Here is a 69,472-nt window from a genome sequence, read left to right as displayed (position 1 = left end):
TCGGATGAAGCTATTCAACTCCGACACCGAAGGAGATGGTTTCAGTGCACAGGAGGAGGAAGATGGTGACCAATGACTTTCTTGGTAGGCTACTGTTTACTGCTTTAAAAAAAAAAAAAATGTTACAAGCAGTGTTTCGTTAAAGCCTATTTATTTTTGTTACAAGCCGTGTTTCGTTTAAAGGCTGTGTAAAGTTAATTTGTTTCAATGTACCGGTAGGCACCTGCGGCTTATAGACATGTGCGGCTTATTTATGTACAAAATACATATTTTTTTAAATAATTCAGTGGGTGCGGCTTATATTCAGGTGCGCTTAATAGTCCAGAAATTACGGTACATTTGTGGCTGCTTTGAGGGATGTATGTTGTCAAGTGGTGTTGCTACTATACTGTGTTGCTACCATGCTATGTGGTTGTCTTCGTTCTCTCTTTATGTAGTGTTGTGGTGTCTGTTGTGATGTGTGTGTGTTCTATATTTTTAATGCCAGTCCCTGTCCACGCAGGAGGCCTTTTGGTAGGCTGTCATTGTAAATAAGAATTTTGTTCTTAACTGACTTGCCTAGTTGTTTAAAAAATGTATATATGAATCAATAACTGCGGATTAAATAATGCTGTAATTGAAAATTGTACACCCAATGTAGGCTGCCGCCCCTTTAAGAGCTAGAATAGATTTGGACCTTATGTTGTCTTCTCACACTTCAAACCCCACAATCAAATAGTGTATGAAACTCTCTTAGATCACATATTGCAAACAAATAATCTGAACTAAAAACTCCACATTTTGGAATGTCTGTGCGTTCTTGACAATTGCTAATCAATATCCAAAAACAGCACATTTATCCGTGAACATGCACATAATCTTCTCACTTGTGGCACCAATGTGAGGGGTTACGGCAGTGTTGCAGTAGTGTTTGTAATCACAAGCAAACCTGGGGAGCATTGCTCTAAAAAATGGAACCGGAGCACGGAATTCAAGTGATCCGACCTCCTCTGGAGACGGTCTCAGTTCGCTTCGGGTGCTCTTTTAAGGGGTCTGAGTTCCCTTTGCAGTGTTAACACGGCACAAAAAAATTATGCAAACCGCACTGAGTTCTCAAATTTGCTAAAAGGGACCATTTGGGAAAACACCCTAAGTTATTGGGGAAATTGTATGACTCTGGCCAATAGTGCTTCTACACCTGAATTACTTGCTGTTTGTGGTTTTAGGCTGGGTTTCTGTACAGCACTTTGTGACATCAGCTGATGTAAGAAGGGCTTTATAAATACATTTGATTGATACAGTGACTGCTGAGCTTTCAGACATGCCCACTTTATCTTTCCTCATGCCCCACACACAACCCTTTTATTTCTAATCTCTTCTTATTACCTGGCCCCGTCTTATATCTCCATGTCTTCTGCAGCACATCCACAGTCGCAGTACCCTGGAATGTGCCTACAGGACTCACCTGATAGCCGGCGTGGGCTTCTTCCAGCACCTGCTGCTCTACATCCAGTCACACTACCAGCTGGAAATGCAGGACTGCATCGACTGGACCCATGTCACCGACCCCCTCATCGGTGAGACACACACACACACACACACACACACACACACACACACTCAGGTCAGCAGTATCTGTGATTGACAGTGTATAAATGATTGTATTTGTTATTGTAGGTCGGAAGAAGCCGGTATCAGCCACCCTTAAGGAGATGGAGTGGGCCACAATGGCCTGCCATCGCTGCCTGGTGTACCTGGGAGATCTAGGTAATACAAACTTAATCTTTCTCACCAAAGATATTTGAGACAACCTTATTTGTATGACCATGGAATTGCATTCCCCAAATCCAAATCACATTGATTTGAATGTACAGGAGAGGTTTACAGGAGGTTGTTTGAATGTTTTCTGCAGCCCGTTACCAGAACGAATTGGCTGGGGTGGAGGCTGAGCAGCTGGCAGAGCGGTTCTACCACCAGGCCCTGTCTGTCACTCCGCACGTAGGTGAGTTGACAAGGTGTTACCGCCCTCCCTTTCACAGCACATTAACCTCAGTTTTTTACACTAACCGGTTTACTCACACCACACCACCATCTACAAATGAATCACTCTTGTTATATTGCCCACATAGTGATGAACTCACACAGCACTTATTGATTTGAGCTTTATTATATGACTGGTCAAAGCTTTACGCAGCTCATAGTGATCTAGCTGAACTGTTAGCGGGCCAGGAAGGGGGCATTCAGTAACTGTTAGCGGGCCAGGAGAGGGCATTCAGTCTCAAGAAATCACCGATCCACATTTGAAACGTTCTGTCTTTTTGAGAGGGCTTCATCAGTCGAACTGAAAGTAAACACTAAATGGCCACTGCTAAAGGGAAGCAATGTCTTTAGTGTGCCATGATACTGACAAGTGTTTGATGTTTTGTTTTCAGGAATGCCTTTCAATCAGTTAGGTACACTGGTGGGGAGTAAATTCTACAACGTGGAGGCCACCTATTACTACCTACGCTGGTGAGAGGAGACTTCAACACGTCTAGATTTACTGCAGCACATCCACAGTCTATCTATGACTGGTCTGTAGACTATGCTCTAGCTGTGCTATTGTTCTCTACCTCAGTGGGGAAATGTAGTCACACTGCTGGGGAGAAATATTTTCATTGCAACATTTCATATTTGGATCACATTCAGTAGGCTTTAAATAGGAGACATGTTTTGAAATGGAAGAGGTTCTGAAACCAGTCTGTTAGGAGAAGGCTGCCAACTTCAGAGCCAGAAAACGTTTTTAAAAAAAGACTCACAACCAAGTGGTACCGGGACGATACCAGTATTGCAACCTCGTTAGTAGTGGAAAGGATACAAAACACAAAGCGGATTTGAACTTCTTTAGGAAAACAGCCCTGATGTTGGAAAGAAACATTGTCATCCAGTCACAATTATTTTCCAAGCTATAGCACACTATTTTACATACAGCAGGTATGTAAATGACCACAGAGTTGGGTCTGCTTTGTGTTTTCATTGCCATGGGAAAAAGTATATTGCGATACTGGTATCGTCACACCCCTACCACAAAGTACTGACCATGGTTTTCTCCTATATGTTCCTGTGTTTGAACAGTATACAGTCGGAGACTCCCTTCGAAGGGGCCTATGGGAATTTGAAGCGTCTGTTTGATAAAGCAGCTAAGATGTACCACCAGGTGAAGAAACAGGAGATGAAGAAGCTGTCTCCCTCACGGCAAAGGTCAGTCTGGTTTCCTCAGACCACAGCCCTGAAATGACAAATCACTAAGTCAGCATTGAACATGAATTGAGATGGTCCTCTTTGAGATCCTTACTGTTTCCTCAGATCCAAGGACATCAAGCAACTTCTAGTGAGCTTCATGTACCTGCAGAGTCTACTGCAGCCCAAGAACAGGTTAGGACATTCACTATTCACCATTTAGGCCCTAGTCATTTATCTCAATAGGAACCTCAACATTTGGTCCATATATGACACCGCTATCTGATGATGATAATAACAATTGATTGAATTTTTAGAACACCCTTTGCTCAGTTTCAAAGGGCTTTCTATTGTCTGTTGGGTACCGTGTTTGTAATGTCTTACCATTTCTCTCTTCCTCCCTGTGAGTAGTCTGCTGGAGACAGAGTTGACCTCTCTGTGTCAGTCGGTGCTGGAGGATTTTAACTTGGTGCTGTTTTACCTGCCTTCGCCGCCACACGGCCACGAGGCCACTTCCCCCAGCGAGGAGGAGCATGAGGAGCACGAATCGCCCTGCGCCCTGCTCCCCGACGCCCTCGTCTTCAAGATGGTGGTCACCTGCCTCATGGTGGTGCACAGCCTGAAGCGGGGAGGTCAGTAAGAATATAGATGTCATATATTTTTTTGCAAATCGCTTTTCAAACATTACGCTCAAAGGATGTCAGTAGGCATGCGAGGATAATGACATACTGCAAGGGAGAAATAAGGGGATATGGTGTTTTGTTGTATTGCAAAGTTGACATGTTGACTTGTTTGTGTAGGGTCAAAGCAGTACAGTGCGTCAATAGCCTTCACGCTGGCCCTCTTCTCCCACCTGGTGAACCATGTCAACATCCGCCTGCAGGCTGAGCTGGAGGAGGGGGAGAGCCAGGTGCCCCCGCTGCAGAACGACAACACAGGTGAGAACAACTCAAATCAAATCAAATTTATTTATATAGCCCTTCGTACATCAGCTGATATCTCAAAGTGCTGTACAGAAACCCAGCCTTAAACCCCAAACAGCAAGCAATGCAGGTGTAGAAACTACTCCCAGCTTTACCTCATGATGCCTAGACACTACTCATGTTCTCAGTTAATTCTCTGAAAAACGAATGGAACAATAATGACATTTGTTTGTTCCTAGACGACTCTGAGTTGAGAGACCCGTCTGACCCGTTGACCTCGGAAGAGAGGCCCCTGCAGAATGGCTCCCTAGACCATGAGGAGGACGAGGTGGGCCACCGGAGCACCGTGGCCCAGAAAGCAGGCGTCGGTGAGCGGAAGGCAGAGGAGGAGAAACAGAAGCAAAAGAAGTACGCCCGCCTATCCATGATGCGCCGCCGCCGCTGCGCCACCCGCAAAGAAGACGAGAGCGACCTGAGCGAGGGTTTCGAGAGCGACGAAGAGGAGGAAGAAGAACAGAGGGGCTGCGCCGACTCCGGGGACGGCGCCTCGAGACCCTCACTCACCCCCTCCATGCTGAGAAAGGAGAGCAAGAGCAGGAGGGAGCACCCGACAGAGGGGACCTGGGAGAGCGCCTCGGAGGAAGACGAGGAGGGGAGCACGGCCTTCGACGTGGAGACTGACTCGGACATGAACAGTCAGGAGTCCCGCTCTGACTTGGAGGATATAGAGGACTCAGAAACCCCAGAGAACTTGGACGCACCTCCTCGGGGGGAGGTGCAGCCTGAAGACGACGATGATGAGGAGGAGGAGGAGGAGCAAGCCGATCCCAGGGAGGACGGAGACGGGGACACCCCTCCGGCCACCAACGGCCCACTCCTGCCCAGCGACCCCAGTATCAGCAGTAACCTCCAGGCCATGTCATCCCAGCTGTTCCAGGCCAAGCGCTGCTTCCGCCTGGCGCCCACCTTCAGCAACGTGCTGCTGAGGCCCCACAGCTCCGCCACCAACTCCACACCCAACCCCACTGATCCAGACGCCGCCTCTACCACCCCCTCCCAGGAGACCCCTCCTTCCCCGGGGGACTCACCCTGCGACGCTGGCCCCGGCACTGCCAACGGAACCAAAGACAATGGTCAGTAACCTGCCCACACACATTGACGCTGTGTTGATTACTATGTGGTTTTTGTATAGTGCAAGATATGATGAGTTTAAAGATTTAACTTTAATATACCAATATAATTATGTACTTCTAGTCTGTTTTTAGTCTTTCCCAATGACTCCATTGAGTAACAGCACATCGCTAAAATATGCCCTTTTCTAACAGTACATCTGAGGTACCCCCTAAGAAAACGAGGGTGTAGATTAAACACATGTTTATTTCTTTTTGTCCATTCCCTGTAGAGGTGGATTCCGATTCAGAGTGTAGTGTGCACAGCAACCAATCAGTACACAGCGAGAAGACCCTGTCGGAGAGACTGGAGATTCTGACCAATCAGGGGCTCATCCAGGTGGTCAAGGTGTTTGTGGATTGGCTGAGAACCAACACTGACATTGTCCTCATGTGTGCACAGGTAAAGGGGATGGATTTTTCACTGACCTAGAAGCACTTACAAACAGTATGCATTGACAAATCTAATTTGCATCAAATTGGTCAAATACAAGTCAGTCTTTGTATCAGCTGACTTGGGGCAGGGGTTTATAGTCTTCATCATTGTTGGTGTTTGTTTCACTGTCCGTCTTCCGCTCAATGTAATTCCGTTACGCTGTCTGTAGAGTTCTCAGAGCCTATGGAACAGACTGTCTGTGCTACTCAACCTGCTGCCTGACGGGAGCAAGATGCTGGAAGCAGGCGAGTTACTAAAATCACCTGTCCTTTTTATGGGTTGTTAATCTTCGTTTACATTTTTAATTTTTAATTGAACCTTTATTTAACTAGGCAAGTTGGTTAAGAACAAATTCTTATTTACAATGACTGCCAAACCCTAACGACGCTTGGCCAAATGTGCGCCGCCCTATGGGACTCCCAATCACGGCTGGGTGTGATACAGCCTGCAATTGAACCAGGGTCTGTAGTGACGCCTCTAGCACTGAGATGCAGTGTCTTACCGCTGTGCCACTCGGGAGCCCGTTGTGGAGGCTTGAGTTGGCCAAATTCTTCTCTCCACCTCTCACATTATATTTCTTGTTCCATCTGTTCTCTTTTCCTCTCCTTTGGTTATTTTAACCCATGTTCTCATAGATGAAATTCCAAATGTGTGTCTCATTCTGTAGAGCACGTGACTAGAAGTCACGTCTTAATCTCGCTCTCTGTCTTGCTTTCTCTTTGTGTATTTTAGAGCTGGGTCTGAACACTGAGGTGACGGAGCTGCTGAGTGAGTGTGAGCAGCCTGGCCTGGTCCAGTCCCTGCTGCTGCCTGAGGACCTGGCCCTGCGACACCTACCTGCCCTCAACCTGGCCCACCGCCACCTCGACTACACCCGCCCCAGACCTTCCCTCAGCCCCGTACAGGAGGTACACACACCTAGCTTCCCTTAGACACCCTCACTGTTTTTCTGCCCTCTCTCTACTTTACTATCTCACTCGCTCTCTCTCGCTCTCTTTCTCTCCCTGTCTCAGTGTGTGGTGCGCGTGTGCTGCATCCGCAGCTTTGGCCACTTCCTCACCAATCTCCAATGCAACGTACTGCACTTCAACCCGGAGGCGGGCATCTTCACCAGCATCAGCCAATCAGAGCAGGACAACCTTGTGCAGCAGGCCAAGGCCCAGTTCCGCATGGTGAGCGGCAGTTGAATGAACCGATGAGACCAAAGCAGCAGCGGTCACTCTAGTTTGAGTTTTTGTGTCACTTGTGCAGCTCAAATAACTGCAAAGTATTATTTATTTCAACGCTGTTTGTGAGTCCAGGCAGAGGAGGAGGCTCGACGAAACCGCCTGATGAGAGACATGGCTCAGCTCCGCCTACAGGTCTGTCTTCTGGAACATTCCATTCTATCATAAATCAAACACTGTCAATCTAGCTATCCGACACTATACTGAGTGTACAACACATTAGGAACATTCCATTTCCATGACGTACTGTAGACTGACCAGATGAATCCTGGTGAAAGCTATGATCCTTTATTGATGTCACTTGTTAAATCCACTTCAATCAGTGTAGATGAAGGGGAGGAGACCGGTTAAAGAAGGATTAAAGAAGCCGGTTAAAGAAGCCTTCAGAGGGTGAATGGGCATGACAAAATATTTAAGTGCCTTTAAACGGGGTATGGTAAGTGGCAGGCGCACCGGTTTATGTCAAGAACTGCAACACTGCTTGGTTTTTCACTCAGCAGTTTCCTGTGTGTATCAACAATGGTCCACCAGCCAACTTGACACAACTGTGGGAAGCATTGGAGTCAACATGGGCTAGCATCCCTGTAGAACACTTTTGACACCTTATAGAGTCCACGCCCTGACGAATTGAGGCTGGGTTCGCATCCAGGCTCTGTCGTAACCGGCCGCGACCGGGAGGTCCGTGGGGCGACGCACAATTGGCATAGCGTCGTCCGGGTGAGGGAGGGATTGGCCGGTAGGGATATCCTTGTCTCATCGCGCACCAGCGACTCCTGTGGCGGGCCGGGCGCAGTGCACGCTAACCAAGGTTGCCAGGTGCACGGTGTTTCCTCGGACACATTGGTGTGACTGGGTTCCGGGTTGGATGCGCGCTGTGTTAAGAAGCAGTTCGGCTTGGTTGGGTTGTGTATCGGAGGACGCATGACTTTCAACCTTCGTCTCTCCGGAGCCCGTACGGGAGTTGTAGCGATGAGACAAAATAGGAGCTACTAACAATTGGATACCACGAAATTGGGGAGAAAAAAGGCGGTCAAATTAAAAGGGGAAAAAAAGAATGTACATGTTCAGTGCCCTCTGTAATTATTAAAGAAGGTGAAGCATTTTTTCTTTTGGCTCTATACTCCAAGAGTTTGGATTTGAAATCAAACAATGACTGAGGTTAAAGTGCAGACTGTCAGCTTTAATTTGAGGGTATTTTCATCCATATCGGATGAACCATTTTAGGAAGGACAGCACTTTTTGCACAAAGTCCCCCATTTTAGGGGGCAAAAGTTTGGGACAAATTCACTTGTGTATTATAGTATTAAAAAGTTCATAGATTTGATTTAAAGTCCAAATGTTTGGGTTAGAGAGGCAAAAGAAGATTAAATACTTCACTGTCCCAATAATTACGGAGGGCACTGTATTATCCCATCAAAATAAGCAGTTTGTAATGTGTCTGCCCTGCAGTTGGAGGTGTCTCAGCTAGAGGGCAGCCTGCAGCAGCCCAAGACCCAGTCCTCCATGTCTCCGTACCTGGTACCCGACTCTGCCGCCCTGTGCCAGCACCTCAACCTCCTCAGACATCTGGCTGGCAGTGGCTGCTTCATCATCATCATCCCCCGCACAGGTGAGCACAGGCCCATGCCCTGCCTGGGTGAATAAACCCAGTGTTGGACTGCATGGCTGTGGATAAGTCTGTTTGAGTGCAGTCATTATTTAGAGGTTTCTCTCCAGAATTACATGGAGATAAAATGGTGATAAATATGATTTCTATATTGCCGGGTTATTGAACTATATGGGGTCCAGATTTGAAAATGGTTATTTACAGGGGGGCCAGATATTTTATACATGGGATTATTCTTATAAAGCACATTTAGTCAAATTAAATGTTGCTAATAGTTCATTTGAAGTGCTTTAGGATGAGCCTAATTCAGTGGATGAAATTGTTTAAATAATGGAACACATTTGTACTTATAACACAGTTGACCTGCATCACATTCATTTCTACTTTCCTGTCCGTTTTAGAGACGACTTCATCTTTTGTTTACTCATAGGAAACCTTTTATGCATGGCATATTTCAGTTGACCAGCATTATATTCTGTTCTATTTTCTATTTATTTTTCATTTCGTTCTTTTCTGTTTAACTTGGAAACCTTTTTATTCATGTCATATCTGTCGACTAACTTTTATTGCAGGGAGGTCTCTTTCCCCCTGCGTCAGTAGAGAATGGGTCCCTATAACAAACTGCACCACATCTGTGGGGACTTAAACTCCTCAAATCTTGTTGCAAAGTTAGCTTTCAGTTTATCTAAAAACTTGGCCATCACGGGAGTGATCTGTACTGATGACTGAATATAGTTGCGTAGTGTAGGGAAATCAAAGAGAGAGAAAAAAAACATGTATTGACTTTTTTTCAATCATGTCAACTGTTTTATCCCTCCCCTGCACTCCCAAATTAAATCCATTCAATTGATTTAAGATGAAAAACAAACATCTGATACGGACTGTTTATCAAGCATTTTCACTAGATATGTGTTGGCTTTCTTGTGGCGTCAATCACGGAGAAAAGCAACTATCTCCTCCCTAAGCTAACACAGGCTGCTCTCTTGAGAGCATTATTATCCTTGCTTAGCCACCGAGCATCATTATGTAAAAGTAGATCATGATGCTCAGCAGACCACGAAAACAAGCGATGTTGATTGGATAAATTTGATGTCTGTGGTGTTAACTCACTGCTGTGTTAAGAGAAAAGCATGCTCTAGTGTATCAGGCATTGTAGTGATCTCATCTGCTGGGAAGAGCCGATAGGCGAGCTCTGATTGGCTAACTGGTATGTTGGGTGATTATTCTTTGACAGCACTTAATGGGTGGGACTACAGGGAAACAGATTCTCCCATTGGAGAATATTGAACAAGGGCTCATTTTGGCTCTAAACATCAGATTTTTTTTGCAGGATCAAAGAAATCTGAATTGATCAGAAGGCCATTCTAAATTGATAAACGGGCCAGATCTGTCTGGCTGGCAGCCAGTTGAATAGCCCTGCTATATTGTTTCGACATTGGCTATTTGCTGGCTATGTTTTGTAAGTTACCGAGGGGATGACTGAAGCTGAGTTTGTCTTTCTAGTTAGAGTATGAAATTAATAGATAACAGTCAACCATCATGTTTTAACTTTGGTATCTGCCTCAGTGATTGATGGCCTGGACCACCTGAAGAAGGAGAATGCCGGAGCGAGGGACGGTATCCGCTTCCTGGAGTCTGAGTTCCGTAAAGGCAACAGGTATATGTCTGTCTCAACCCTCAAGTGTGACGTATGGTAATATAGTGGGCCACATTTAATATATGACAACCACAATCTGCCAACCCATCACATTAAAAGGGATATGTAGAGTCGACAGTTCTCTGAATGAAAAGATAGAGGGCAATTTTCAATGTACTTAGCCTTTATCTGGTGTGAAACGCTAGAGCCAATGATACACAGGTCCTTTTATATCAAAGTATCTCTCACGTAACCAATTTTCAAATGAGCTGGCTGTTGTCCTTACTACTTCAGATCTTAACAAAACAATGTTTCTAACCATAACCCACTCTTAATCTGTGATCCAGTAAACTAAGAATAGGCTGCGACCCATATGGACAAAGACACTTGATGTTGTAAACCCCTCTTCTGTCCCCCCCTACCTCAGGTACATACGTTGCCAGAAGGAGTCGGGGAGGAGTTTTGAGAGGGACAAGCTGAAACGCCAGGACATTGAAGCCTGGTGAGCCTCCATTAGTCTTTCTACAGTCTCTTCATATGGCCACCTCTCAATACTTAGCATTCTTATACAAATGCTTCAAAAGTGGTAAAAGATTTATGAAAGCTATCTACCAGCGGTAAAACACCTTCCCAGTGTTAACCGTTTCCTTATGTGTCCTGATTTCTAGGCATCTATACAAGACTGTGGACAGCTGTCGTCAGCTGACCGTCTCCCAGAGCAACGGAGACGAAGACACGGCTGGTATGGTCACTATTCTCACCGGTCACTCAGTGGAGGAGCTGTGTACCCGCTCTGCACCCATGAAGGTATACACATCACAAATACAATCAATCACTCACTCAGTTCTTTAGGCTCTCCAGCAACCACTGTTGGTATGGACAGCTGGTCTGACTACCGTGTATCCCTTGGGTTGTACAGTATTGCTATTAATATTTCCCTGTTATAGAATACTGCCATTTTACCATGGTGTAGATCTTTGTGGAGAACCAGAGTTCTTTCTAAGAGAAGTTTGGCATGTTTGACCTCCCCCATTCATCCTTCCGTGATATTTTACCATACGTTGTATGTTTATTGGTGTTAGAAGAGTTGACGTCTTACCCTCCATTGTCTGTGTCTCCTTGGAAACAGTGTGCCATCCAGGCAGTGGCGACAGCAGGCATGGAGCTGAAGAACATTGTGGAGTTCTACCGTCAGTGGAAGGAGGTTGGCTGAGAGCGTTGAGCGGGCGAGGTCGGCATGGCGGACAGCTGATCACACACTCACTCTCTCTCCCACTCTGTTGCTCTGTCTGTCTCTGCGTCTCCAAGGAAAATCAACTCTAGGAAAGGAAGTGGGGGAGGGGAGGAGAGGGAGAGAGAGAGAGGGTGGAAAAGTAAAGCAGTTGAAGGAAAGAAGAAGCGAGACACATGGGCAAAGGGGGCAATAAGAAACAGCAGAAGACCCCCAAACATAAAGAAGCGATCCCAGAGGTTGGTGAGAATTAAGTGGGGATGCTACACACATAAAGTGCCCCTGGTTCACATCATAACCAGGCATATACTGTTTATGATAGAAACGAGTACATTACATGTCGAGAGAGAACCACTCATACACATTCATGCTCAGTTAAATCCATTGGTTTAGACGTATAGAGCAGTGTTTCCCGTTTCCTCCTTTCCCTCAGTGTTGTGAAGGTGGGACTATGTCAGCCCTATGGCTAGCTGGGTCTGGTAAGGCAGGGGGGTGTGGGGTAAATCCCAGAAAGAGAACACATCTCTAGCGTGCCAAGCGTTGAGGCTATCGACACATCGGAGTCTCGTAGCTCATAGGGTTCAGGTCAATGGACGTACACTTCTCCAGGATTGTTTTCTTTCCTATCAGTTTTTTTGCGGTGTACTTTTTGTGTCCCGTGACTAATGTATTGTGTTATCTGTGTAAGATGAGGAGGAATAATGACAGGTTGTGCCCTGCTATTGTTTTAATTTGGATTTTATTTTTGTACCCAAATATACTTTATTTTGTGTTTTTGTAAGCTGTGCTGAATACACACAGGAATGAAGTGCAGGGGGAGGGATGGGGTTGTCTTGTATAGTTTTCCTAAACCAGTCTGCTAATCCTTCTGTTCTCAAAGAAATAGTCCTGACTTTTGTGTCATGGTGCCGTTTTAGGAAGAGGTAGACTCGGGTGGGTCAGCTTTGTGCTGTTAGATATTATGGAGTCCGGGGCCTGCGGCTGTCCCAATATGGCGGTACAAGGTGTTTGTGTTTTGACCCTTGTGAACTCCATATATATCCCATCTACCATCATCACTAACTGTCCCATCATGCACAGTGCAAAGGAACTCTGTATAAGTGTGTGGCCACGCATTGAACAATAAAATGAACTCATTTTAAAATGTATTTTCTTATTTTCACTCTCTTGCAGAAACCATTTACAGTGGCAACTTTTTCAGAGCTTTACACAATTCATGACAAGGCACAGGACTCTCTGAATTGGGAAAGCAAACTATTTGAACTGAACATACTCATGACTGCACACTAATGACAATAATAGCCATTGTTTCCGTAAGTTGAAGAACTAATCCAGAGACGACGACTGACCAACATTAAAATGAAATGGTGTGTATCAAATAGTCCGGGTAGCCATTTGATTAGCTGTTCAGAAGACTTATAGTTTGGGGGTAGAAGCTATTGAGAAGCCTTTTGGACCTAGCCTTACCGCTCTGGTACCGCTTGCTGTTTGGAACACATTTAATGTTTTTCAATTTATAGGTTTGTTTCAAAACACCCTTACCTATTGAAATGTGGTAGTTCTGTTCCACTTTGCTGTCAAACTTCTGAAACTGTTCAGTGCAGCCTGGCTCATCCATCAGTCTCTGTCCTGTGAGTAGGACTCTGTGTGCCATCTATCCTGCTCTCTTCTGTTGTGAGGTCTTGTGCCCCTCACTACCCTGGCTGCCTGGGCCCAATGACCACCATTCTGCATGGAATGGCAGAGCAAGACCAATCCCCTGGCAGCGGGGTCAGCGCCACCCCAACAGAAGATGGTTGGCACAGCACAGGGCTGGCCCACTTTCTGGTGATGGGGAAATGAACAGTCCAGGGCCTGGTTTCCCTAAAGCATCTTAAGGCGAAGTAATGATAGCAAAAATGTGTAGAATTTTAGGAATTGGCTTTAAAACTGCAAAATGTTCTCAGTCTCATGGCAGCACATTTTTTTTCTCTGCCCTGTGGCAAAAAGTGTAGAATTGCAGGGAATTCACTTAATTATTACTTTTTTTTATGACTGTGTAGAATAGCATTAAGAAACAGCATTTTGTTTTTCTCTGCACCATGGCAAAATGTGTTGAAATGCACATTTTGGCAGTGCCCCGTGGCCCCCTTGACCCCAAATGCGGTAGTCTGGCCCTGGGGGTGCTGAGGGAGGATAAAGTCCTAACAAAGCATTTTGTCAATGTGCCTCTCAGTCCATGAAAAATAGGCCCTGCTTTTCATGTAGATTTGGTTCAGTTTGAATATTAGGAAGTGACCTGCCAGCCTTGACTTACTGAGTGAGAATTTCTGAAGAATTTAAACTTTGCCCAAATGATCATGGTATTGAAAAGGCTACAGATAAAAATCATCACCGTTGATATCACCCAATAGTCTTTGGAGCTGTTTCAAATATTATGTAATGGGAAAAACTTTGAAATGTGGCATTTTGATTAAGAAGATGTTATATAACTGTCTGCATATAAAATAGAATTATGCGACGATATGGGATGCCTTAAGGCTTGCTCTCTGCCTTGTCTCCTGATTCTCCATAACAATGTTTCTTTCTTGTCCCCATCCAATCAAAACGTCGCTGTGTGCGGAGGGTGGGATTTCGACATTGGGGCTACGGGTTTGCGGTGTTTTTATTCGCCTGTGAAGGAATGCAGGACATAGACCGTTTATACAGATTTACACCAGCCTCCAATGGTCAGGATAACCGGATTTACGATGGGACTATAGTTTATTACAAGCAACAATTGTTCATTTTGGTCAGTGACTACATTGCTCCAGTGAAGATTTGCGCTAATGAGCTCACCGCCAATATAAAGCTGAAAGGTTTGACTTTGTTTCTTTCTCTTTCCTTTGCCGTAGTGTGCTTGTTACAATGTAACAACCTATCGCGTGTGTAGGCTACTGGATGTGTTTATTTTGTACCTGTGCGCGCGTGCGTTTGTGTGTGCGCCTCGAGTTTGTAGGAAACTGGAAATCCTGAAAATGTTCTCTCAGAAAATGTCTCCACAGAACCAGACTTTTCAGCTATTATGCAAATTATATTATTAAGTAGCCTATGTATCTTGTCACTTAAAATATCATTTCACTTTTTGTATTCATATTCAATTTGTATTGATGAAATTGACAGTGTAGCCTGTCATGAGTGTGTAGGTGTTTTATTGTCAGAAGTGTGACAGATAGGCCTCCATTGCGCCCGAACAAAAGGCAATTTGCCTATAACGATTTTCTTACAATGTAATAAGCTATCCGATATGAAAATTAAGACCAAATAGTTCATGAAAACAGATTGGAGATCCAGTACTCCTCTTTCTTGGAAAGACAACATACGGTAAAAACGCGCACGGGGGAACATTCTTGGTCTTGTAATTTCTGGATGGCAGGACAGATAACGTTTTCTGTCCACGTGAGCGCGCGGAGGAACGTTTCTTCAGGGCAGGTGCTGTGTAGAAACCTACTAGGATAGACCAGACACCGCCTATAGTTCAGCGAGGCAGTCCTTCCCTGATTTCACATTATATATATATATATTTTTAATTACGCAAGTCAGTTGAGTACAAATTCTTATTTACGGCCTTCCTGGGAACAGTGGGTTAACTGCCTTGTTCAGGGAGCAGAACGACAGCTCGGGAATTCGATCCAGCAACCTTTCGGTTACTAGCCCAACGCTCGAACCACTAGGCTACCTGCCACATCGCGGCTCTTTTTAGGGAATATTCGCACTCCACATGCCCGACTTCCACGGTAAGTGTTATTCTCTTGGGAAAAATAGATCCCAATATCTCACCAGAAAGTTTCTCTCTGAGATTGTCTTTTCAGCCTGTGCCATAACTGAACATAACTGCTCATTTATCTGTTTGTCTGTGATTGTTGTGTGTCTGCCTTTACCATTTATCCAGTATTAATGTCATATGAATGTGACTCCAGGCATTGTACATTCCTATAAAACGGCACATTAATTTGAATAGGATATAGGATTGAGTGCTCTTTGAGAAACGGCGTCCAATTGTTGCATCTTGTTTCTCTCATGAAACTATGCACTCAGCATTTATTCTTTCTTTTGCCATGTTCATGTTGTAGACAACTTCAGAGCAATGAATTGAGTTTCACCCTCTGCCCTACCTCTGGCGCAGGGTGTTAGTTTGTTCCTCTACAATGGTACGGCGAGAGACCTGTAGGACAGCTACCTTGCCCTACCTAGGCAATATGAGTTAAACATTTCATCGACCATATGTAGTTCTCTTCCCTACATATCTGGTTGGTCTGTTCTGCTGTTAATGCCACTCTTTTGCAATGAGAAGTTGTAACTTGTTCCATGTGACACTATGTTCTTATGGTTAATCACAGATGATCATAAGTGATATTACTGGTTGACACCACACCTGCAGCAAGGAACTGTGTGACCCTGTTTAAATCATGTCAAATGCACTGTGAGAGAGTCATTCATCAGTTTGTAGATTGGTGCAAGCAAAGGCTCTGTTATGCTTTCAACAATTTATTCATGTTGGGTCAGTGATTACAGGAAAGAGGCGACACGAGAGGAAGGATGCATTTAAGAAAACACAGGTCTTACTCTTACTGAACATAACAGATGATATTCAAATCCATTTATCACTAGCCTATAATAGTGTCATGTGGCATAGTGTGCATTTAAAGTCCTCAACAGGCCGAGTACTCCATCTGGGTCAATGGGAGGGTCTGATAGTTGGTTCAGCTATACATGGAGTTATTTGATGGATTCATACCTTCTGCAGTACAGTACGGACATGAACCGATGAATCCTGTTGTTCAGGGTACACTTGACCGTCAGTCATATTGTGTGTGTGTTGAGGTGATGTCTTCCATGTTCCATTTCCAGTACACACTGTACAGAATCATGCAGCTAGATGACAATGCAATGCTCTATGGGGCAAACGATGTGCCCTGTTCTTGTTTGCATAAAACGGACATGTGCCCATGTCACCATGCTCCCCGCGTAGACTTCTTATCTTCAGCTCCCGAGTTATAAAGTCATCTATTGAGGAAGGTCATGTGACGAGATCACGAGCCAGGGAAAGAATTTCAGAATTCAGGAGTTGGGCGAGAGAGTGGAACAGAAAGAGGGAAACGGGGGAGAGAAGCTGCGTTTTCAGAAGAGGTGGGGTAAAGGGGAGGTGGAGAGGGAGGACGGAGGGGAAGACATTTGAATATTTGTACATTTTGAAACACAATGGTAGGGGAACTGAGGATGGCCACTGGCAGTCACTCTATTTAGAGTGCTTGTTTTCCCCTTGTTTGCTGTATGTGGCAACCATTACCATGCTCTTGCACACAAACAAACAAAGTCGGACACTCACTGACACTTAAACAAACACCTCTGACTGAGGGTTTAACTTCTCACATTCTTGTTACTATTTTGCACAATTGTATAGTATTTTAGATAGAAAGTCACGAATGATCAAGTCCTTGCCAATACATGATTCAGAAGAGAAATATGTTGCTACTGTGCAGAACAGCCTTGTGAGTGGGTGGTGTAGTTGAGATTGGGTGGAAGTGAGCACATGAGAAGTGGTTGGCATCACAGAGGCCCATGAGCAACACCTCCAAAACCTCCCGTTATTCGACTACAACAGAAATAGACCAACAGAATTCCCATTCTATTAGTTGAAGGAGACAGTGGAGGATGATGAGGGGGAAACGGGTCATAATAATGTCTGTAATGGCACAAATGGAATGGCATCAAATGCATAGAAACCATGTGTTTGATACCATTCCGCTGATTCCGCTCCAGCCATTACCACGAGCCCGTCCTCCTGTGGATGGAGAACGAAATTTGAATCTGAAAGGACCGCACACTGTTAGACACACCCAGGACTCCAAACTGACATGCTCAGTTTCACCATTGTTTTAGATTCCAGGCTATACGTCTGTGTTATTCATAAGTTGTTTTACTGGTTGTGACAGAACGTGCAGTTTAAAAATAAAAGTAAGCTGAGAACTATCATCTATGCACTCATTGCAGGGCGCTCATTGTCATGAGATCTAATCAGATAGACCGGTCCTCATCAGGACCAAATTTACAACATGAACTTGGTTATTGGGATAACTCAATTAGCAGAATAAGTATGTGTGCATACAGGTAGTGCCATCCCAAGGAACACACGAATCCCCCCCAAAAAAAAAATGGAGGCCACTGTGTAATCTCTGAGTGTCCAAAACATTAGGAGCACATTACTAATATTGAGTTGCACCCCTTTTGCCCTCGAACAGGCTCAGTTCGTGGGGGCTTGGACTTTACAAGGTGTTGAAAGCGTTCCACAGGGATGCTGGCTCATGTCGACTCCAATGCTTCCCACAGTTGTGTCAAGTTGTCTGGATGTACTTTGGGTGGTGGAACATTCTTGATACACACAGGAAACTGTTGAGTGTGGAAAAAAACAGCAGTGTTGCTCCTGGCAATTACTACCATACCCTCTGAATGGCACACATACACAATCCATGTCTCAATTGTCTTAAGGCTTAAAAATCCTCCTTTAACCTGTCTTCTCCCCTTCATCTACACTGATTGAAGTGGATTTAACCAGTGACATCATTAAGGGAGCATAGCTTTCACCTTGATTCACCTGGTCAGTCTATGTTATGGAAAGAGCAGGTGTTCCTAATGATTTGTACACTCAGTGTATATCATATCAATATGTGCAACCCACTATCGAAGCTTATTGTGAAATAGACACTAATTACTTGGATTGCAACGTCATACAGAATTCATTATAATATAATTCAAATTGAAGAGGCAGTAATTGGGAGCACGCTAGACTTTGAAGTGACTTGAGTAAATCTGTGAGGAACAGGGAATTAGTGATGTGCAGGTCACAAATTATTATTTTTTTAACAACCTTTTTTACTGCCTCGAGAGATGTGTTCCTAATGTTTTGTACACTCAGTGTATGTTTTAAATGAAGACTTTGCTTATTGAAACCAGCAGCACGCTTTGCAAACCACACACTGATACGCACAGCCTTGTATTTATCCAAATCATTGGCACCTCATCACCCCTCTTTCATTGATATGATTATCATGCATGCAAATTATTCACCCTCTGTTCTCAGCCCTGAACCCAGTGACCCCACTAGCATGGTTCAATGTCACAGACACAAGCTATTGTCTTGTCTCGCTTTCTCTGTGTGTGTGTGTGTGTGCGTTTGCATGTGTGTGTGTGCACATTTCCATGAATAAGAACTTCCAGTTCAGCATGTGTGTGTATTGAGCAGAATTGCTACTCATTTTCATAGAGCCCAGGCCAGTCTGTAACAGTCGGCCCTTGGCCCTGCTCTTTCCAGACAGGGCCTCAGTCACAAAGCACACTTTGTCCCAGCAAATGTGATAAGGCCTGCAGCTGGGCCACCATGCAGTGTCATGTCCCCTCTCACACTGTCACATCACAGAGCCTGAGGTATGCACCCTAATGTCAGGGCAACCTCCAGGTAATATTTCACCCAGCCAACACTGAGATAAGTGCCCTGACTCTGACAAATCATCAGACCAAAGCAACTTCCATTCTGAGCCTTAGCATAGGACTTATAGGCTGTTGTAGTAACTGTACTCTCACAAAGAAAGCCGTATGGATGGTGGTAACAGGAGGTTTGTGGCACCTTAATTCCGGAGGACAGGCTCGTGATAATGGCTGGAGCGGATTTTAGTTTGATGGTGCTCTTTAACATACACTCTTAGAGGAAAAGGTGCTATCAAGAGCCTTAAAAGGGTTCTTTGGCTGTCCCCATAGGATAACCCCTTGAAGAACCCAAGAAGTCGATTTCTTCAGCAAAGTGCCACAAACAGAAAAGAAGCTGTGAAAGTCAGTTGATTGTCATCATGTCATATTATTGCATACAATCCATACGGTTTGCTTGTTCAGCACATACATGTTCCGCTGTTTGTGTGTGCCTCAGTGGCTATCACTTAATATTTCCTGTAGTGATGGGAAGTTCAACGCTTTTTACTGACTCAGATCGTTTCAACTCGTTCAGTCAAAAGTAGGACTCTTTCGACTCATTTTGTTATTTTTATTTAGTCATGCCCAGAGCGCGCAGGGCCCCCTACCGGCCAACCATTAACTAAAAACTTGACCGGCTCATGATTCTACAAGCCTCTCATTCACCATAAGGGGCTTATTGGAGCTGTCATTTGTGACTTACTAAAGTGTGCTTCAAACAATGTACATTTGTGATAGCTAGGCATACAACCAGACTAGATTGTGAACAACTCTTTGCGGAATGACTTGCCTGCCGAGAGAGGGAGATAAGCACTGCTGCAGGCCCCCAAATGATTCTTCCTCAATTTTGTTGAACAGAGGCAGGCTGTTTAGGCTTCTACAAAGCTGTATAGATTTCAATAATCAATTAATCACATTCATTATTACACCATGAGATCAAATACCAGTTCTTAACATGTATTCTTCTCTATGCTGCATGATCTATTTTCGTGCTCGCACATATGATAGACAGTTGGTGGTTGTAGCACGTCTCTGGGACCGCTGAGCTGGAGAAACGGGTATTAATCCTGCCTTAGGACTCATCGTGGCCAGCAGAGCAGATCAAACTAACGACTAAAAGGAACGAGTCACTCTGAAAAATGTATCATGACTCAAGTCAGTAAAAAAGGTTGCTCAAAAAAACAGCAGTCAAAAAAATCTGTTCCTCACAGATTCACTCAAGTCACTTCGAAGTCTAGAGTGCTCCCAATTACTGCCTCTTCAATTTGAATGATATTTGTCACGGCCGTTGAATGAAGAGGACCAAGGTGCAGCGTGGTGGGCGTACATATTCCTTTATTTATATGACGCCAACAATAAACAATCCAAACACAACCGTGAAGCTATACTGCCAACAAACAAAGACAACTACCCACCATCACAGGTGGGAAAGGGGCTGCCTAAGTATGGTTCCCAATCAGAGACAACGATAGACAGCTCTCCCTGATTGAGAACCATATCCGGCCAAAACAAAGAAATACAAAACATAGAAAAATGAACATAGAATGCCCACCCAAATCACACCCTGACCAAACCAAAATAGAGACATAAAAAACTCTCTAAGGTCAGGGCGTGACAATATTGAATTCTGTATGATATTGCAACCCAAGTAATTAGTGTCTATTTCACAATAAGCTTTGTTAGTAGGTTGCACATATTGATATGATATACACTGTGTACAAAACATTAGGAACACCCGCTCTTTCCATGACATAGACTGACCAGGTGATGTCACTTGTTAAATCCACTTCAATCAGTGTATATAGAGGAGAGGAGACAAGTTAAACAATGATTTTTAAGCCTTGATACAATTGAAACATGAATTGTGTATGTGTGCCATTCAGAGGGTGAACAGGGTAGAGGTACCAGACACACCGGTTTGAGTGTGTCAAGAACTGCAACGCTGCTGGGGTTTTCACGCTCAACAGTTTCCCGTGTGTATGAACAATGGTCCACGACCCAAAGGACACCCAGCCAACATGACACAACTGTGGGAAGGGTTGGAGTCAACATGAGCCAGGAAAGCTTTCAACACCTTGTCGAGTCCATGCCCTGACAAATTGAGGATGTTCTGAGGGCAACAGGGGGTGTAATATATTCCTAATATTTTGTTCACTCAGTGTATTTCCATTTAGCGTATCTGAAATACCATTGAGTTAGAGACAGGGAGATATGATGAGAGATTTAAATATCAGTAAGTAGGGCAAAATGAAACTTTCTCAACAGAAACTCTCAATAGATGAAGAATAGATGATAAACTAGCATTTTTATGTTGTTTTGCCAGCTGAAAAATGGCAAGCAAAGCATGCCTGCAACATTGAACATGGTTTGAGTTGCTGGGTTCACAAACATAAGGCTCTTATTGACTATGTCCCATGCTATCTGAACAGAAGGAGCCCTCTGTTCAGTACTACATAGCAGGAACATGTTATTGTCATGCTAGTTTTGTTAGCTAACAGCCCACCATAAGACACTGCATCTCAGTGCAAGAGGCGTCACTGCAGTACCTGGCTTGAATCCAGGCTGCATCACATCTGGCAGTGATTGGGAGTCCCATGGGACGTCTTCTGGGTTTTGCCGGGGAATTTGTTCTTAACTGACTTTCCTAGTTAAATAAAGGTTTAATTAAAAACAATAATAATGTGACAATGCTAACCACTGTCTGAATCTGAGTCCATGTCTGGGGACGTCTAGAGAAGGTTGACACAATGGAACAATGGAGTCCAGTCAACAAGGACTTTATGACAAAATAAGAAATACTCATTTTGATGGAACCAAATGAAACTTCTATTGAATATTTTTGTATTGGTTTGTAACTTGAAATCAAGTGGAAACAGAGTGGACTATTCCCCAACCGATTCACATACAGCATATCATGTGTGATATGTAAACACATTTTTTGTTCTGATGGGTATGTAACAGTCCTCACACAATATATCTGAGTGTATGTCAGTGTAATTTCTAGAGAATTATATCTAACAGACATTTTCTTCCCTTTCTCTCTCTGCAGTGTTTCCTTTGTGGTGGGGGTGGGGTGGACAACGGTGGTGGGGGCTGGGCCCAGGGCTGGGGCTGGGACCGCTGTATGCAATGGGAACCAGGGCCTGGAGAGGGGGCACAGGCCCCAGCATTTGACTGCCCAGTCTGGTGTGTCCTCTGCCAAGGATGTAGGGCTAGGCTCAGGGAGGCCTGCCAGAGAGGGAGGGGGGCCATCAGACTGCCCACAGACATGCTTAGCATCAAACTCCCCCAGCTCTTTGACATCCACCAAGTCCCCAAGGTAAGAGTGGCCAGACTGAAAGAGAAACCTTTCACAACCATTTCACAAACCTTCAGAGGTTTCACTGACTAAATGTTCATGTTTTCCTAAATATAGGATATGGTGTCGAGATCAGGATTGTGTCACATAGTTCCCAGAGGGATGTTTGAACTTATGTTCAACCCAGTCCTTGCTCCATCTTCACCCGGGGCCGTATTCACAAAGTGTCTCAGAGTAGCAGTGCTGATAAAGGATCAGTTTTGCCTATTAAATTATGAAGTGACGCCCGACAACCTGCCCGCTCAACCCCATCCCCTCCTCCCTTCCCCAGACCATCTCTGGAGACCTCCCATTCCTTACTTCCCTCATCAACTCATCCCTGACCACTAGCTGTGTCCCCTCTGACTTCAAAATGGCCTGAGTCGTTCCCCTCCTCAAGAAACCAACACTCAAACCCTCTGATGCCAAGAACTACAGACCTGTATCCCTTCTTTCTTTTCTTTCCAAAACACTTGAGCGTGCTGTCTCTGACCAACTCTTTCGCTATCTCTCTCAGAACCATCTTCATCCTAACCTGTCAGGCTTCAAGACGGGTCACTCAACAGGTCACTCAACCAAGACTTCTCTATGCACTGCCAAAGCTGACTTTCTCTCCTCTATTCGCATCCTCCTAGATCTATCCATTGCCTTTGACACCGTGAACCATCAATCCTCCTCTCCACCCTCTCAGGGCTATGAGTCTCAGGCTCTGCACTCTCTTGGATTGTATCCTACCTGGCAGGCCGCTCCTACCAGGTGCCTGTGTTTGCATCATGTACCCTAACTATTGGTGTCACCCAGGGCTCGGTTCTAGTCCCTCTCTTGTCTTCTCTCTATACACCAAATCACTTGGCAGATATCTCAGCTTGGATGTCGGCCCACCTCAAGCTCATCCTCGACAAGACAGAGCTCCTCTTCCTCCAGGGGAATGCCTGCCCCCTCTCCAAGACCACTCTATCACGATTGACAACTCCACGGTGTCCCCCTCCCAGAGTGCAAAGAACCTTGACGTGACCCTGGACAACACCCTGTTGTTCTCTGCAAACATCAAAGCAGTGACTGGCTCCTGCAGGTTCATGCTCTACAGCGTTAGTAGAGTATGACCCTATCTCACACAGAAAGCGGTGCAGGTCCTAATCAATCTCCCGTCTGGACTACTGCAACTCGCTGTTGGTTGGACTCCCCGCTTGTGCCATAAAAAACCTGCAAAACCTGCAACCTACACCCAACCCGAGGACTCAGTTCTGCCAACTCTGGTCTGTTGGCCCTCCCACCCCTACATGAGGGCAAAACCTGCAAAACCTGCAACCTACACCCCAACCCGAGGACTCGGTTCTGCCAACTCTGGTCTCTTGGCCCTCCCACCCCTACATGAGTGCAAAAACCTGCAAAACCTGCAACCTATACCCCAACCCGAGGACTCGGTTCTGCCAACTCTGGTCTCTTGGCCCTCCCACCCCTACATGAGGGCAGATGCCGTTCAACCCAGTCAAAGCTCTTCTTTCTACTGGAACCTTTTTACGAAAACATCTGAAACCCTACCTCTTCAAAGAGTATCTTAAATAATCCCACAGCACCCCCCACACACATTTTTTGTAAATAAAAAATTAAATTAAGATTGCCTTTCGTGAACTAACACTCAAAATTCAAAAGGCACTCGCACATCTGAGCGATCTTATTTGCAGGTGCATGGCAACAATTGAACAAGATGAAGGAAAAAGGAAACCGCACACTGCTCTTGATAGTATCACTGATCTTTAATAAGCTTATGTATTGGCCTCACGTCCTTCGTCAGAGCTTTTGTGAGTTAAAAGAAAATTGCACCCTTATGTAGACCTAGCCCCACCCACATCCGTTCCACACATTGAAGGGGGTTGGAGGCGCAGGAAAAACAAATAAGTGCTACCAAATATAACAATATGCATTTCATAAATATTACAAAAGTGTATGAATAAGAACTATTAAACACGTCTGTAAAACCACAAGGACCACGAGGACATAGCAAGTTTTCATTAGTCATTGGGAACTTCGTACGAAAAACATCAGAGTAATCTTAAATAGGCACATCATTCATGTTCAAATTCACAACATAACATACATAGGCATTTCATCATTAAGTCCTTTAGGAAATAATGTCTGGAGGGTGAAAATCCCCAAACATTCTCTTTTACTCAGAGTATTATTAATATCTCCTCTCCTGTCTGATATCTTAACTTTCTCTGTGCCACAAAATCTAAAGGTAGACTAACACTCGCACTTGCCTTTTTCCCCTCTACTAGCACTGACTTTGCTGATAGCTACTAAAAAAAGTACTTACTATGACTGAGATATGTGGTTCTCCCACCTAGCTAACTTACGGTGAATGCTATCTTAAGATGAATGCAACTGTAAGCCACACTGGATAAGAGTGTCTGCTAAAATACTAAAATGCCAATGTAAGTGTTGATCAGCATTCCTGCTCTAAGACACTTTTTGAAATACAGGCCCAGATGTACCAGACTAGGAGGACAGGTCTTGATGTCCTCCAGTTGTTTGTTAGATAATCTCTATAGTAGCCTGTGTGCTGTGTATCACAGTGTTTTGCCTTCAGGTGTTCCGGGAGGATGGCATCATCTCGGGATACCGTCACCCCCAAAGCTCCGCCCTGGACTGCATCCTTAGCAGCTTCCAGATGACCAATGAGACCGTCAACATCTGGACCCACTTCCTGCCCACATGGTATGTACACCAAAGCAAACACTCTGAATGAAGACAAGGAGATCAGACCCATAGATGGCGGGAGGTATTCTGTAACAATTAGGGCTGGTTTTGACTAGAAAAATATACGTATCAGATTGATGTCTTCCTGTCTTCATATCAAGTCTTCCGATCACTCCCCCATTTAATTTGAAATGGAACTGATGGTGTTGCGACACGTCTCATATCCCAGGTACTTCCTGTGGCGCTTCAGTGTCCTGTGCTCCACACTGAACTTCCTGTCGGAGAGCTACACCTGGCCGCTGCTGGTGTACATGCTGCTAATCTGCGTGTACCCCTTCACCTCCAGCTGTGCCCACACCTTCAGCACCATGTCCCCCGAGGCACGCCACATCTGCTACTTCTTCGACTACGGCGCCCTCAGCCTCTACAGCCTGGGTAAGGCCCGCTGCATGAAGTCTGACTGTCTGCACTTCACAGTTAGACTATTAGTGCTTCCTTTACCTTTTAGTTATTTCTTTCTGGTTCCATTTCCTCCAGTACCAAGACTGCCAACTCTCACAGTAGGCTACTGCTTCCCCTAATCCGAACGGGTGCAATCCCACAGGGCACAGGCCACGTGCCATCTTTCAAGTTCCAAAAAGTCTCGGTGAACTTGGGCAATCAGTTGCACAATTAGAACTTTATATACTACTTCCCACATTTGTAACCATTGTTTGTGTGGTTACTTCATTGTTTGTATGTTTTATTTGGTGCCGTGTGTGTCATGTTTCTTTGATGTCTGGGCTTGTCAGATTCACTGTAATTAAAGTTTTTGGCCCACAAAACCTACTCATACATGTCTTGTTCGAGTATCAAATCAAATGTTATTGGTCACATACACATATTTAGCAGATGTTATTGCGGGTGTAGGGGAAATGCTTGTGTTCCTAGCTCCAACAGTGCGGTGGTATCTAACAATTCACAACAATTCACACATCTAAAAGTAAAAGAATGTAATTAAGAAATGTAAAAACAAAATGGATGAGCAATGTCGGAGTGGCATTGACTAAAATACAGTAGAATACAGTATATACAGTTGAAGTCGGAAGTTTACATACACTTTAGCCAAATACATTTAAACTCAGTTTTTCACAATTCCTGACATTTAATTCCCTGTATTAGGTAAGTTAGGATCACCACTTTATTTTAAGAATGTGAAATGTCAAAATAATAGTAGAGGGATTTATTTCAGCTTTTATTTACTTCATCACATTCCCAGTGGGTCAGAAGTTTACATACACTCAATTAGTATTTGGTAGCATTGCCTTTAAATTGTTTAACTTGGATCAAATGTTTTGGGTAGCCTTATACAAGCTTCCCACAATAAGTTGGATGAATTTTGGCCCATTCCTTCTGACAGAGCTGGTGTAACTGAGTCAGGTTTGTAGGCCTCCTTGCTCACACACACTTTTTCAGTTCTGCCCAAAAATGTTCTATAGGATTGAGGTCAGGGCTTTGTGATGGCCACTCCAATACCTTGACTATGTTGTTCTTAAGCCATTTTGCCAGAACTTTGGAAGTATGCTTGGGATTATTGTCCATTTGGAAGACCCATTGGTGACCAAGCTTTAACTTCCTGATTGATGTAATGAGATGTTGCTTCAAAATATCCATGTAATTTTCCATCATGATTCCATCTATTTTGTGAAGTGCACCAGTCCCTCCTGCAGCAAAGCACCCCCACAACATGATGCTGCCACCCCCATGCTTCACGGTTGGGATGGTGTTCTTTGGCTTGCAAGCCTCCCTGTTGTTCCTCCAAACATAACGATGGTCATTATGGCCAAACAGTTCTATTTTTGTTTCATCAGACCAGAGGACATTTCTCCAAAAAGTACAATCTTTGTCCCCATGTTCAGTTGCAAACTGTAGTCTGGCTTTTTTATGGCGGTTTTGGAGCAGTGGCTTCTTCCTTGCCTATCGGCCTTTCAGGTTATGTCGATATAGGACTCATTTCACTGTGGATATAGATACTTTTGTACTCGCTTCCTCCAGCATCTTCACAAGGTCCTTTGCTGTTGTTCTGGAATTGATTTGCACTTTTCGCACCAAAGTACGTTCATCTCTAGGAGACAGAATGCGTGTCCTTCCTGAGTGGTATGGCGGCTGCGTGGTCCCATGGTGTTTATACTTGGGGACTATTGTTTGTACAGATGAACGTGATACCTTCAGGCGTTTGGAGGTCTTGGCTGATTTCTTTTGATTTTCCCATGATGTCAAGCAAAGAGGCACTGAGTTTGAAGGTAGGCCTTGAAATACATCCACAGGTACACCTCCAATTGACTCAATTTATGTCAATTAGCCTATCAGAAGCTTCTAAAGCTAAGACAACATTTTCTTGAATTTTCCAACTGTTTAAAAGCACAGTCAACTTAGTGTTTATAAACTTCTGACGCACTGGAATTGTGATGCAGTGAATTATAAGTGAAATAATCTGTCTGTCAACAATTGTTGGAAAAATGAATTGTGTCATGCACAAAGTAGATGTCCTAACCATCTTGCCAAAACTACAGTTTAACAAGACATTTTTGGAGTGGTTGAAAAATGTGTTTTAATGGCTCCAAAATAAATGTATGTAAACCTCTGACTTCAACTGTACATATAAGCTGAGTAAAGCACTATGTAAACGAGTTTGACAGCTCAATACCAACAGTGAAATCAGAGTTTGTTTTATTTTACAATCCTTTCACCTTGGAATAATGTTTGTTTTTCGTTTACAAACAGAAAGCATGCTGCACCAGATTGCACTGTCAGATTTAGGTCAACAGACAGGCTGATATTTTAATCTATGCTATATTTTCCTCTCGGATCCAGCATCTGGGAAAAGTTTTTATGGATGTGTGCATACCACTGCTCTACAGCTTCACATGTACATTTTCCATGGATTCATGTCTGTTTCCACATGCTTGCTCAACCAATTCACATACTTGGGTATTTGCGTTCTGCTTGTGAATACGTGTGCTTTTCTTGGGTGTATGTTTGCTTGTATGGGTGAGTGTGATAGACTTGTCCCTCTCTTTCAAACATACACTTTTTCAAAGTAAGAGACAAAGTTTATTTTCAAATCCATATTAATGGATATGAGGCCCATGCAATATGATCCTTCTTCTACCACAATTATCCTTACTGCCAAAACATACCCAGCCCTAAATGTCCAAAAGTTTCTGGGATAAGAATGGCAAATGTTTACTGTAGGTGGTGTTCTGCAGCCAAGCTTATTTAAAAAAGCCTCTAGATTTATTGAAAGTACATCATTGGGATTAAAACTGGTTTTGAAGCATATTTACAGCAAGTGCAAGGCCAACGTTTCATTAGTAGGTTATTAGAGCCTAATTGATATGTTATGAGCATTGCAATTTAGAATTAAGTGTATGGTAGGGAAATGCATGGTAGATTTAGTTTCAGATATTGTATGTTTTTTTTTTTAAATTTTTACCTTTCAGTGTTTTTGTGTTTGTGTTCAGGTTGTGCCATAACTTATAGCTCCTATGTGATGCCTGACTGCTGGATCAACAGCTGGCTGCACCAACACTTTGTGCCCATCGCCATCTGCAACACACTATTCTGCACGAGCCTGTCCTGCTATTCTAGGTAGGCAGCCAATACGGTCTCCTACCCATGATGCATCACTCTCCTGGTCGTTGAAACCATTGTAACTTCTCTCCTGGTCGTTGAAACCATTAACTTAACTCTTTTCTTTTTTTTTCATAGATTCCTGGAGATGCAGTTTCCACACCGGAGTAAAATTCTCCGGACAGGGGCATTTGTCTTTCCATTCATCTTTGACAACATCCCTCTATTTTACAGAGTGAGTTTATTTTGAGAAGGTGTAGACAGAGTTCACAGAAAGTCTGCTTGTACGGTAATTGGGTTGCATTCTGTTTGTTATGTCACAGTTTAGATCTGATTAATGCCTCTCTTTAATACTTTGACCAGGACTTTTGGCTCATTAACTTAGAAGCTGATTTTGTGTAGAATAAATAAAGATTTGACCACATGTTGTTAAATCTTTTAATCTCTTGGCTGCTGTTTGTGCCAATGATCTTATGTGGGTTTGTATATGTGTGTGTGTGTGTGTGTGTGTAGCTGCTGTTGTGCTGCGGGGGCAGCTGCTGTCACAGTGAGGCCCTGCCCAGTCACTGTTACCACCTCCTCTTCGCCTTCCTCACCTGCTTCCTGTTTGCCTCACACCTCCCAGAGAGGCTGGCCCCGGGGCGCTTTGACTACTTTGGTACGTCCACACCAGTGCCCGGTTACCATGGCAACTGGAATTGGAAGGTTATATCAGTTATTGAGCAAGCTTTAGCTACTCTGGCCTGTGGCCAGTTATTGTTGGCGCATAGCGGTATAATTTCTACTGTATCCGTTATGGTACTGTAGGCAAATATTTGAACAGTGACAATTCTTTGAGCAAACCTGGTAAATCCTTGCTCACTGCAGTATGATCAAATTCAAGCATTTCTAATGACTCTCTCTCATTGATCTCTCTCTCTCCTCTCTCTCCTCTCTCTCCTCTCTCAGGTCACAGTCACCAGCTTTTCCACATCTGTGCCGTGGTGGGTACCCACTTCCAGATGGAGGCGGTGCTAGCAGATATGACCTCACGCAGGGCGTGGCTCATCGCCCAGGCGGCCGTACCCTCCTTCCTGAGTACCCTGGGGGCACTGGTCCTCGGCATCATCCTCAACCTAGGCATCATTGGCATCTTCAGTGCACCTCTGCTGTGGAACCCTCATCACAGTGCCAACCACCCACTGACGCCACCCACGAAACGCAAGGACCAGTGACACTCCCCACAACCCCCACAGTATGTTCAAATGAAAAGGTTTGGCTAAATCATTCTACCAGTCGTGAACTTTGGAAATAATAACCATAAGAAGTTATATTATACCATTTAAAACCAGGTAGTATTTGTATAAACCCATTGGATTATTATCACAGGATGGTTTTTCTACATGTTATTCTAACGTCATTATAAGGTTTGTTTAGGAGTTTATTAATGTGTTCACTGTTTGAAGCCGAATACCCAGCTATTTCTATGAAGCCTTTCAGTTATTCAGTATCATTGTATAATGTTAAAAGTTTTGGAGGTATTTTGAGTTAAAGTATCATATGCCAACTTCTTTTCACTTATACTTGAAAGGATCTGGGTTGTATGAAGCATATGTGATGTCTAACAACACATAAAAGTGCCTTTTTATATATATATATATATATATATATATATATATATATATATATATATGACCCAAATGTTACCTAAGTACTTGTAAATATTATTTCTGGTTTGTGTAAATCTCAAACTGGAAAAATCTTTAACTGTAAATTTGCAGGGAATTTTCATATTAATATATAAGTATTTAGCTACTGTTTTTGAAATGTCCTATATATTTGTAAGCCATTATTAGAACATCTCAAAACCCATATTTAATATAAATTATGACTATCCATTACATGATTCTCATGACTTCTAAAATAATCTGTACTCTCACTAACTGGACTACTTAGTATGATTCCACCATTTTGTTTTAATATTCAATACCATCTCATTTAAATCTCCACTATGACTTTAATAGATTTACAGACCAGTGTAGTGCTCATTCAGATTAACCTTCTCTAAACGTCTACACTAAAAAAGGTGCTATCGAGGACCTAAAAGGGTTCTTCGACTGCCCCCATAGGAGAACCCTTTAAAGAACCCTTTTTGGTTCCAGCTAGAACCCTTTTGAGTTCCTTGTAGAACCCTTTCCACAGAGGGTTCTACATAGAACCCAAAAGAGTTCTATCTGGAGTCAAAAAGGGTTCTACCTGAAACCAAAAAGGTTTCTCCTATGGGGACAGCCGAAGAACCCTTTTGGAACCCTTTTTTTCTAAGTGTGTACCTGAAAGCTACAGCACTGTACCATGTCTATGATTAAAAAACAGGTGACATTTTACAGAGGTACGTTTCCATGGAAACTTCATGGTTCTTCGCAGTTTGTGTTCCTGTGAATGCCCAGTCACTTGAATTGTTCTTTGGAGTACTCTTATTTTTTACTTCTACAACATACAGTAATGGTCATTGGATGCATTTTTTTGAAACACTACGTGCTGTTTAAATGTCAGAGAATTACTGAAATTCACCCTAAAACATACACATGACATTCCAAATGACCTTGTTTATAACAGCTATCTGATGGAAGAAATCTTAGATGATGGTGCAGAACAGAACTGAATGAGTGATGTCACCTCACCTCCCAGGAATGGGGATGGGGTCAGTGGAGGTCAAAGGGTCTTGGCACTGTCGTATTCATGTGGTATCGTGGTGGTCATTGCACGTTTATGTCAAACCAATACACCGCTCACCCCATGCTGGTATAACATTGTCAGTGGCTATTGTTTACATGTATCCTCGAAAAAGAGTGTGGTATCTCTTGAGTATTTATTCCTTGTAGTATATATAACAGCACCTACTGTTTCTGTTCAGTTCACGAGCTTCCAGAACAGCTTCTATGCCTTGGCATAGATTCTACAAGTGTCTGGAACTCTATTGGAGGGATGCAACACCATTCTTCCATGAGAAGTTCCATCATTTGGTGTTATGTTGATGGTGGTGGAAAACACTGTCTTAGGTACCGCTCCAGATTCTCCCATAAGTGTTCAATTGAGTTGAGATCTGGTGACGGAGAGACACACACACACACACACACCCTTTAAAACCCTTATGCTACTTTGAGACCCCTCTTTCAAAGTCACTGAAATCTCTTCTTGCTATGGTAGCCAAAATAATGGGAAACTGGGCATTTTTATACATGACCCTAAGCATGATGGGATATTAAGTGCTTAATTAACTCAGGAACCACACCTGTGTGGAAGCACATGCTTTCAACATACTTTGTATCCCTCATTTACGCAAGTGTTTCCTTTTTTCTGGGAATTACCTGCATATTTACATTATTATTTTTGTCAATGTTTTAGATGAGGAAAAATGATTAATTACATCCCCAACATCATATAATAATTTCTTGACATAATAGCACTTACATGTACCACGCTAGACCTAACACACATGTCATTATTTTATCATGTAGCTCTGTGTCCAGTATGTAGGGGAGACCAGGGTTGGTTGTCACAGTGCTTATAACTCCCAAACTAGAGGGCGCTGTGTAATCATTTTTAGATTAAAATGTGTGAATTCTTTGAAAGAACTAATCCATCTGGTTAATTTATGTCATCATACCAAAGCAATGAGGTGAGGGGATTTTTTTTCATAGATGAAAGTTAAAAAATATATAAAAAGATGTCAGTATTTTTTAAAATAAATGTTTGAATTATGGGAGTATACATGTAAAAAAAAATATTATAGGGAGAGCTACATTCCACACCCATGTGGTAACTATCATCCTAATTAGCATTGGGTGCTGTTGCTATAAACCTCCCGTCCCAATAAACCTGAACACCTTTGTCCGGCATATCAAAATGTGTTGGGAATAATATACAGTTGAAGTCATTAAAACTTGTTTTTCAACCATTCCACAAATTTTCTGTTAGCAAACTATAGTTTTGGCAAGTCGGTTAGGACATCTACTTTGTGCATGACACAAGTAATTTTTCCAACAATTGTTGACAGACAAATTATTTCACTTATACTTCACTGTATCACAATTCCAGTGGGTCAGAAGTTTACATACACTAAGTTGACAGTGCCTTTAAACAGCTTGGAAAATTCCAGAAAATGATGTCATGGCTTTAGAAGCTTCTGATAGGCTAATTGACATCATTTGAGTCAATTGGAGATGTACATGTGGATGTATTTCAAGGCCTATCTTCAAACTCAGTGCCTCTTTGCTTGACATCATGGGAAAATCAAAAGAAATCAGCCAAGACCTCAGAAAACAATTGTAGTCCTCCACAAGTCTGACTCGTCCTTTGGAGCAATTTCCAAATGCCTGAAGGTACCACTTTCATGTGTACAAACAATAGTACCCAAATATAAACACCATGGGGCCACACAGCCGCCATACCGCTCAAGAAGGAGACGCATTCTGTCTCCTAGAGATGAACGTACTTTGGTGCGAAAAGTGCAAATCAATTCCAGAACAACAACAAAGAACCTTGTGAAGATGCTGGAGGAAACAAGTACAAAAGTATCTATATCCACAGTAAAACAAGTCCTATATTGACATAACCTGAAAGGCTGCTCAGCAAGGAAGAAGCCACTGCTCCAAAACTGCCATAAAAAAGCCAGACTACGGTTTGCAACTGCACATGGGGACAAAGATTGCACTTTTTGAAGAAATGTCCTCTGGTCTGATGAAACAAAAATAGAACTGTTTGGCCATAATGACCATCGTTATGTTTGGAGGAAAAAGGGGGAGGCTTGCAAGCCAAAGAACACCATCCCAACCGTGAAGCATGGGGGTGGCAGCATCATGTTGTGGGGGTGCTTTGCTTCAGGAGGGACTGGTGCACTTCACAAAATAGATGGCATCATGAGGGTTGAAAATTGTAGACGTTAAAGTTAAAGCTCCGTCACAAATGTGTCTTCAAATGAACAATGACCCCAAGCATACTTCCAAAGTTGTGGAAAAATGGCTTAAGGACAACAGAGTCAAGGTATTGGAATGGCCATCACAAAGCCCTGACCTCAATCCTATAGAAAATCTGTGGGCAGAACTGAAAAAGCGTGTGCGAGCAAGGAGGCCTACAAACCTGACTCAGTTACACCAGCTCTGTCAGAAGGAATGGGACAAAATTCACCCAACTTATTGTGGGAAGCTTGTGGAAGGCTACCTGAAGTGTTTGACCCAAGTTAAACAATTTAAAGGCAATGCTACCAAATACTAATTGAGTGCATGTAAACTTCTGGCCCACTGGGAATGTGATGAAAGTAATAAAAGCTGAAATAAATCATTATCTCTACCATTATTCTGACATTTCACATTCTTAAAATAAAGTGGTGATCCTAACTGACCTAAGACAGGGAATTTTTACTGGGATTAAATGTCAGGAATTGTGACAAACTGAGTTTAAATGTATTTGGCTAAGGTGTATGTAAACTTGCACATTGGGAAGATGTTGCAGAGACATCAAAAAAGAATATGAATGCCTGGCCGACATATTCATTTTGCAGTTCTACATAGTTTATGTAGTCTAAAAACATCTGTGAGATCCCAATTAGCAAACAATGTCTAAACTGCATCTCCCTATTCATAGCGTGTACATCCATTGGCCAGAGGTTTCTCTGCTATCTGGGTTTGTTGCCTTTCTCTCCCAAACACTTTTTCTGTCACACACCGACACATGTACACATGTGTGTGCAAACACACGCACACACAAATTGACTCAAAATGTCATATGTTGTTCTAAGGCATAAAATGATGAATTTTGCTAGGAATATAATTCAATCAAAGAAATGCATGGCTATTTCTAAGATGCTGTATACTATATTGATTAATTTCCTGTTACAAATGGAAAGAACTACTAGCCAACATTGTGACAACCAACCCCATCAGTGGAGTCTGCCAAGGGGTGGACGGCGCATAATAATGGCTGGAACAGAGAAAATGGAATGACATCAACCGCATGTAAACTATGTATTTGATGTATTTGATACCATTCCACTAATTCCACTCCAACCATTACCATGAGCCCGTCCTCCCCAATTAAGGTGCCACCAACCTCCTGTGAACCTTATACTGTGTGACAACCATCCCTGCGATGGGGCTGGTTGTCACAAGTGGACAGAGTGTGTTTGATGGCTTATTACTCCATGTTGGAATAAGACATACTAATAGGATCCCTATTTCAACCCAAGACCTTGGTCTTTCTATTCATGGTGAAGGAGTCTTGTTATATATATACACACCAGAGTAAAACGTGTGACAACCAACCTCAGTCTCCCCTAAAGGCTTTGGGTGGTTATGAGGGAATAGAAAGTGATATGGTGATCAGTGAGGGAAATGGACTGTGTTGCAGGTCGAGCAGAGTGTACAGGCAGTGTAGGCACACACACAAATACACACACGCGCACATACACACATAGACACACCTCATTTTACTCCAAAGAGTGCCCTATTGTTTGAAAACCATTTTTTGTTTCCAGGGGTTAGTCTATTGAACACAGATAGACCTATATATTTGCCCTTTTCATCATTATACTACTCAGTTTCCCACTATTGATTTTGGTATGGTGCTTTCATCGTCTTACGACTTGTTTCTTGGAAGTGGGTTGTGACTAGCGTGTGGCCGACCATATCGACCATAACTGTATCTGAATTGACATATTGTAGTGCTGAATATATCTGCAGTTGGTGCATATAACCTATTGTCCTTTTACGTTTTTGAATATTTGAATGCTCAACTAAATTTCTAAACATTTTGTCATGCTTTTGTCATTGAAATCTACTTTCGATTTTTAACTAGATTATCGCTGGAAAAAAGTGATGACCTATTAGTTCAAATGCGTCTGTTTGTTTACGGCGATCCCTTTCATGAAGCTACAATGATGATTTCTCAAAGTGTGTTCATATTGAATGACATGTTACAGTAAGTAAAATAGGAAGCTATGCAAAGATTTGGTTGGATGACACAGAGAACCACACATCAATGAACTTCCAGTGACTCCCGAAGAGTGCTAGGTTTTAGCAAAGAGCAAAGAAGCGGTTTGGATGAATGTCTGTGCCCATTGTCCTTTCTCACTACCTTTAATTAAACCTTTATTTTAATTTAGCATATGTGCTGTGTTTTGTGTGGAGAACTTAATATAGTTCCTGGGGAAAAAAACAGAAAAAAAAACATTTCCTTGTTACTAAAATTGTATCAATACTGCCTTATTAGAGTGTATTCGTCACCGGAATCATTTCTCTAATAAAAATGACTTACCACATATTTGACAGCATTAATGTGTTTGTCTGTCAACTGTGTATAACAACTGTATCAGTTGAAATGTTGGGTCACATAGGGGAGTATTGCAGTTATTTTCAAATACACTAGATGACAACCTTTCACTGAGCAATGATCTACTGTAAAACAACCACTGTTCTACTGCAAGACGGAACAACGTATTGGCGTATGTATGAATGTGAGCAGTAGGGGGCATGATTGTACAAGGATCATTTTTTTGCTTGTGTAGCCAACAAGTATGTTGCGAATCTCTTGTTGCCAAGCTTAGCCCACCTCATCTAAGAGAGTGGAAAATATAGTTATTTTTGCCACATTCTACCAAATTCTGGTAACATACAATAAAATGTTGCTTATCTTGTTTTGAGGCAATTTGAGGTTCTTATTTTCTATCTGTCAATGAGGAAGATGCTGAGATCTCGGTCTGTGCACTTCAGATGGGGAATAGAGGCTCTCTATCACTCCTCTCTAAGGGTCTTAAAAGGGGAGGAGTGTTAATGAGGGAGTTGAGATAGTCGAGGCCAGATTCGCTTGGCTCCAGCCCTGGAAGGAGATGGGCAGTGGAAAGTATATCTCTATAGCGGGGTTGAAGGTATAGTCCCGTCTTTGCCTGTAAGACGTGATAAGCTCATGCTGGACCACTGTTTCCTAACAAGTGTTTTCATTTCCAATACACTAAAGAGAGGGAGAAAGCCAGCGATATAACATTACTCACAACCCATTAGCACTCCTAAGGGAGTGGATGTGGAGAAAAGGGAGGGAGAGAGAAAAAAAGTGTCAGGTGAAGAGAGGCTGCTGTAATATATCCAAAGTGTGTTTGTTTGTTTGGGGGGTGATGTAAGGTAATATAAAACTGTATTCTTCCAGTAACTGATGTGTGTGGTGAGACTTCCAGAGAGAAAGTACTGCTGTGTGTAATTCAGGTAATTGATTACGGACCTCCACACAATGAAAGATGCTTTTGCAGGCTAAAACCTGTAGGTACAATTAGTCTATATTTGTTCATCCTCAGAAACATTTTAAAAATATGTACTGTAAGATGGTATACAATTGGAAACTGACCTCTTGAACCAGATGGTTGTTTTATTCGTGGGCAGACAATATACAAAGTGCTGGGGTAACAATATTTGAACATGACCATTTTTTTAAACATCAATAAAGCAGATTTACATATTTACATTCAAAGGTGTCCCAATTGTTTTACTAGTCTTGTAAAACGCCTGCTTTTATTTTCAAGATGAAATGTTAAAAGGAGGAGTAGACCTTGTTGTGGTCTATAGGTTGTATCACGGTCTCTATTTCAACTCCATCTGTCACTCTCCTCCTGAAGGCTTGATCATTGTTATCCGTCTGTTACATGTGAAACCATTTCGCATGAATCTCTCTCAACCATCTTGTCCCTTCCTGGATTTCAGCAGCTTGCTGTGATGTTAAAGGCTGATGTCAAATGCTTTGGGGGTCACTATAAGGCATGTTAACATGGCTATTTCCTATGAAAGCTATGTAACTGTACCTGAACCGATGAGCTATAGTCTTGCACTGCCTACACATGTTTTTATTTGGAGTATACTCACTGGCCTTGGACAGAGAAATCATTCTACGGTATTTAAATGCAAAACATTTAAGAATAGCATGTCAGGAAAACCACCTTCCTGGCCTTTAGTAGAAGTTCCCCCGCTGTTTTTTCAAAAATATTCCTATTTTACAATTAGTCGTCTTTGTTTTGTCCTCTGACAGAAAAGGATTGCATACACAGTAAGACATTTTAAACAGAGTAATACATTAGATAAATAATGAATTAAGTCAAAAGAATAACTATACAACTCTACTATATAATGTTTGTAAATATAATATTGTACATTCGGATTTGAATTAGTAGGAGGAGAGATGCAAAACATTGTACTGTATTCCTTTTGCTATAACCAACTGTGTAGTGAACAATATCAACAGTAGACGACGTCCGGTCAAACTTACCATTGCGCGCACACACACACACACACACACATATACACACACACGCACATTACTGTATTCAGACATTTTCAATCCAGATGATGGTTGGGTTTTGGATTATAAACGAATTGGGTTACCAAATAAGATTATACTGATAAGGAGCATCTCTTAATGACCATTTACTTTTAGTTCATATTGCAAAATGCTAATTGATAATTCATATCCCAATAGAATGCAAGTGATAGCCATGAAGAACACAGACTTTGTATGCAGTTTCTTTACTATGGTCTGGGCTATGCATATGAAAAATGATAGATCTGACATAACTGCCTAACAATAGAAAGCTTTCTGATTAGTGCAATTGACTTGGCACAATAGGCCTCTCTTGATATCACTTTCACTCCTGCAGATTATATCACACAGTTTGAAAATGGAAAGATGGCTTCTTACTGTTACAATACAGAATGGTTATAATGGTAAAGCTCTTATTATCAAAATTGTAGAAGAATGTTTGAAATTTCACCTATGAAAAGTATGCTCGGGGTTGAAAATCACTGAGCCCCTTAAACTTCACTAAAGTAATTCAACTTTTCCATATTCTCAGGCAACAGTAAATCCCGGAAAGTATTCAGACCCCTTGACTTTTTCCACATTTTGTTACGTTACAGCCTTGTTCTAAAATTGATTAAATAAATACAAATTCCCAACAATTTACACACAATACCCCATAATGACGAAGCGAAAACATTTTTACATTTTCTTTAGCAAATGTATGAAAAATTTAAAACAGAAATACCTTTTTTTTTTTACATAAGTATTCAGACCCTTTGCTATGAGACTCGAAATTGAGCTCAGGTGCATCCTGTTTCCATTGAACATCCTTAAGATGTTTCTACAAGTTGATTGGATTCTACAATTTGGAAAGGCACACACCTGTCTATATATGGTTGACGATGCATGTCACTGTTGACAATGCATGTCTGAACAAAAACCAAGCCATGAGGTCGAAGGAATTGTCCGTAGAACTCAGAGACAGGATTGTGTCGAGGCACAGATCTGGGGAAGGGTACCAAAACATTTCTACAACATTGAAGGTCCAAGAACACAGTGGTCTCCATCATTCTTAAATGGAAGAAGTTTAGAACCACCAAGGCTCTTCCTAGAACTGGCCACCCGGCCAACTGAGCAATCAGGGGAGAAGGGCCTTGGTCAGGGAGGTGACCAAGAACCCGATGGTTACTCTGACAGAGCTCAAGAGTTCCTCTGTGGAGATAGGAGAACCTTCCAGAAGGACAACCATCTCTACAGCACTCCACCAATCAGGCCTTTGTGGTAGAGTTGTCAGACTCGCTTGGAGTTTGCCAAAAGGGACCTAAAGACTCTCAGACCATAAGAAACCAGATTCTCTGGTCTGATGAAACCAAGATTGAACTCTTTGGCCTGAATGCCAAGCGTCACAACTGGAGGAAACCTGGCACCATCCCTACGGCGAAGCATGATGGTGGCAGCATTCTGCTATGGGGATGTTTTGCAACTTGTCAGGATTGAGGCAAAGATGAATGGAGCAAAGTACAATGGGATCCTAAATGCAAACCTGCTCCAGAGTGCTCAGGACCTCCGACTGAGGCGAAGGTTCACCTTCCAACAGGACAACGACCCTAAGCACACAGCCAAGACAACGCAGGAGTGACTTTGGGACAAGTCTCTGAATGTCCTTGAGAGCCCGGACTTGAACCCAATCGAACATCACTGGAGAGACCTGAAAATAGCTGTGCAGAAATGCTCCCCATCCAACCTGACATATCCTGAGAGGATATGCAGAGAAGAATGGGAGAAACTCCCCAAATATGCTTGTAGCATCACACCCAAGAAGACTCAATGCTGTAATCGCTGCCAAAGGTGCTTCAACAAAGTACCGAGTAAAGAGTCTGAATACTTATGTAAATGTAATATTTCAGTTTTTTATTTGTAATAAATTTGCAAAAAGTTCCCGAAAACCTATTTTTGCTTTGTCATTATGGGGTATTGTGTGTAGACTGAGGGACTATTTAATACATTTTAGAATAAGGCTGTAATGTAACATGTGGAAAATGTCAAGGGGGCTGAATGCATTCCCAAAGGCACTGTATAGTCTGGATTTCTCCAATCATGCAAAACCGTTCATCAGGACGACACCCTTTCAGTTACACAATAAAACACTCACAGTAAACACAGGTCTTCGCTGGCTCATCTTCTTCCTCCCGCTCCCAGCCAGCGGCAAACAGAGTTGGGGCTGGGTCGTCGTGAGACGAGGCGAGCTGAAGCAGCATGGACCAGGAAGTAGGAAGTAACCCCCATCCCCATAGTCTTCCCATCGCTCCAGGGTAAAGTTTCTCTGAGGTACAGATCTGGGATCAGCTTCCCCTCCCCCAATCCTATCTGTAACCATTAGTGGCCAAAAAAAATACCCAATATCAGCGTCTAGAAGCAACTTCACCTTACTCCCTTCCCAACCCAATGGTCCCTATCAGAACAGATCCTAGCAAAGTCAAACCTGACCAAATATCCAATCAGAGGGGGTGTCGGTGTGGTTAAGATCCATAGACGTAAATGACAGCAATGCTTAGGTTCAGGATTGCCATAGCACAGTCCTTTACCTGACTTCCACCCCTTCCCAATACCCATCACTCCTGACCGTAAGTTCCCCTACTTCCCCTTGCCTGGACACTGCCTCAGCCACAGAACTCCTAGCCTCTACCCCAGGATGTCCAGATAGATAGGGGGGCTCTTAACCAGGGCCAGGAGGCGGCTGTGGATATCCTTGATGACCAGTCTCTGCTGGGGCTCCCTCTGCCAGCAGCCCTGCATCAGGCCGTGTACCTCCTTGGGGCAAGTTCGTGGTCTCTCCAGCTCCCGGCCCTGTGTAATGCACTCGATGGCCTGTGGGGGTGCAAATAGAGGCAGAGGGAGGGGGTTAGAATTAGAAGGTCTGCTAGCTCCAGTAACTCTAGGTTTTTGCTATGTCTCTTTATCTGGGGCTAATACCTCAGGGTTTGAATGTTTTCATGATCGTCACTTTTCATTAATTTGACCAGACAAGCTCAAGCTACCCTGGAGAGCTTAAGTTGAAGACACTTAGATAAGAACAATAAGTGGAGTTGTCAAGATGAGTCGACAACTTCTGTACAATTCTGGAGAACATTCTGTGAGAACCAAAGATGTTGCCTCTAATAAACTGGTGATCTTGCAAAACAATGTAACAGTATTCATCAGAAATGGTCAAATTCACACATTCTCACACTTGGCATTGTTCGATGCATTTATCACTGTCAAGGACTGAATTCCGCTATGTCGATTCACATTCAAGGACTGCCCTTGGCCCCACATCACATAAAGAGCCAGCGACTTAAACCTTTTAAAGAGTTCAATATCCCTGACCTAATCCAATGAACTAAAGAGACCTGTCAGCATGGAACCTCATCATACTATAATACCCAACTAGCACATTTTGTTCCTTGGAAGTTGTGGGAATGTGTGTTTTTGGGTTCCCATTGTTTCTGGGAACGAAGCCATACATTTCCTGACCAGTAACGCGGAATGTATTTCAAACGTTCTGAGATTTGAAGTGATAATTTTTCCTGTTCTGGGAACGTTCATTTTTAGGTTCTGAGAACATTATACTATAGTTTCCTGAAAGTTTCCTCTGAGGTTTTATTAATGTTCTGAGAACGGAAATGATAGGTTATTTGAAGGTAATTAAATAACGTTCCGAGTTCCAATAAGACTGCTAGCTTAGAACCATTGTTTTGAACTCCAAGCACAGATAGGACACATGGAAATTAATTTGCTTAGGCATTAATCATGTAAACATATTTATTTTTTATTGTGGCACAGCGTCAGTGAGATTCAAACCTATGATCTTCTGTTCTTCAGCCATGGAACAAGTCCACTGCACTACCAGGATGGAGCTTGCATGCCATGTTTTTTTACTTATACAAAGCTATTAATGTTTGTAATTTCGGTCTGTCTTTTAGGAAACGTTCTGTTAAAGTAATGAAACACCAAGAAAATAACATTTTTTGTCAAGTTTCTTAAATGTGCTGAGAATGTTTCAAAGCAACTATCCTGCACCATTCCCAGAAAGTTGTGGGAAGGTTGTATGCATAATAACCATAGGACAACCACACTCTCACCGAGCTCTAAGAAACATAAGGTTCTCAGAACCTTATGTGAACAAAAATGTATAGTGACTTTCCAAGATGGCCGCCCGTCTCCTTATCTCAGACCTACAGTAGATGGAGTGTTTGGGATGATTTATCCCTGCCTTCCCTAATTAGACGACATGATAATTACACAGGTCCATCATTGGCCGGGAAGGATTAAGTTAACAAGGTTAAACGTCATTGGCCCTGGGAAAAAATGAGAGCCAATGAGATTAGAATTGAGTGGAAGGGAAAAGTGATCTACCCTCCACTTGAAAGGAAGAGGGTTCTAGTCCATAATGGTGCAGTTGCGGTCAGGACAGAGTCCACTTCTTGGGTTGCAACCGAAAAGGGTTGGACTGGGCCCACCATGATTACTATGAAGTCATTGATTGACTGTATAGCAGACGGGAAATCCTAGTGCTCTAGTCTCCCTCTATGATCAAACACCCTCCATCCACTGGCTGATTGATGATGTGGTACAGTATTTAAACTTTGCCTGGACACTGTTCCATTACTCAACACAACTAGACAGCAGAGTTATATCTACTTAATTATTACTATGAATTTAGAAGGTTTTGATCACCAATACAAAGATGCCACGGGAAAAAGGTAGGTGCTTATATTTGTCCTATTTCACGTGTGAATTGGAAATGTGTTTTTGCATATCCCGCTCTCCCTGAGACACCATCAGAGAATAGGATCACAGCCAGGATCTGCCACTATGAACAACACCTGGAGAAATGAGCGTTGCTCAGCGGCATATCAACAGATTCTTCACCTTGTCAGCTCAGGGATTCAAACGAGCACTCTTTCAGGAAAAGGGGGATACCCAGTCAGTTGTACAAATGAATGCATCTTCCGCATTTAACCCAACCCCTCTGAATCAGAGAGGTGCGGGGGGCTGCCATAATCGACATCCACAGCACCCAGGGAATTGTGGGTTAACTGCCTTGCCCTGTGGCAGGAAAACATATTTTTACCTTGTCAGCTCAGGGATTTAATCCAGCAACCTTTTGGTTACTGGCCCAACACTCTAACCGCTAGGCTACCTGGCCCAATGCTCTAACCACTAGGCAATCTGCCAACCCCATGTTGCTTCCTACCCAGTGCCCAGTTCCTTACCTCGCTGTTGGAGAGCTGGTACCAGGGCTGTTTCCCATAGGTGAAGATCTCCCAGAGGACCACTCCAAAGCTCCAGATATCACTCTCCGTGGTGAACTTCCTGTACATGATGCTTTCCGGGGGCATCCAGCGAATAGGAAGCATCGTACGCCCACCCACCTGACAGGAGTGAGGTCAATGGTCATTCAATTGTACATTTATAGAATTCTAATTAATATGACAATGATTATGATCCTCAGATGTACCATGCTACTTCATATGGGATAAGCCTATACATTGAAAATATCAATATGTATTTTTTGTACATAGAGTTGGATATGCTATTTTGTGAAATGTTACATGACAATGAAATGTTAGATGACAAATCCCCACCCTAAAAAAGTATTTCACTACTTCCACCTTTACCCTGTAGTAGTCTGTGCTGTAGATGTCCCGGGACATGCCAAAGTCTCCTATCTTGACCATCAGACCCTCTCCCATATCTCCCACCAGGCAGTTTCGTGTGGCCAGGTCCCGGTGCACAAAGTGAAGGGAGGCCAGGTAGACCATGCCTGAGGCGATCTGGGCGGCGATGTTCAGCATCTGGGGAAGAGTGAGCTGGCCCAGCGGGGGCATCTTCACCTCCTCCAGGATATGGGCGTCTGGACCGTGCGCCCTGGTGGACAGGAGGAGGAGAGGTCACGACCTTTAGAGTTTTACAGGCTTTTGGGTGAACGGCATGAGACATACTTTGGCTGACGTCAATAAGGACCCTTATTCACAGAGTCTCAGAGTAGTGTTAATATAGGATCATAAAGCCTTTTTGATCATAATGAATATATGGACCTGGAGACCTGATCCTGGATCAGCGCTCCTACTCTGAGACACTTTGTGATATGGGCCCAGTTCTACCAGATACATTTAAGCTTCAGATTGGTCCTTCGACGCATGAACTTTTGCACCAACCTAGCGATGCAATATCAACATATAGTAACCAGATGGATGATTACTGCATGCAATCTGCAGATGGAACATGTTGGACATACAGTGGGGAGAACAAGTATTTGATACACTGCCGATTTTACAGGTTTTCCTACTTACAAAGCATGTAGAGGTCTGTAATTTTTATCATAGGTACACTTCAACTGTGAGAGATGGAATCTAAAACAAAAATCCAGAAAATCAGATTGTATGTAAGTAATTCAGTTGCATTTTTATTGCATGACATAAGTATTTGATCACCTACCAACCAGTAAGAATTCCGGCTCTCACAGATCTGTTATTTTTTCTTTAAGAAGCCCTCCTGTTCTCCACCCATTACCTGTATTAACTGCACCTGTTTGAACTCGTTACCTGTATAAAAGACACCTGTCCACACACTCAATCAAAAAGACTCCAACCTCTCCACAATGGCCAAGACCAGAGAGCTGTGTAAGGACATCAGGGATAAAATTGTAGACCTACACAAGGCTAGGATGGACTACAGGACAATAGGCAAGCAGCTTGGTGAGAAGGCAACAACTGTTGGCGCAATTATTAGAAAATGAAAGAAGTTCAAGATGACGGTCAATCACCTTCGGTCTAGGTCTCCATGCAAGATCTCACCTCATGGGGCATCAATGAGGAAGGTGAGGGATCAGCCCAGAACTACACAGCAGGACCTGGTCAATGACCTGAAGAGAGCTGGGACCACAGTCTCAAAGAAAACCATTAGTAACACACTACGCCGTCATGGATTAAAATCCTGCAGCGCATGCAAGGTCCCCCTGCTCAAGCCAGCACATGTCCAGGCCCGTCGGAAGTTTGCCAATGACCATCTGGATGATCCAGAGGAGGAATGGGAGAAGGTCATGTGGTCTGATGAGACAAAAATAGAGCTTTTTGGTCTAAACTCCATTCGCCGTGTTTGGAGGAAGAAGAAGGATGAGTACAACCCCAAGAACATCATCCCAACCGTGAAGCATGGAGGTGGAAACATCATTCTTTGGGGATGGTTTTCTGCGAAGGGGACAGGACGACTGCACCGTATTGAGGGAAGGATGGATGGGGCCATGTATCACGAGATCTTGGCCAACAACCTCCTTCCCTCAGTAAGAGCATTGAAGATGGGTCGTGGCTGGGTCTTCCAGCATGACAACGACTTGAAACACACAGCCAGGGCAACTAAGGAGTGGCTCCGCAAGAAGCATCTCAAGGTCCTGGAGTGGCCTAGCCAGTCTCCAGACCTGAACCCAATAGAAAATCTTTGGAGGGAGCTGAAAGTCCGTATTGCCCAGCGACAGCCTCGAAACCTGAAGGATCTGGAGAAGGTCTGTATGGAGGAGTGGGCCAAAATCCCTGCTGCAGTGTGAGCAAGAACTACAGGAAACGTAATGATCTCTGTAATTGCAAACAAAGGTTTATGTACCAAATATTAAGTTCTGCTTTTCTGATTTATCAAATACTTATGTCATGCAAAAAAATGCAAATTAATTACTTAAAAATCATACAATGTGATTTTCTGGATTTTTGTTTTAGATTCCGTCTCTCACAGTTGAAGTGTACCTTTGATACAAATTACAGACCTCTACATGCTTTGTAAGTAGGAAAACCTGCTAAATCGGCAGTGTATCAAATACTTGTTCTCCCCACTGTATATGAGATAATTTAAGTGTAATAGAGGCCGTCAGCTAGAGACCAAGCCATAACAAAACAACTTAACAAGATGGTTAACAAGGAAACATAAGGCTTGTTATACGCCTTGCATTCATTTGGAATAATTTGATTAGCCTTATTCTAGCCGTATTCTTCAAACGTTCCACAGTTTCTCTCAATATCACATTCACCCCACCCACGCTGACTTGTAGCTCACTCCCAATAAGCTCCTCGATGTGTCCATCAATCCTAATAGAAATGTGTCACATTGCAGGAAGTTATCTATTCTTTCACTATTAGTTTAACAGGCAGGTGGTAGGGTAGACGAGCAGCTGCCTCATAGGCCAAGAGACACACATCCATTCTGTCTGCTTGGAAATGTGATTTCCATCTATCCATGAATATGGATAGTGTGGGCTGTGTCTGTGTGCGCATCGAGTCTCCATTCCCAGTCTGGCCCCACTGGACACCTGGCAGTGGCAGACATACACTGTCTATGTCTGTTCCAATGGTGTCTCAGAGTACGTCCCAGGTGCAGCATGAGCGGTCATCTACAGTATCAACATGATGCTCTATCTGAGTGCTCAGTGAACATCTCTCCCGCACCCATGTCGGCGCAGACTTGCCTTTAGAACTTCAGAGTGTGTCGACAAGCTATGATAGGTTCTGCGGTCGACGTGGACATCGTCAATTATACGGTATCCAAAATGCATCTAAGATCACATATTCGGTCGTCCCAGATCACAGAAATGATTTGGCACTCCCACAACTAAGTGTTCTTAACCACTGCAACACACTATTGGTCCATGTGGTCCACCCCAAGTGGGTTGTTGTCTTGGGAACACAACACTGCAGAGCGGTGAGGACGATGGTGTCTACAAGTGTGGCTTGGCTTAGAAACAGTTGTATTTGTGTGGCTCGTCAAGATAAATTAAGTGGCTTTGCTGAAGAGCAATGGACACAACTACGCAGTGATGTCAGAACAAAACCCTCAGCTTCTAAATAGTTACCATGCTGAAGCTAAGGAATAAAGGCTAACAGGGGAAGGTAGGCATAGAGGTTATCCCTGCGGGGTTTAAGTATGTGGTTGTGTTTCTTTTCCATACCTGAGGAAGCGGTTGAGGTCTCCATGTCTCATGTATTCAAACACCATCGCCAGTGGCTCGCCATCTGTACACACTCCATAGAAGCGAACAATGTTCTGGTGCTGGAGGACTGTGAGCAGCTCAGCCTCTCTCTGGAAGTCCTGCCGGGTCGACTCGTTGGCATCCTTCAGAGTCTGACCACAGAGAAACACAGTCATGGGAGGATATGGCATCGTCATGTTTAGGAGGTCTAAACTTAATGTAATGCACCTCTGAAATTGTGGAAATGGATGGCCGTCTCATGCATACCTTGATGGCCACCAGCATTTTGTCACTGTCCGGACTGAGGTTGGCACACTCTGCCAGGTAGACTTTGCCAAACGCCCCCTCACCCAGTTCCCACTTCAGAACTATGTCCTGTCTTTTGATGTGCTGCACACCTGTACACACAGAGAAAGGCTTTCAACATTGGGCCTTGTAAAACCGTGTAGGATGATCAACTTTATCTATGGGAAATCATGGTAGACACAGCATATTAAATGCAATCATAATGAAGTTAGCACACATCCACTCCCTAGTTGTATTCCGATTACACTCACACATGTCTTTGTCTTTGAAAATGCCACAGAAGTACTGGGGGTTCTCCACAAAGCTGGACATCCCAGAGTCATCAGAGGAAGGAGGGCTCGCCCCTAAGTTCATGAAACGCAATGAAACAGCAAGATCATCCTCTGTTCCCAAGACAGATGAACCTAGAGAGAGAGAGAGAGAGAGAGAGAGAGAGAGAGAGAGAGAGAGAGAGAGAGACAGAGACGAGAATGACGTGAATGTGGTACAACCATTTATTTTTCAGCAATTTATGGATGCATTGTTCAGCAACAAAGAAAATGTTGGAAAATGGACGTCAGAACAGTAAGCAACTACTGTATTTTCTGCAGACAGTATTAACAATTGCAAAACCCACTCAACGAGAAAACCACAGAACCCCCAGAGCCCCTGATAGAAAATGGTGGATGGCAGCAAGCGAGGGGAAACGAGTTGGCCAGTAGGGGGGCCCACTTAGGCAATCAGGTCCACTTAGGCACTTTCTGGGGGGGTCCGAGAGGACCTATCATGCCTAGCTGGCCTCCATCAGTCTTCTTTAATGGCCAACGCTGCAGCTAGGGGCTCCTGACACCGTTCACTGCTGTAATTAAGGCACTCTAACCGAGCTGTTGGGCTGACAGTGTGCAAAGTTACAGCCTGGAGGAAACCCTATATTGCCTGGCCTCATGTGAATCACTTTCAGAGAGGAATACAATGCTTGCTGCGGAACTATTGGCCATTCCAAAGTGATAATGAAAAAAATGAGTTGGCATTGTCGCTGGCTTTTGCTTGTTTCAGTTTGGAATGGATATGCGTTTTCAGATGGGGTTGGGGTTTTCAGATGGGGTTCTCCTGGGGTTGTCTCTTATTGAATGCTCCAGACAGGGACATGCCAGAATTTAGTCTCAACCCTTCACTTTCTAACAATTGAGGGGTTTTGAGAACAGCAAACCCATCTCAGGTTGTTTCATAGATGTCTTCTATGAAAACCAAGGTAACGTGTTGCTTACTATTACCCCTGTGAGCATAGGAGATTATACTTTGTGCAAAATAACAGACACGACTGTGGTATTTGAAACACAGCGCATAATAGAGTGTGTCACTTACGGTGAATACCAAACTTGGACTGCTGGCCACACTTGTTGATGACCAGTACCATAATGAGGAGGAAGGTGCAAGCAAACACAGCCAGACCCACTGCCACCGACACCTGCACATAAACATAATTAGCATCAACATAGCATAACATTTTGCTAAAACATTAGCTTTCCATAGTGTATGTTATAACTATGTTTCAGACCCATTGAATGGCGTCTCACCCCAAACACTCTGCTCTCCAGGTTCTCAGTGACATCCTCATTAGATTTGTTGGTGGGAACTGGAGGAAGGAGAAAGGGAATCATTAATTAATTTATTTTACCTTTATTTAACTAGGCAAGTCAGTTAAGAACAAATTCTTATTTTCAATGACAGCCTAGGAACAGTGGGTTAACTGCCTGTTCAGGGGCAGAACGACAGAGTTGTACCTTGTCAGCTCGGGGGTTTGAATGCAACCTTCTGGTTACTAGTCCAACACTCTAACCACTATGCTACCCTGCCGATGGATCATTGCTCACAAATCGCCATGATAACCACACATAAAGTATGCAAGACACTGTATTAAAAAAAAGTGGAGTATATGAAAGCAAAATCCTGGGTAATTTACACTCTACTACTCGTGATAACTATTTTGTGTTCTCGTTATGTACAGTTTAGGAAGTTATCTGTTTCCACCAGGTAATAATCGCTGTCAAAATAACATTCAAGAGGCTTACGTGGAACACTTTCTTCAAGGACTGGCATGAAGAAAAAGAGGAGAGGATGACAAATTTAGACTAAGTACACAGTACATACTTTACATGCAAGCACATGAGACTGTATCTAATATAACACAAGTTGGTGAATAGTGAGGGTCAGTATCATAGAGAGATCCTATTAAATTAACCTTTAATTTAATTAACCTTTAACCTTTAATTTCAGACAATCACCTGGGATGATGCCCTCAGGATCAAAGGGGTCAAATGGGTTGTCCATGAACTTTCCCGTGGCCGTTTCTTGGTCCACGCCCAGTCTGTTCCCCACGATGATGGTGTAGAGGCCGTTGTTCAGGTGGGTGGGCTTGTTGAGAAATAGACAACCGTGCTTCACAGAGCCATCGTCCGTGTCGGGAATGAACTGTGTGTAGGTGTAACGGCCCTCGGTCAGGTCGGAGCCGTTGAAAAGCCAGCGGATGGTTGGCTCAGGGTTCCCGTCCACCTTAAAGGGGAAACACCAGTGGTGCTGTTGCTCGGCGTTGTGCAGGAATATGATTTTGGCTGGAACTGGATGGAAGACATGAGATGTGGTCCGTTAGGTTGTGTGAATGGGTAAGGAGACAAGGTGAAACAAAGGCTATTTCTTAATTCAGAACCTCAAAAATGTTTACAATAAATGTGTGTAAATTATTGAACATGATATTAGAATGAGATCACGTTTAGCTGAAATAATTATACACAAAGCTATAACCCTAGTTATCTACACATAAATTATTTATTTGTGCTGAATTTTCAGTTTACCACATCCAACCTGTTTCAGACAAAGTTATTGGTTGGTCAATAGAAGGTACAGCCTCATCCAAGTGCTCTATAGGTTCCTCCTATGCGTTTCCATGAATCAATGTTCTCCATCTACACTGTCAACCTGTTGACCTGGTATGAATAATGAATCCAGGTTTTGTTAGGGCCCCTAACCACAAGAGCTACCTGGAAGCACGGAGCCGACAAGAAGCTACAGGAAATGGCTTCTTTAGATCGAAGACTATGCTAATGCAGAGAGACCCCTCACTCTGACAATTTACACTGACCATTCCACTGCTTTTAACCTATGACCCTACTGCAGAAAATGCTGTGCTAAGGGGATACCGAGGCATTTGTCTCTTTCCTCTAGATTATCTCTGAAAAGGGATGCTAAAGACAGTCATGGACGGCAAACATTTGCACACTCAGCACAATTACCACAACCCATCAGGTATGATTTAATGTCCATTTCTGTATTGTGGGTTAGAAAAGAGCACAATATGAGTTTTGTTGAACTCTGTCTGAAATGAAAGACTAAATTATAGTTAACGTTCAACGTTTATCTTCGTAGATTACATTTGTTTGATTGATTCATGCTATCGATTTCTAGGGTGTAGTCTATATTTTCATTTTGAAAAACCTTTTCCCAAGCAAGTTAATTTGATATATATTACTGAAAGGATGCTGCCTCTGCGGCACCAATCGCTTGAATCCCAGGAAGTGGTCAGACCAGCCACTCAGCAGAGCAGAGCCCTGGCTGTAAACACCCTGCTGATCGGGGAGCTAATTAAGGGTAATTAAAGGCTAGCGGTTAATGAGTGTCCATCCACCAAGGGGACTGATGTTGATAGATTAGCCGCGCTAACGCACTTACAGGCTGCCAATCACTCAGGACCAATACTGTGTTCCGGAGTAGGAGGGAGAAGTCCATTAGCCGGGGCTCTTATCGAATCTTACCACGCTTATCAACCTATTTTCCTCCCTACATTCATTAACTGTCCCTCGATGCTCATGCACTTGGCTGCAACTCTTTTTGGGCTTTATTTTCCAATGAGTGTCACTGAGTTGGTGAAATGATATTGTTTGGCCAATATTTTCTGTAATGTATTGCTAATGCATTGACGCACTCTCTTCTGTGGGACCACAGTTTGCTGCAATTCAGATATTTTTCAGTAGAAAAGCTGGGCTAAGGCAAAACCACAGTCTCTGACAGTATAATGTATCTTCTATAATCAGATGTCTGTTTCGCTCTGTCATCTGTTTGAGGTCTTTGTCCATGTATGGTTGATACATGAGAAAAATGGGACAATAAAAATAATGCATCACTAATGTAACGTTACAGTGATGTATAACTAATGCAGTGGCTATCCATCATTCAGGGAAGGTGGGGCCGAGTCACCAGTTTTGAGCCTCACCTGTTTAACAAAGAAATATATACATATACAGTACCAGTCAAAGGTTTGGACACACCTACTCATTCAAGGGTTTTTCTTTATTTTTACTATTTTCTACATTGTAGAATAATAGTCAAAACTATGAAATAACACATATGGAATCATGTAATGACCAAAAAAGTGTTAAACAAATATGCAAAATATATTTTAGATTTGAGATTCTTCAAAGTAGCCCCCCTTTGCTTGGACAGCTTTGCACACTCTTGGCATTCTCTCAACCAGCTTCACCTGGAATGCTTTCCCAACAGTCTTGAAGGAATTCCCATATATGCTGAGCACTTGTTGGCTGCTTTTCCTTCACTCTGCGGTCCAACTCATCCCAAACCATCTCAATTGGGTTGAGGTCGGGTGATTGTGGAGGCCAGGTCATCTGATGCAGAACTCCATCCCTCTTCTTGGTCAAATTGCCCTTACACAGCCTGGAGGTGTGTTGGATCATTGTCCTGTTGAAAAACAAGTAAAAGTCTCACTAAGCCCAAACCAGATGGGAAGGTGTATCAATGCAGAATGGTGTGGTAGCCATGCTGGTTAAGTATTCCTTAAATTCTAAGTAAATCAAAGACAGTGTCACCAGCAAAGCACCCCTACACCATTACACCTCCTCATCAATGCTTAATGGTAGGAACCACACACGAGGAGATCATCTGTTCAACTACTCTGCATCTCACAAAGACACAGAGGTTGGAACCAGAAATCTCAAATTTGGACAGATTTCCACCAGTCTATTATCCATTGCTCGTGTTTCTTGGCCAATGCAAGTCTCTTCTTCTTATTGGTGTCCTTTAGTAGTGGTTGCTTTGCAGCAATTCGACCATGAAGGCCTGATTCACACAGTCTCCTCTGAACAGTTGATGTTGAGATGTGTCTGTTACTTGAGCTCTGTGAAGCATTTATTTGGGCTGCAATTTCTGAGGTTGGTAACTAATGAAATTATCATCTGCAGCAGAGGTAACTCTGGGTCTTCCTTTCCTTTGGCGGTCCTCATGAGAGCCATTTTCATCATTGCGCTTGATGGGTTTTGCGACTGCCCTTGAAGAAACTTTAAACGTTTTTGAAATGTTCCGTATTGACTGACCTACATGTCTTAAAGTAATGATGGACTGTTGTTTCTCTTTGCTTATTTGAGCTGTTCTTGCCATAATACGGACTTGGTCTTTTAGCAAATAGGGGTATCTTCTATATACCACCCCTACCTTGCCACAACACAACTGATTTGCTCAAACGCATTAAGAAGGAAAGAAATTTCACAAATGAACCTTTAACAAGGCACACCTGTTCATTGAAAGGAATTCCAGGTGATTACCTCATGAAGCTGGTTGAGAAAATGATAAGGGTGTGCAAAGCTGTCATCAAGGCAAAGGGTGGCTACTTTGAAGAATCTGAAATATAAAATATATTTGGATTTGTTTAACAATTTCTTGGTTACTACATGATTCCATGTGTTTTTTCATACTTAAGATCTTCACTATTATTCTACAATGTAGAAAATAGAAAAAATAAAGAAAAACTCTGGAATGAGTAGGTGTGTTCCAAACTTTTGACTGGTACTGTATATATATGTACAGTTTAAGTCAGAAGTTTACATACACCTTAGTCAAATACATTTAAACTCAGTTTTTCACAATTCCTGACATTTAATCCAAGTAAAAATTCCCTGTGTGAAATGTCAGAATAATATTAGAGAGAATGATTTATTTCATCTTTTATTTCTTTCATCACATTCCCAGTGGGTCAGAAGTTTACATACACTCAATTAGTATTTGGTAGCATTGCCTTTAAATTGTTTTACTTAGGTCAAACGTTTCAGATAGCCTTCCACAAGCTTCCCACAATAAGTTGGGTGAATTTTGGCCCATTCCTCCCAACATAGCTGGTGTAACTGAGTCAGGTTTGTAAGCCTCCTTGCTCCCACACGCTTTTTCAGTTTTGCCCACAAACTTTCTATAGGATTGAGGTCAGGGCTTTGTGATGGCCACTCCAATACCTTGACTTTGATGTCCTTAAGCCATTTTGCAACAACTTTGGAAGTATGCTTGGGGTCATTGTTCATTTGGAAAACCCATTTGCGACCAAGCTTTAACTTCCTGACTGATGTCTTGAGATGTTGCTTCAATATATCCACATAATGTTCCATCCTCATGATGCCATCTATTTTGTGAAGTGCACCAGTCCCTCCTGCAGCAAAGCACCCCCACAACATGATGCTGCCACCCCCGTGCTTCACGGTTGGGATGATGTTCTTCGGCTTGCAAGCATCCCCCTTTTTCCTCCAAACATAACGATGGTCATTATTGCCAAACAGTTCTATTTTTGTTTCATCAGACCAGAGGACATTTCTCCAAAAAGTACGGTCACCATGTGCAGTTGCAAACTGTAGTCTGGCATTTTTATGGCGGTTTTAGAGCAGTGGCTTCTTCCTTGCTGAGCAGCCTTTCAGGTTATGTCAAGATAGGACTCATTTCACTGTGGATATAGATACTTTTTTACTCATTTCCTCCTGCATCTTCACAAGGTCTTTTGTTGTTGTTCTGGAATTGATTTGCACTTTTCACACCAATGTACGTTCATCTTTAGGAGACAGAACGCGTCTCCTTCCTGAGCGGTATGATGGCTGCGTGGGCCCATGGTGTTTATACTTGCATACTATTGTTTGTACAGATGAACGTGGTACCTTCAGGTGTTTGGAAATTTCTCCCAAGGATGAACCAGACTTGTGGAAGTCTAAAAAAAATTTTTTTCTGAGGCCTTGGCTGATTTCTTTTGATTTTCCCATGATGTCAAGCAAAGAGGCACAGCGGTTGAAGGTAGGCCTTGAAATACATCCACAGGTCCACCTCCAATTGATTCAAATTATGTCAATTAGCCTATCAGAAGCTTCTAAAGCCATGACATAATTTTCTCAAATTTTCCAAGCTGTTTAAAGGCACAGTCAACTTAGTGTATGTAATATTATGACCCACTGGAATTGTGATACAGTGAAGTATAAGTGAAATAATCTGTCTGTCAACAATTGTTGGAAAAATTACTTGTGTCATGCACAAAGTAGATGTCCTAACCGAATTGCCAAAACTATAGTTTGTTAACAAGAAATTTGTGGAGTGGCTGAAAAACAAGTTTTAATAATAAGTGTACGAAAACTTCTGACGTATATATATATATTTCAGTTAACATACACTTATGTTGGAGTCATTAAAACTCGTTTTTCACCCACTCCACAAATTTCTTGTTAACAAACTATAGTTTTGGCAAGTCGGTTAGGACATCTACTTTGTGCATGACACATATAATTTTTCCAACAAGGCCCTTCTATCTATCTATCTATATATATATATATATATATATATATAGAAGAAGGCCTTGTTGGATATATATATTGGAGGATATAGGTATATATATATATATATATATATATAGAAAGTATTCAGACACCTTTACTTTTTCCACATTTTGTTTGTTACAGCCTTATTGTAAAATTGATTAAATTCATGTTTTTCCTCATCAATCTACACACAATGCACCATAATGACAAAACCAAAACAGGTTTTTAGAAAAACAGAAATACCTTATTTACATAAGTATTCAGACCCTTTGCTATGAGTCTCGAAATTTAGCTCATGTGCATCCTGATTCCATTGATCATCCTTGAGATGTTTCTACAACTTGATTGGAGTCCACCTGTGATAAATTCAATTGATTGGACATAATTTTGAAAGGCACACACTTGTCTATATAAGGTCCCACAGTTGACAGTGCATGTCAGAGCAAAAACCAAGCCATGAGGTCAAAGGAATTGTCCTTAGAGGTCCAAGACAGGATTTTGTCGAGGCACAGATCTGGGAAGGAGTACCAAAAACATTTCTACAGCATTGAAGGTCCACAAGGACACAGTGGCATCCAACATTCTTAAATGGAAGAAGTTTGGAACCTCCAAGACTCTTCCTAGAGCTGGCCACCCTGCCAAACTGAGCAATCAGTGGAGAAGGGCCTTGGTCAGGGAGGTTACCAAAAACCTGATGATCACTCTGACATAGCTCCAGAGTTCCTCTGTGGAGATGGGAGAACCTTCCAGAAGGACAACCATCTCTGTAGCACTCCACCAATCAGGCCTTTATGGTAGAGTGGCCATTTGAAAGCCACTCCTCAGTAGAATGCGGGACAGCCCGCTTGGAGTTTGCCAAGAGGCACCAAAAGGACTCTGACCATGAGAAACAAGATTCTCTGGTCTGATGTTACCCAGATTGAACTCTTTGGCTTGAATTCCAAGCATCACATCTGGAGGAAACTTGGCACCATCCCTACGGTGAAGCATGGTGGTGGCAGCATCATGCTGTGGGGATGTTTTTCAGCAGCAGGGACTGGGAGACTCGTCAGGATCGAGGGAAAGATGAACGGAGAAATGTACAGAAAGCCTGTTCCAGAGCACTCAGGACTTCAGACTGGGGCAAAGGTTTACCTTCCAACAGGACAACGACCCTAAGCACACAGCCAAGACAATGCTGGAGTGACTTCGGGACAAGTCTCTGAATGTCCTTGAGTGACCCAGCCAGAGCCCAGACTTGAACCCAATCAAACATCTCTGGAGACCTGAAAAAAGCTGTGCAGCGACACTATCCATCCAACCTGACAGAGCTTGAGAAGATCTGCAGAGAAGAATGGAAGAAATGCCCCAAATACAGGGGTGTCACGATTGTAGCTTCATACCCAAGAAGACCTGAGGCTGTAATCGCTGCCAAATGTGCTTCAACAATGTACTGAGCAAAGGGTCTGAATACTTATGTAAATGTGATATTTCAGTCATTTTCTTTTTATAAATGTGCAAAAATGTAAAACCGTTTTTGCTCTGTCATTATGGGGTATTATGGGGAGGCAGGTAGCCTAGTGGTTAGAGCCTTGGGCCAGTATCTGAAAGTTTGCTAGATTGAATCCCTGAGCTGACAAGGTAAGAATCTGTCGTTCTACCCCTGAACAAGGCAGTTAACCCACTGTTCCTAGGCCGTCATTGTAAATATGAATTTGTTCTTAACTGACTTGCCTTGTTAAATATAGGTTAAATAAATAAATAAAATATTGTGTGTAGATTGATGAGTAAAGTCAATTTTAGACTAAGGCTGTAATGTAACAAAATGTGGAAAAAGTAATGGTGTCTGAATACTTTCAGAATGCACTGTATATATATATGCCCCATTTATGTATCCTACTGTTCTGAGTTGTTGTACAGAGAGAATACTCTAAGAACTACCCATGTTCTGAATTCTGTCGCTGTACATTTCAAAAGTCGAATTTAATCGAATTTATGGATTGCCTCTTATCCGCTCATCGTTCCCTTATGCCATAGTTTGTACATCTCAATTGTCAGTAGAAACCACATTAGTTTTAAGCAAGTCAGCCATAACAGCTATGGTTTTAAAAAGTCAGTAAATGAGGCTGAATTGATTATTTTGCTGCCAGACAAGGCTCTGCTGATAGCCAGGTGTAGTGGGGTAAGGATTCACTCCATTGCGCTGGAAAGAAAATTCTGCTGTTTGGACAGAAGACATTTTGTTGGTACCGTTTGTCACCGTTATAGTGAAAGTAATGTATTGTTTACTGTTGTGTAGTGGCTTTGCTGGTATGCTTAATTTATTTATTTTTTATTAAAAAATTGCTCTACCAAGACTTACATGCTAAAATTGTCACTGTACTAATGTATTATTGAGTGACAGCTGATAATAATCATCAAAATGAAAGACCTGTTGCATGTTAAAGCAAAGTGACAAGATGGGCTTACTTTTTGCCACAATTATTAATACTAAGTATTTCATTCTGGGGGGGAAATCTCTGGCTATACACATTGCTGCGAGAGGAAAATTGACACCATTTTTCTCTACCTCTCCTGCTTTCATTGCAGTATGACAGCTCTCACTGAGTCTTTCAGCTTTCAACACCATGACAGCTTTAATAGTTCATTGGCACTTACATTCAATGTCCAACGTCACTTTCTCTTCCCCAGGCCCGGCCCGATTCTCCGCCTCACAGGTCAAGTTGTGCAGGTTGTCTTCTGAGGACATGTTCCACAGCTGCAGCTCCAGCTCCAAAGTAGAGCCCCAGAACCTCTCCTGCAGATGGAACAAGACGCAGAGGACAACAGGGGTTCACAACAATCATGGAGACATCTGAGATGCAAGGAGAGTCTGAAGGGTTATGACAATGTACACAATAAGGAAACCTAAATACACCATCATACTATTTTATTTGTAGTTCTGAATATATCCTTCAAATGGGACCCTGATCATGTTACTCGAGTTTGTCTTTTAACAGATGTTAGACATATTAAGGGGAACAAAAAGTGCATTGTGCAATATCTCAGAAAAAAACACTGATTCTAGCTGGTTTTCCCCAATCAGTATGTCCAGGTGACATCATCACTCAGTACCTGTACAGTATAGCGAGATAGCAGTTTATTCGTGCGCCACCTCACTACAGGCACGGGCACTCCTGTCACCTGACACACAAATGTCAGGTTGCCCCCCTCCTGGACCTTGGTGTTGGCATGGACAATGGCGACCTCCGGTACAGCTGCAAAACAATGGACCAAGAACGGGTTGGAAAATCTATGGTCTGGACTGGGGTACTTAATATTGATAATGGTGTTTAATAGTAATCCAATCAGCAATGCCACTAATGCAATAAAGTCCAATAAAGCCATGTCAGACTACTTCTACAGTGATTGAACTATACGTGTATATGCTATTCATGCATATATTACTTAGTAATAATAAAGTAAAAACTTTTTTTTTTTAAATCTCTGAACTGAGTAAAACTCTAGCAATTCAACTCACTGCAATTCTCCATCACTAAGGAGTCCAACCGTCGGGCATGGCCATTGGAGAGGCAGTGTAGCGGTTGGTTGTCAAGGTCACTGTGGTCGTTAAGCTGCCATTGCTGCAGCCAATGGATATCACAGGAGCACTCAAGGGGGTTGTCCCTCAAAACCCTGGAAGGGAACACAGAGAAAATTGGTCTGTTAAATCTGAAAGTTCTCCCAATCGTGAAAGCTTCTTCTTCTTTCTAAAGGACTATACAAAGTATTCAAGGTAGTTATTATCAAAGACGCACACTGCAACATTCTAGAATTTAAGAAAGAGGGGAGTGAATAGAGAGTAAAAACTCAACATGGAAAATAATTCAGCAGTGAAATATGTGTTGAAAATTCTCTGCAATCAGGTTCCAAAACAGAGTGAAAGGGGTCTATGTTGCTCATACAAAGTGACCATCTTTGCGTTGATATTTCAGTCACAGGTTGACTAGTTGAAGAGAGTACAGAAGTGGTGTTCTGAGGGGTGTTTTACTCACAGGTTGAGCAGGGGAAGAAAATGGAACACCTTCCAACTGATATGCTCCAGGGAGTTAGATGCCAGGTTTCTGTGTGATACAATATGGCAACATCAACATCCATTCAACAGGACATTCAGCATATAAATGGCAAAAAATGAAAATACAGCATTATACAATTTGTTGTTGAGCCTATGATTCCCCCCCTCCTTTCACCCATGTTGAGTTTTGCATAAGAATGGTCTGTGCACGGCAAACAACTCAATATTTAAAACAATTACCAGTATAAAAGGGATCGTTTTGTTTTGGCACTGTTTCCATATGCTCGTCTTTAGGTGTCCAGCGTGTCAAGAGTCCTCACATTCACACACAAACAATCAGCAGTCATTACAGCCTTTCTGTTTGTTGCGTTCACACATGTATTTACTATATCTATTCAAATGAGCTTTTCTGTTCCACCGTGTGTCTGACACGTTGTTTTCTCAAATGCTGCCATAATGAGGACAAAACATCCAAGTCTGTAATATACTTTTTTTGCGTTTATCTATAATCATTTTTGGGATGAAGTAAATAAACATTCATCTGGAGAGATGGTTTTGTAAAAATGTATGTTTTAATGTTGTTGAAATAAATCATACTGAACTGATCCCAAGATATGACCACTCAGTGCAGAACAATGCGGACCTGCTTAGAATTACTCTCTGCGTGGACACATTGGTGCCTCCAGATGTACTCTGCTTAATTACCCAGGCAAGTCTTTTACATCAAGTGCTACATTCACAAACATCATTGGCGCACCTCTCGCTGTTGTCTCACTGTTCTGTACATTAGGTGATTAGCCCAAACACACTGCTACTTGTATGAGGAGAAAGGAGAACACAATTTTACTATATCAAATATTGTGTATTAGGAGTATGAGGTTAATTCATTTGATAAAAAAAGCTTAAATATTGTGGGCGATTGGGGGCCTCCCGGGTGGCGCAGTGGCTAAGGGTGACAGGGAGGTCCGTGGGACGACGCACAATTGGCCTAGCGTTGTCTGGGTTAGGGAGGGTTTGGCCGGTAGGGAAATCCTTGTCTCATCGCGCACCAGCGACTCCTGTGGCGGGCTGGGCGCAGTGCACGCTAACCAAGGTTGCACAGTTTCCTCTGACACATTGGTGCGGCTGGCTTCCGGGTTGGATGGCGCTGTGTTAAGAAGCAGTGCGGCTTGGTTGGGTTGTGTATCGGAGGATGCATGACTTTCAACCTTCATCTCTCCCGAGCCCATATGGGAGTTGTAGCGATGAAACAAGATAGTAGCAACTAAACAATTGGATACCACGAAATTGGGGAGAAAAAGGGGTAACAATTCCACACAAAAAAAAAATGATATTGTGGGCGATTGGCAGATGTAGCTTTCATAGACCTACTGTACATTCAGATGTGATTGTAAATCAAAAGAAAATGTGTATTTCTGAGGCATATCACTGCTTAGATATGTTGTCCCCTATGTATCCCTAGTGTATCTCTTTAAACATGCTGCAGATCACCATGACGGCTCTGAAATGCTTCTGTGCTGGCAGAGGGTGTAAATAAAACCTCTCAGAAGATGACAGCGGACCACACTGGGGAGGCACCTCCTGCAACTGATACATATTCACTCTGGCAGGGCCAATGGGGGCCAGCAGGGGTTCAATTATTTGTTTTCCTTGCTCCCAAAAGTTAATGTCAGATGGGTTAGCCATTGGGGCTTATCTATTACCAGCTCGATTCCTCCCGGGCCACAAGGGAAGGGAGGATGGCCGGGAATGGCAGCTGCTCCTAGCTGTGCTCACGCACATTATCTTCATTTATGAACTGGGTGGTTCGAGCTGTGAATGCTGATTGGCTGACAGACGTGGTATATCAGACTGTGGTATATCAGATGTATTTTTACTGCTCTAGTTACGTTGGTAAGCAGTTTATAATAGCAATAAGGCACCTCAGGGGTTTGTGATATATGACCAATATACCACTCCGCGTTGCGTTGTGCATAAGAACAACCCTTAGCCGGGGTATATTGACCATATACCACACCTAAATATCTTAAGGAACAAGGAAGGGGGTGGAGGAGAAAATATCCTGGTATGTCTTGAGAAATTGCCCCCCAAGTATAGTATCAGAGCCCCTCCCATGTTCTCACCCATTTTGGGTGGCGCTCCCAATCTAAGAGACACATCTGTTACACCCCACAACCCCCTCTTTGAAATATTGATTAAGCGATAATGGACCCTTAGTGGAGTGTATTTATTATGCAGCAGTTGTCGATAATCCACCAAAGTGAGCGAGTAAATGGTGACTGGTGGAAGTCTTCTCCGATTTCACCAGACCCCCCCCCACCATCCCTGAACCCCATTCAGTACCCTTCCCTCTACACCCCCTCCTCCTCCTCCCAAACCGCCTGTCTTTCAGATAAACAACATCGGACATGTCACACATGTTTAGTAAGATAATGAGGACAAGATGGTGGAGACAAGGGTCAGCTACTGACGGAGGGATGATTGACATGGATACGGAAAGTATTGGGGAAGCTACCAATTACCTCACACTGTAAGAAGTTAAGCTACACTAAAGCTACCGTCAAGAAAAACATAGTTTGTTTAACTAAAGTTACTTTGAAAAAGTAGTTCACTTCATCCAAACTACTTTATGTGAAAATTAACATATCTAAACCTGAAATGTCATAGACTGCAATTTGCAAGAACAGATCAATCTGAAGTCAGTTGTTAACAGAATTTGTCATTTATCCTATTGAAAACAAAAATTATGTTTTGTGTGACAATTAGGCAGGTCTGATGATGAAAAAGTAAGTAAATTCTTGCCTACTTCAACCATATTTTATTTTATTTTATTTTTAAAAAGTAGTGTGTATTTCCAGTAGTTAGCTACACCGCTACATGATAAAAAACTTAGGTTGGAGTCATTAAAACTTTAAAACTTTTTCAACCACTCCACACATTTCTTGTTAACAAACTATAGTTTTGGCAAGTCAGTTTGGACATCTACTTTCTGGATGACACAAGTAATGTTTCCAACAATTGTTTACAGACAGATTGTTTATTTCACTTATAATTCACTGTATCACAATTCCAGTGGGTCAGAAGTTTACATACACTGACTGTGAGTTGACTGTGCCTTTAAACAGCTTGGAAAATTCCAGAAAATTATGTGATAGCTTTAGAAGCTTCTGATTTACATCATTTGAGTCAATTGGAGATGTACCTGTGAATGTATTTCAAGGCCTACCTTCAAACTCAGTGCCTCTTTGCTTGACATCATGGGAAAATTAAAAGAAATCAGCCAAGACCTCAGAAAAAAACATTTTAGACCTCCACAATCTGGTTCATCCTTGGGAGCAATTTCCAAACACCTGAAGGTACCAAGTTCTTCTGTACAAACAATAGTACGCAAGTATAAACACCATGGGACCACGCAGCCGTCATACCGCTCAGGAAGGAGACGTGTTCTGTCTCCTAGAGACAAATGTACTTTGGTGCGAAAAGTGAAAATCAATCCCAGAACAAAGAAGACTGCTCCAAAACCGCCATAAAAAAAGCCAGACTACGGTTTGCAACTACACATGGGGACAAAGACCGTACTTTTTGGAGAAATGTCCTCTGGTCTGATGAAACAAAAATAGAGCTGTTTGGCCATAATGACTATCGTTATGTTTGGAGGAAAAAGGGGGAGGCTTGCAAGCCAAAGAACACCATCCCAACCGTGAAGCACCGGGGTGGCAGCATCATGTTGTGGGGATGCTTTGCTGCAGGAGGGACTGGTGCACTTCACAAAATTAATGGCATCATGAGGTAGGAAAATTATGTGGATATATTGAAGCATCATCTCATTACATCAGACAGGAAGTTAAAGCTTGGTTGCAAATGGGTCTTCCAAATGGACAATGACACCAAGCATACTTCCAAAGTTGTGGCAAAATGACTTAAGGACAACAGAGTCAAGGTCTTGGAGTGGCCATCACAAAGCCCTGACCTCAACCCTATAGAAAATCTGTGGCTAGAACTAAAAAAGTGTGTGTGAGCAAGGAGGCCTACAAACCTGACTCAGTTACACCAGCTCTGTCAGGAGGAGTGGGCCAAAATTCACCCGACTTATTGTGGGAAGCTTGTGGAAGGCTACCCGAAACGTTTGACCCAAGTAAAACAATTTGAAGGCAATGCTACCAAGTACTAATTGAGTGTATGTAAACTTCTGACCCACTGGGAATGTGATGAAATAAATAATTCTCTCTGCTATTATTCTGACATTTCACATTCTTAAAATAAAGTGGTGATCCTAACTGACCTAAGACAGAGACTTTTTACTTGGATTAAATGTTAGGAATTGTGAAAAACTGAGTTGAAATGTATTTGGCTAAGTTGTATGTAAACTTCCGACTTCAACTGTAGTTAATCTACAACCAAGTGCAAAATGTAGTTAAATTACTAGTTGTACAATGTAGTTCACTACTCCCCAACACTACATACGTGCAACACTAATGCTAGTTTGCTAGTTTCTAGTGTGCTGTACATTGTGTCTTTAGAAGGTAGTTGAAGGATTCCATTTGTGAGAAGGTTTGGATCCCACAAACACAAACATCAGAAAAGTAATCATCAGAAAAGTAATCTACGATTCATCCATCAGTGTTTCTTTTTCTAATATAGTTGATTCAAACTTTTTAACAAGTGGAATCCAATTAATTTCAATATGCTAAACGTGGTCCAATATGTTGTACGTTGATTGTGACTACACTTGTAAAAACACGTTGGTCTACATTGTGTCAACCCAATCCTGTTAACTTTAAATTGAAATGGCATGTTTCTTGTAAAACAAATTTAACACGCTGTTAGATCAGAGGTCAGAATCTGTCTCACATGACCCACTACTGTTGAGCCTCTGATAGTACACCAATGCATTCTGTGCCTAAATAAATTACACAGTGTTACTGTTGAATAAAATGGTATCAAATTAATTATGATTACATTTCAGTAATTTGAATTTGTATTCCGGCCTAAATCTATTGTTCTGCAGTTTTTATATTTTTTTGATAATAAACTCAAGATCTCAAGGCCCGGGAGACTTCCCCTTAATTGACAGCAACAAAGAGCCTGACCCAAGCATGGGTCGAGACATGACAAGGAAAGACAATCCCTTTGTAAAGCCAAGGACACTTACACATATTGGAGCTTGAGGTTGTGTTGGAAAGCATTCGCCGAGATGTACGCCAGCCTGCAGAACGTGACCGTGCTGGAGGGGGAAACACCGACAGACAGATAAAAGACAGAACAGGAAGTGTGAATCACTGATTATGCTACTAGTTAGCCACAGTAAATCCATAGTGTGTAAGTTAGCCAGTCTGTATTAGCTGTGTTAGCTAGCTCCAGACCATTTCCTTTCTTTGAATACGGAAGGTAATCAGAAGAAGTATTGAAATGAAATTACTGCACAGGACTGCAGGTCTCTGCTCAGAATAATGGCTAATGTGCAACACAGGAGGTTTACCCCCTTGATTGAAAGAGCCATAAAGGAAATGAAATGTTGAGTTGTAAAGTTTAGTACTGCAGATTGCTATAACAAGGTAGAGGGTATATTGGAGAGGGTGAATAGGGAGGGTGGAGTGTGGAGAAGACCCCTCCATCAATGACAGGACCAACCAAACATTTAAAGCCAAGTCAATCAAATCAACTGCTAGGTGTATTGTAGCACATTTCGCATATGTATGTATTTCATGCAGTAATACCAACAGACATCTACAAACATATTATCATACAACATTAGAGAAATTCTGTACATATGACATATTATGCAGGGTTACTCACAGATTCTTCAACTCTCTATAGTTGGCAAGGTCTACTTCTGTAATGTTCTCCAGGTCGGCTTGATTTTCGATGTAACTGGGCAAAGAAACAAAAAAGAAATACAATGACATTCAGAGTTGATTTGAGTAAAAAAAAAAATTAAGCAACAAAAAAATCTACTGAAAAGTAAAATACAAAAATACTGTCTAGGAACAATGAGGTTCATAGGCTTATTATAAGCAACAAAACAAAATGCTTGAACGGAAAATTATCTTTATTGTTATCAATCATTTTTACCCACAGCAATCCAGGCAGAGCAGGACAGTTAATGTAATGACCAATACAAAAGGTTGTACATGTATTGAATGTGATGAAAGCCCTAAAAAGGTACTGAATTGACACAGTACAACACTGAGGGTTATATTTCATAGTGAAATTCATGAGTGCATTGTCCAAACCATGGGCCTTTGTGGGCTAGAGCCTGACAACTGATAGCATAACCAGACCAACGCAGATGCAAAGAAACCTAAATCTACTGTAGAGAAGACTTGGAAAAACCATTTGTCTTCTTGCGAGACACTCATTTGACATTGCTGATGGTAAATTCTCTTCAATGAGTCATTTTCCACATTTCCAGACGCACCTATTATTTCACGAGGGGACAGTATGTCAACTCAACACTCATTTAACACAAGGTCACTTTGCCCAACTCTTGAACTACAGTATCTTGAACCTCTTTGTATATTCCATCTTAGAACAAAAATGTGCTATCTAGAACATAAAAGGGTTATTTGTCTGTCCCCATAGTATACAGTATAACCCTTTGAAGAACCCTTTCTGGTTCCAGGTAAGACCCTTTTTGCGGTTCCGTGTAGAACCACTACACAGAGGGTTCTACATGAAAACCAAAAGGGTTCTCCTATGGGACAGCCGAAGAATCCCTTTGGAATCCTATTTTTCTAAGAGTGTACTGTACAGATGTAGGATCATAATTTGAGCCAGTTTGTTACAGCAGGAAAATCCTCTTGCAGCAAAAGGAAATGTGAATTATTATGCAGATTATAATTATTGGACATTTTTGTGGGGGTTGATACATTTTCCATAAGGGAAAATCAAGTCTGAAATGTCTAAATGTGATTACAAACGTCAGAAGCCTTTTTTAAACCTCCTGCATTGCAGAAAGGTTATCCTGCAACAGGTTAAGATCCTACATTTGTACACGACGTGGCCAGAAATTGTACATTTTATATGGACTGTTATATATGATATTTATGATATTACTGTATCAATAACCAAAAGTAAAGCAGCATAAAAGGACCAAGGGGGAAACATTTTCCTCTACTTCAACATGTTTTATCAAGAAAAATTCCAAGCTTTATCACATACTGTATAGCCAAATATGATAGCTTAAAAAAGCAGTACCCAACCCTTTTTCATGACAACACCTGGGAAATGTGTCATATATTTTCATTGGTATCTGGTTGACATGACGATCGATAACCAGATTACAACCAGGTGAAGACTTCTCGTTCGGATCACTAAAAATGTCCTTTTACAGTCAGTATACAACCTGACCATGACATCACTAAAGACATCAGCCAGACATCATTGCAGCCAGTTTTGCCCGCTGGGCAGTGCCCCAAACATCTCCATCACCAAATATTTCCTTCTTTAACAGTGAGGCACTACTGATTCAGTCTGTCACTACGCAACACAGATATTTATTTCACCCACGGAGCAGTAATGTAATTGCAGGACAGGTGGAATGAGAATCACCAATCGCCCCCATGCTTATTGGATTGAGCCAAGTGGGTCATATTTCATCTAGCGTTCTCAGACGGGCATCCGCTGACAATTGGCAAAATTTAATTTATAACTTAGTGCATGATGAATTTGGGCCCCTGTTCCACAGTTAATGGTTTCTTGTTTGTTCCCCTGAAACACATGCCGAAAGAGCAGCTCTTGATTATTGATTGAATTGCTTAGAACTCTGCTGGAGTTCTAAGTAACAAGTTAAGCCACAGGTACTGATATATATATATATATATATATATATATATATATATATATATATATATATATATATATATATATATATATATATATATATATATATATATATATATATATAGAGAGAGAGAGAGAGAGAGAGAGAGAGAGAGAGAGAGAGAGAGAGAGAGAGAGAGAGAGAGAGAGAGAGAGAGAGAGAGAGAGAGAGAGAGAGAGAGAGAGAGAGAGAGAGAGAGAGAGAGAGAGAGGAGTAGATACATAGAGGGAGAAAGTTCAGTACTAGCTGGACATGCTGCAGATGCAGTCTCTCCCTTAACGAGCTAGATTGAGTGTTAATTGTTGAGAGCAGTAGAGAGGAACAAAGACAGAACAGTATGAGATTACAGCAAACAGCATTTAGTTCTGTGTTCCATTATCAGTACTTTATAGCCTAAGTATAACAGCCATTTTCCAATTCTCTGAAAAGAGTGGATAGAGCTGTGTACTGTAAAGTAACAGATAATTGCTTAAAGATAAATTTTCCAACTTTTGTATATTTTCAGCCAGTTTTGAAAGTGGTGCTCATGAGCTAAAAGTGGCCCCTGTTTTTGTGTGTACTACATCATCCAATTGTGTCCTATGTCATCCATTTTGTGGGATATCATCTGAATGGTGCAATTCGTGTGATGTGTAACAAATCCAATTCATGCCATATGAATCTGGATCCCGTAGCGCCTCTTTAAGTGGAGTGTACTGTGTACCCTTTAAAATATTATATGTGTCTCTTCTATGCAGTTTTACTTAAGTATGTATAATCTGTTGGTTAATAGTCCTTCGGGGAACCACAAGCCTCCTGCACAACCACATGTTCTCAATGGGTTTGTGAGGATGACCCTCACCAGGCAAGGATGTATGTATCTGAACACCTTGCTGCTATAGTGCCTCTATGATACATGATGGGGAAGAGTCTGTTTGCAGTCACCAAGGCAGAGTATTAGTGAAGCAGTGTCAATATCAGCACAATCTCACAGACCTGATCACTCCACTACCACCAACTCTGCTCTTATCGACAGTGTTCTCTTACAGCGCATCGCGCCCCAGTACAGCCCGTGCAAAACCACCAGACACAAGATCAAACAGCCTCTGTAACCCCAACTCAAAACGGGGGAGTTCAATTTGATGAGTTCATGGAGTGGAATTTGTTCACTGGAAACAGAAATTGAGAAACTCCAGTTGTGCAAATCATGGAAAGAGGACTAGGAGACGGATCATCTCTGAATACTTTGATACATACTCTTTGAATCTCATGGACTTTTCATCTTTAATAATTGTAATAACAGTCCTGTGAGACTTCACAAGAAGTGCCTGCACAGTGTCTTTTACCAATCTAATTTGCAGAAGCAATCAGCAAAGTAAGAACACCATTTAAAATGAAGTCCGTTATCTAACCAGCTCATCACCATACTAACACACACTGAAGGCCGGTGGCTATACAAAATGTACTCAATCCATAGGGTCAAGTAACTCTCCATGAAAATGAATGGAAACCAATCACCTTGATTAAACTCTATACTGGACTATATTCACCATCTCCTATTAAGACATGAATTTGTTGTTCCATGCCCAGCATTGCTTCAAACAGCTCAAGCCGGTCACGCAACCAACATCAGATCAGCAAAGCAATGGATTAACCATTATGCCAACCCAACTCATTATTCACACTACCAGACATCCCATCCAAGATGGAGCCAACAGATAGATAAGCAAAACATGAGCACTTGACAAACACACACAACAAACCCAGCAGAACCAATCAACCAACCAACCAACCATCCATGCAACCAACTGCACTCACATTTCCGTGACGTTCTCGCTCTCCTGTAGTGCCAACGTGGGTATAGTGGCAATGCCATTGGGCTCCAGGCACTGTAGCATGGCGAAGGAGCACCGGCAGGCGGATGGGCACCCTCCCAGGGCTGGCACCGCCAGGGTGATTGCCAGTAGTACCAGGGCCAGTGGGGCTGCCCATGGAGCAGAACCCACAGCCATGATGATGGAGATGGTGGAAGAGCAGCTCAGAGAGTTGTCAGTGCAGACTGAGACAGAGTAGGACTAAACAGGAGAATAGACTGGGAGGTTCCACACACAGCAGATCTTCTCTGGGCTGACTCGCAGGGTTGTGATCCCAGCCAGGAGACTCTGGTACTGAGCCACAGGAGCAGCTAGCAGCAGGAGCAAGGCAGGCAAGGGACCCTGGGGATGCTGGTAGGCTCAGCCTCCCCACCGTCACCCCCTTCTCCCTCTCTCTCTGTCTCTCTCTCTCTCTCATTCTCTCTCTTTCTCTCTCTCGGAGGGAGGGGCAAGGCAGGCCATTAGTTGACTGTGTGGGAGAGCCACTGTCACCAGACAAAGAGATGAGATGGGATGATGGTGATATGATCTTCTGCCTCTGAGTGAGATGTATCCTGTCCCACCAGTGGTTGCAGGTGTGAGACAACTAAGAAGTCAGGACTCTTGGGTACCAACCAGTCTCATGCAGTGAAGATGGTTGCAAATGGTAAATCCATCTATCTGCATGGGTTTATGAATGAGGTTACTTCCCTTGTAGGTTTGTGAGATCAGAGCTAATAAGGGATTTAGTGGTGGTTGTGGACAAATCGGGGAAGATACAATACTAGGAAACCCTAGTCAACACAACAGGCTATGAGGCGGTCAATCACTTTTTGACAGGGTTATTATTTCATGTAATTATTTCATTCATTTACAAAGGGGTAATTGTTACATCACTTTATGTAACAATGTGTAATAATCAAGCATTCCTATTGGACGATTAATGTATAATGTGATTTTTAATTGTGTATTTAAACCCCCTTGTTTTTGTGTTCCAGGCGGACTCCCACAG

The 69,472-nt window shown here is 42.6% G+C and overlaps 3 protein-coding genes across 3 annotated transcripts in view; 2 read left to right on the top strand and 1 right to left on the bottom strand.

The window, feature by feature from the left end:
• LOC112229656 (protein SMG5) overlaps window positions 1–12,571 on the top strand; it is a 15,569-nt gene extending 2,998 nt beyond the window's left edge. Inside the window, exons 4-22 of the mRNA XM_024395607.2 lie at window positions 1,400–1,556; window positions 1,657–1,746; window positions 1,892–1,981; window positions 2,412–2,490; window positions 3,094–3,219; window positions 3,325–3,393; window positions 3,610–3,830; window positions 3,999–4,136; window positions 4,361–5,254; window positions 5,524–5,693; window positions 5,896–5,971; window positions 6,459–6,634; window positions 6,740–6,898; window positions 7,028–7,087; window positions 8,402–8,561; window positions 10,125–10,215; window positions 10,622–10,696; window positions 10,863–11,001; window positions 11,324–12,571. Of these exons, the coding sequence (XP_024251375.1) occupies window positions 1,400–1,556; window positions 1,657–1,746; window positions 1,892–1,981; window positions 2,412–2,490; window positions 3,094–3,219; window positions 3,325–3,393; window positions 3,610–3,830; window positions 3,999–4,136; window positions 4,361–5,254; window positions 5,524–5,693; window positions 5,896–5,971; window positions 6,459–6,634; window positions 6,740–6,898; window positions 7,028–7,087; window positions 8,402–8,561; window positions 10,125–10,215; window positions 10,622–10,696; window positions 10,863–11,001; window positions 11,324–11,407 (3,054 nt within the window). The 3' untranslated portion in view covers window positions 11,408–12,571. The remainder of the gene's footprint in view (window positions 1–1,399; window positions 1,557–1,656; window positions 1,747–1,891; window positions 1,982–2,411; window positions 2,491–3,093; window positions 3,220–3,324; window positions 3,394–3,609; window positions 3,831–3,998; window positions 4,137–4,360; window positions 5,255–5,523; window positions 5,694–5,895; window positions 5,972–6,458; window positions 6,635–6,739; window positions 6,899–7,027; window positions 7,088–8,401; window positions 8,562–10,124; window positions 10,216–10,621; window positions 10,697–10,862; window positions 11,002–11,323) is intronic.
• Window positions 12,572–21,994: 9,423 nt separating this feature from the next.
• Window positions 21,995–30,216, top strand: LOC112229642 (membrane progestin receptor delta). The gene is made up of 7 exons (XM_024395587.2): window positions 21,995–22,226; window positions 24,835–24,962; window positions 25,174–25,379; window positions 28,448–28,574; window positions 28,695–28,791; window positions 29,070–29,214; window positions 29,505–30,216. The coding sequence occupies exons 1-7, from the start codon at window positions 22,032–22,034 to the stop codon at window positions 29,768–29,770; spliced, it is 1,164 nt and encodes a 387-aa protein (XP_024251355.1). The 5' UTR covers window positions 21,995–22,031; the 3' UTR covers window positions 29,771–30,216.
• Window positions 30,217–39,906: 9,690 nt separating this feature from the next.
• Window positions 39,907–68,767, bottom strand: LOC112223654 (high affinity nerve growth factor receptor-like). Its single transcript, XM_042306704.1, has 16 exons — window positions 68,426–68,767; window positions 64,603–64,677; window positions 63,959–64,030; window positions 58,787–58,855; window positions 58,273–58,427; window positions 57,867–58,009; window positions 57,411–57,549; window positions 49,434–49,766; window positions 48,726–48,784; window positions 48,514–48,616; window positions 47,421–47,573; window positions 47,131–47,261; window positions 46,843–47,015; window positions 43,529–43,778; window positions 43,124–43,282; window positions 39,907–40,736 (listed from the first exon to the last, which is right to left on the bottom strand). The coding sequence occupies exons 1-16, from the start codon at window positions 68,617–68,619 to the stop codon at window positions 40,551–40,553; spliced, it is 2,394 nt and encodes a 797-aa protein (XP_042162638.1). The 5' UTR covers window positions 68,620–68,767; the 3' UTR covers window positions 39,907–40,550.
• Between the last annotated feature and the right edge of the window lie 705 nt (window positions 68,768–69,472).

This window comes from Oncorhynchus tshawytscha, linkage group LG03 (genome assembly GCF_018296145.1).
Source record: "Oncorhynchus tshawytscha isolate Ot180627B linkage group LG03, Otsh_v2.0, whole genome shotgun sequence".
Classification (NCBI taxonomy): domain Eukaryota; kingdom Metazoa; phylum Chordata; class Actinopteri; order Salmoniformes; family Salmonidae; genus Oncorhynchus; species Oncorhynchus tshawytscha.
Note: the sequence above shows the minus strand (reverse complement) of the source record. Positions and strands in the feature narration are given on the sequence as shown.

Coding starts and splice junctions, on each gene's coding strand:
- LOC112223654 (XM_042306704.1), bottom strand. CDS start 68,619: ATGGCTGTGGGTTCTGCTCCATGGGCAGCCCCACTGGCCCTGGTACTA. Junction 47,262..47,420: donor TTTCAAAGACAAAGACATGT/GTGAGTGTAATC, acceptor CTGTGTGTACAG/GTGTGCAGCACATCAAAAGA. Junction 40,737..43,123: donor ACCAGCTCTCCAACAGCGAG/GTAAGGAACTGG, acceptor GCACCCCCACAG/GCCATCGAGTGCATTACACA.
- LOC112229642 (XM_024395587.2), top strand. CDS start 22,032: ATGCAATGGGAACCAGGGCCTGGAGAGGGGGCACAGGCCCCAGCATTT. Junction 28,575..28,694: donor AGCCTGTCCTGCTATTCTAG/GTAGGCAGCCAA, acceptor TTTTTTTCATAG/ATTCCTGGAGATGCAGTTTC. Junction 29,215..29,504: donor GGGGCGCTTTGACTACTTTG/GTACGTCCACAC, acceptor CTCCTCTCTCAG/GTCACAGTCACCAGCTTTTC.